Source organism: Tinamus guttatus, unplaced genomic scaffold (assembly GCF_059628265.1).
Source record: "Tinamus guttatus ecotype Peru unplaced genomic scaffold, ASM5962826v1 Tinamus_guttatus_pri_ptg000080l, whole genome shotgun sequence".
Classification (NCBI taxonomy): domain Eukaryota; kingdom Metazoa; phylum Chordata; class Aves; order Tinamiformes; family Tinamidae; genus Tinamus; species Tinamus guttatus.
In genome coordinates, this window is record NW_028288614.1 from 976313 (window position 1) to 1047735 (window position 71423).

General features: G+C 48.7%; 1 protein-coding gene across 1 annotated transcript; it reads right to left on the minus strand.

Annotated features, from left to right (window-relative positions):
- Window positions 1-13360: 13360 nt before the first annotated feature.
- TNFRSF21 (TNF receptor superfamily member 21) lies at window positions 13361-48203 on the minus strand. Its single transcript, XM_088520111.1, has 6 exons — window positions 48095-48203; window positions 42709-43363; window positions 40508-41005; window positions 25523-25788; window positions 15179-15398; window positions 13361-14218 (listed from the first exon to the last, which is right to left on the minus strand). The coding sequence occupies exons 1-6, from the start codon at window positions 48119-48121 to the stop codon at window positions 13989-13991; spliced, it is 1896 nt and encodes a 631-aa protein (XP_088376237.1). The 5' UTR covers window positions 48122-48203; the 3' UTR covers window positions 13361-13988.
- Window positions 48204-71423: the final 23220 nt, after the last annotated feature.

Sequence of the window (71423 nt, forward strand, 5' to 3'; positions counted from 1 at the left end):
AGGTCAAGATGTGAGGACCTGAATCCAAAGAGGAGAGTGTGAAAAGACCCTCTAGTCTCACCTGGGATGGGAAGGTCCCCACATGCCACTGTCTGTGCTGAGTATCTCCTGGCCTGGTCAGAAAAATGGCCCCGTTCATAAAAAAATTGATATTTCAACAGAGAGAGAACCTAAGAAAAAAAACATTTGTCTGGATTCCTAGCATTGACCTTAAGGTTAGTTGGATGTTAGTTGGGAATGTTAATGGCCGTTTCATACAAACAGTCTAAGAGGTTTCTAATTCTAATTTTCTTCTTCCAAGAGAGAAATGAGGCTTTGCCTGCCTCCAGGGCCCTGCATTGCCTTCGTCCAGCACAGACTCTGACCCATTTCCACCAGCAGGCTTGTTCGTTGGAGAGTCACGCTGCTTTGAGAAATTCTGCCTAATTGCAGCTAAATGCAGCTTTAATCAGAGGCGCCGCTTGATCTTCTTGGATTCCGGTTTGGGATTCCTGCCCTCAGGCAGAGGTTCCTTGGTCACAGCACCCATTCCTGGCTGCGGATTAGGAATCACCTGCACGTTGGTGAATGCAAAAGCTCGGAGTTTTCTCCGAACTTCAGGATTGGGAGGATGATTCTTTGGGGCATCACAGACATTGTTAAACAGGGTTTTAATATGGTAATAGATCACCTCAGCTTGCCAAACATATTGCAACTGGAAAACACAGGAAAATCACTGATTACTCTGAGCTATGTATGTGTTTGTTTTTTATCTTCAGAATGATATTTCCTCTGGTATAAACAGAAAGACCTGCATGTTTAGAGATGGGCGATGATAAGATGCTGGCATTTCAGTTCTGGAAATTACACCTTGTGCTCTTCTTAACAGGGCCTTGGGGAATGAGACGAAGGGTTGCTAATGATAAACTATGTTGCGAATGTTAATGCCATGCTTGGATCATTTCATTTTTTCTTGGTGGAGTTCCAGCTATCATGAGCACTTCTTCCCCAGCTGGAGGGAAGGTTCTTGTCTTCCTCTGAAAAACCGCATTAAATTTATTGCTATGCAATTAAAGCCAGAATATGAACCCAGACAACACCCCAGGACCACTGGAATGCAAATATGCAACATTAATTTTTAGACTTGCATTTTCATGTCATGGAAGGGCCGCTCACAGTGAATCTTTCTCTATGACCTTCAGTCCGGAGAAAACGTGAGCCCATGTGGAGAGATCCTGTGTTTAATCCCGATTTAAGCCCTCCAGGGCAGACAAGAACTCACACATCTTACTGCCTTGTATGAGAGAAGTTAATCATGCAGTGTTTTCATGAGCTTTGGCTCAAGGATGCAATTTCTGATGAAGAAAACCAGCCCCTCTACAATTAGCAATGCTTTGTCAGCACGCATTAATGCCTCAGTGTTAAATGGGAAACTTGGTTTTCCAGGACCCACTTGTATCCTGAACAAATGACGGGTTATTTCGGATGACTCATCCTGCAGAGGCCCCGTATGGCTCAGACAGGCTTCCCATTATGGCCCTGCAGCTGTGCAGAGCTACAACTGCAAAGCAGCTTGTGGCGACCTGCAGAGCTTGGCACCTCGCAGCGCTTCTAGGCAGGATTTCACGTCCCGTGTTTGCCCAGTGGAAACAACCCATCCTCTCCTGGTTGCACATTCCTGGTTTTCCCCAATGGGAAAACCCAGAAAGCGCAGTGGCTCTCACTTAAGATGGGAGCCAGGATGGGGACTTGGCTGAGGGACATTGGCATGACCCTGTGCCAGGGGAGACCCCAGCGAGACTTCTGCAACTGATGCCCATGCCCAGAAACATAAAAAAAAGAGAGTAAAGGATTAATGAGAGGCAGGGAGGAAGAGGCTTCCCAAAACTGCTGTGTTTGGACCACATAGAGTCTCAGGGTTGCTGACGAGGGTTCACCTGCCCTGAACAGACTCAGCAGAGTAGCTAAAAAACAAGAAAACAAACTCTCTAGCTGCACTCAAAATGTCAGCTCTGCTTATATGCTCTGCTTATATGCTCTACATTTTACCGGTGTTTGGACCTACATCAGGTCACCATCCTCTAGCTGCTCTGAAGACCCTTCAGCATGGCTTGCTTGGTGATCCTCTAGTTTGCTTTCCAGATACAAGGATCTCCCTGGGATCTCTCTGGGATAGTCACCCCATAAAGCAAAAATTTTCTTAGTGCCACTGCCTTCCTAACCATTTAAAGACAGCCCTGGGTGTTTCTATAGAGAATAAATAAGAATTTGAATGGCAGTCCTTTTTTTAAACTAGGATACAAGTGAAAGAAATCAGTTGGGTGAGTACTAAATATTCAGGTGTGAGTTGCTTCTTCAAAGGTGCCAGAAGCTGGGCGGTCCCTGATGTAGCTCAGCAGCCCTGCAGGAGCAGGATGCTCTGCTGTCTGGCAGCCCTGGGGCTCCCTGTTTGCCCTGCAAAAGTCTACAAACATTTTTTCAGCAAATATTATCTCCTTCCATTGCATGCTGATGCCCCAGTGCCGTCGCTCTCCTACTCAACTCTTTCATGTGAGCACCCACCCAACACAGATTCCCAGCAGCACGCAGTGATTCACTCCTTCCTCAAAAATTGCAAAGCCCTTGTTTTGCTTTGAGGCTCAGGATTCATGTCCAGCCTCATTGCTGGGTTAACCCCCAAAGGAGGCACTTGCTTCACTCCAAGGAACAGTTTTCACCCTTGCAAAGCTCCTAACCCAAACCAGAGGGTCAGGTGGTAAGAGTGAAGCCAGTGCAGCTGGATGCTATCTTAGGATGCAGGCCAGGTGTTATTCCACAGACATTTGTGTATTCATTTAAATCCAGTTTGCTGCACCAGCCCAGGTTATCCAGGAGAGGTCCCAAAGGGACCGGAGCAGCTGTGGATCGGGATGTCAGGCCAAGGGCTGCCTGCTCGTACACATACACTGGCTCTGTATGGCTCTGCTGCTGGCATAACTTGGTCATTGGGATTACACATGGCCAGGCATTGCCTGGAGCATGGATACAGGAAAACCGTCCTCCCAGCCTTTCCCATCCCATGGCCCTACTCTGAGGAATATGTTGAGCAGGGGAAAGCTGAACAAAATGGGATGGGAAAATAAGGCAAGGAGGAGAAGGACATCCAGAATGACATTGATGGAAACACAGAGAACTTTTAAATTTCTATTAAAGTTGTTCTTCTTTTTCCCCCATGGGAAATTGTCAGGACATTCCAGGGCCACTCTGAGATTGCTTTGTAGTATATATGTGTGCTCAGGAGCTCAAAGATGATGTCTGCTCCTGCTTCCAGTGACATATCAGAATTTGGTTCCAGCTGAACCTGCTTTCATTTGCCTCCTAGACAGAACGGACCTTGCAGGTTCGTCTCTCTGACACTTCTTCCTTCACATTCACCGTGCAACCGAGTAGCTCCAGTTATCTGAGTGTCACCCTCAATTTAAATCACTGCAGGAGGGAGAAGAGCCAGGGCTATTCTGTGTTTATTATATTAGTGGTCCTATTTCCAGGCTGACGGTAAGCGTGTTTTGCAGAAGCTTACCTTGTTTATGCTGGAAAGCAAATCCTGACACAGGCTCTTACATAAAATTGATTACCACAATCACTGAAACTTAAAAGAGACAACAGCTGAATTAGTTCAGACAAAGTCTATTTAAGTGAAATGAAAAAGTAAGCAAGCACAGGTCTGTAATGAAAGCTCCTGCTTTCAAAAGGGCAAATTGATAAGCCGTGTTTATCCTCATGGATTGAACTTTGCCAGAGCCTTGGCACCAATCTTGCTCTTGCAAGGACGGTCCCTTGCATGGTTTTGGCGCAGGAGAGCTCACCCCATCCAAAATAACTGCTGTGCTCAGGGGTCTGCACAGCCCATCAGCTATTCCCTATAGGCATTTGGATGGGGCCACTTGTTTATGAGAATTAATAGTCTGGATGGGGCAACAATGAATCATTTGAACAATGAATCATTGGTACTGGTTATTTCTTTTAGTATATATAGTCTACAAGAATGAAGTAAAGTCATCTGGACCGAATGGCCGGGGAACTTCAACGTGGAGACAGCCTGTTTTCAAGTTCATGATGTTAAAAGGATCAGGAATCTGTCAACAGCCCAGTATATTGCAGGAAAGGTTTTTGGATTCAGCTAGGTAACTAACCATGTCAGGGGAGATATTTAGAACAAAGAGCAAGCCAGGGAAAAACATAAAATAACAAGGATTTATTGGTGACTGTGGCCTTTACTTGGATGTTGACGCATGGAAAGAAAGGGGGAGAAGCCAGTGGTCAAGCGCATCAAAACAAATAGTAAATAGCTGCAAGAAGCAAGACTTTCTGCACCTTGAAAATGGGCAGAAATCAAGAAGAATCTAGCTGCAGCCCCAAAACTGTGGCTGGTGTTCAACAGATATTTAAGCTCTTAAACTGGCATTAAGTGTCCAAACTCAGGAGAAAGCAGCAGGAAAAAGGAGCAGAGACTGGTCGAATTCACTGGCCCTCCTAGCCCAGTTGCCTGCTCGTGTTCGTGCTCTCGCACTAAGGACTTCTTAGACCATCTGCTTCCCCAGGGCTGTCGTGGCTCTGCTGTGTGCACATCCACTACGGTCGTGTTTCGCCAGGGTGCAATGGGCTATGCAGGGCCAAAGGGAAGCTGCAAGGAGCAAATCTCCAAGGTCAGCACTTGTTTGGGATAGGAACCTCCTTAAGTGGGAAAGCCCTGGAGAAACTTGGGTTTCTGAGCCCAGCAAGAGAGAAAATATAAATAAATAAATAAATAAAGATCAGGAACAGGACTGTGATCAATAAATACCTTCACGACAAAGCTGGGGGGAGAACAAGGTAGGATAATTATCAGGTAGGGAAAATATTTAATTTAGCTAAAGGGCCATATTGGCACAGGAGCAAAACAGGATTATCTGTCCTTGGATATATTTAACTAGAGGAACCTTCCTGGCTATTAAAGCAGGGGAAAACAGAGGGAGAGAAAAAAAAAAAAACTCAGCAACAAACTCTGCTTTTAAGATTAAATGTCATAAGAAAAGGAACTACACAATAAGGCAGTGGCAGGGGAAAGGACTCACAGCCCAGCCCTCGGTCCTAACCATGCCTGATGTTTCCTTTTTGTGGCAGGACTGCGTCTGCCCTGGTAAATTAAACCTCTCTGTCCCCACTGTTGACTTTTTAGCGTGGTCCCAGGTTGGTTTTGACCCTAAACCTCAGCTCTTGGTGCCCTCCTAGGCATCCTGCAAACCGAGTCTGGCAGGAGCCGCATGGGGATAAGGCTGCAAACAGACACTGGCTGGATGCAGAGCTGCATTTCCCCCGCGTGCTGCTCTTATCGCCTCCCTGCTGCCGTGTTTACCCCGGGGTGAGGCTCCAGGAGGGCGAGGACGCAGCGGCGCCAGCAGCCGTGCAAAGGGGTTGCCAGATGGGGAGGGCGGGATCCTGAGAAACCTACGGGGAAAAAGGCAGCTATTGCTCTGCCAAAAGCTTTATTTGCTACTATTGCTCTGCCGAAACCTTTATTTGCTATGTGACATTGCAAAAGTGTTAATTCTCTTCTCTTCCACTTTTCCTGCTCATCCCAGCTCCGGAAAGGCCAAGGGGCTAAATCTGTCACCAGACTAGGGAAACGCGATGCAACCATCACATCAGCTCTGGGGCAGGTGTTGCAGCGGGCTGGGATCCCACTGGCACCACATTTTCCAAATCCCTTTGGTCCCGCTTGGCACAGGTTTTATTTCCAGCTTGGCAACAGGTTCAATGGTCAAATTAATTAGTAGCAAGAGTGGTTTGGTCACACTGGCTTCAAGTGTGCCATGGCTCTCACATCCACTTAAAAACCCAACTTTTACCTGCAGGCTGCTCCAGAGAGGCTGCTGCAGCTCCCCAGCACTCTGGAGGGGAGAAACCTTTCTCCACATTCCCCCCTGAATTGCCCTGAATGTGTTTCGGATCAATTTTTGGATGCAGCGTTTCAGGTTTCCCCACCTGCAAAATGGCATTATGCACCAGACGCCTCTGTAAGAGATTCTCAGAGCCACCCCTGCAAGAAAATTAGTAATAATAATAAAGTAATCATCACAGCAAAAGGGAAGAGCGGGCTGCCATGAAAATCAGTCATCAGCCCATGGAAATACCCTGAAAGATCAGTGATTTAATTGATCTAATCCTTACAAATTATTAGTCTGGAAAGATCTGCTCTGACGGAAACAAACTTGGGCAGATTAATATCCCAACCACAAGTCCTGCTTTCCTGCTGAGGCTGACGTGTCCTGGCAAAATCCGCCATGCCCAGAAGTTTATTTTGAGACTTGAATGCAAGTAATTCATTCCCTTCAAGTTAAATGAAGGCAAAGTTAGGGGTTTTGCTCTTGCTCTACTTCAGGGTGCAGTATGTTGAGCTGCTGACTAGGTTGCTCAGGGCTTTATTCAGTTGCATCTTGAAACCCTCCAAAGAAGGGGAAAGACTAAGTGAGCTGGGCCTGTTTAGCCTAGAGAAGACTGAGAGATCTGATCAACGTGTACAAATAACCGAGGGGAGAATGCAGGGAGGATGGGACCAAACTCTTCTCGGTGGTGACCAGTGACAGGACAAGGGGTAATGGGTACAAGTTGAAACACAGGAAGTTCCATCTCCATGTGAGGAAGAACTTCTTTCCTGTGAGGGTGACAGAGCACTGGAACAGGCTGCCCAGAGAGGTTGTGGAGTCTCCTTCTCTGGAGATCTTCCAAACCCGCCTGGATGCCACCCTGTGCCACGTGCTCTAGTGTCCCTGCTGGAGCAGGGGGCTGGACTAGATGATCTCTAGAGGTTACTTCCAACCTCCTGTGAAGGAGACTGTACAACTTCTTCGTGCAGCCTGTCCCTCTACCTGACTGTCCTCAGGGTGAAAAAGTCTCCTCTTACATCCATCTGTAACCTCTCCTTTCAACTTTCTGTGGAATTTCATAACTCCCATACTCCTAGAAAAACATATTAAGAAACCACAAACCTGCTACTGAAGAGAAAATAAATGAAAAATTAAGAACATGCCTATTTTTACAGCAAAACACAAGTCTTTTACCTTAGCATTTTGAGGTTAGTGATGAGGTAAGCCAAAAACTGATCATCTTCCTGACAACAGGAAAGGTACTTCCCCGTGCTGGGGTTGAACCTGGGTCTGTGGGCTTGCAGGGATAGACAATTTCCAGATAATAAAAGAAAAAGAAGCCACATTCCCCAGCCTAGTGGTTTGTGGATTCACCTGCCTCAGGCTGAGGAGAACCTAAATGCAAAGGTCCCACTTCCTCCACCAGCGGTCTGACCACAAAGCTGTTTGTTAGACAAAAGATCAGGCAAGAGCCCTGCCGGGCTTGTTGTCCCACCATCGTCTGGTCCCACAGACCAAGGAGCCTCCAACCACGTAACCGGCCGGTCTTGCTTGCCCAACTGGGCCCAGCGATGCTCCAGGGCCAGTCAGGTTTCATGGCCACCTCCAGCCCTTTCCCAGCGGTTCCCAGTTTGAGGCCACTTCTACCCAGAGGGAGAGCGCCATGATCCATGCGTTAATGCCCGTAAATACAGGGCTGTGAGTTTAGGAGGTGGATTGCAATGTTTAAGTCATACCTAAAGCAAAAGATCTCTCCTCGTGCCTCTGCTTTAGCATCAGGCCCTGAGAGAAAAATGAGCACTCGCAGGCCTGCAGCATTTTAGAACCCGGTCAGGTTGCGCTGGCTTGGTGGTAGCTTTATCTTGCATCCCAGTGTCTGTCCAACCCGTCCGCATTTTATTTCAGAGGGATGTGTAAATAAGCATAGGACTGATCCTGCAATGGGGAGAGACAGAACTGAGTGCCCTGGTCACAGCTGGGGGTGCCAGGACCTGGCCACGGTCACCAACAGGCTCAGGGATGGGACTGTGCTGATAGCAGGGATTCGGGCAGGGATCGCTCGGTGCTCTGTGCTCTTCCTTTTGAATGGTTGCATTTAGAGCAATGATAATAATCTGTTGAGTTAGGCTGCTCTGACTTGTCTTTACTATTTTGGAGAAGCACAGGAGGAAAAATAATTAAAAAAAAAGACCTTGGGATGAAGGCTGCCTACAACATTTTTATCCGGAGCATGTGACAGCTGCACCAGCGAATCTGCTCAACAGGGGCAGATCCAAACTTAGTCGGGCGGTCACCGGGGAGGACGTTTTCGCACAGTGGAAACGTGGGATGAGGACAGACCACCCAGGCTTGCAGTGGCATCGCATCCGGGTAGGCAGTGGGTTGCCAAAAGCCATGTCCCCCTGCAGCCCCAGGTGACAAGAATACTGAATATTTCAACTTCCCACAATCATTTAGTGACTACAGGGTAGGCATTTCAATTCCTCACACCTATTTAGTGAGTGTAAAGGAGACGGGGAGCATTGCATCTCCTTACGGGTATTTAGTGAATGTAGGGGGCATTTCACTCCTACCCACTGGAAGACCCCAAATAGTCAAAGATTTGCAGATGGGGAGGGCAGAGGCTTGGAGGAAGCAGCTGGAGGTGGTTGCACTGAGGGCAAGCCAAGGGTGGCCACGTCTTGCCTGGTGCGCCAAGATAAAACATGGTGATCTTCCAAGAAAACATCAAAATGCCAGGAGCAGGAGATGGTACCTGCCCTGAGGCCAGGTAGGGAAGGGATCAGGAGAGGCTTGCAACAGGCAGGAGCCAAGAAATCACCTTGGGACACCAAAATTGATCTCTAACCTCCAATAGCCCACAGGTCAGGGCTTAAAACACAAGGCTCCCTGTGTGGCTAAGAGGTCTCCAAACCCCTGGCTTAGTAGGAGAATCATAACTAAGCTAGAGAAGAGTCAGCAGTGGAACAGCGGAAGGACAGCAGAAAAACTCATGTCCCTTTTCTGACCCCCATCATCTTCTCTATGCACTTCATGAAGACTGAGGAAGGCCGCAAGATAAAGCAAAAGGACAATAGTAGGTACAATTAACAGACAAATTTCCTAAAAAAAAAAAAAAAAAAAAAAAAAAAAAGGAAAAAAAAAGAACCAGCAGCAGCTGTGGGCAATTGTACACCAGGCTCTGGGGTTCTTGCAGGACAGGTCCCTTCCAACCTTAAACATTCCATGATTCTATGATTCTATGAAGAAACGCGGTTCTTCTGCCCCATGAATCCACCCGGGCATGGCCCCACTGTGGACATGGCTCCCCAGCTTGTAGAATGGAGCAGCCCCATCTGAGTCATTCCCAGTGTCTTTGGCGGAAAAAATAAGGAGAAATGTTGGCTTGCAAAGAGGAAGAACCTGAAATACTTCCAGATTTATCTGGGGGAGGAGAAGCCCTTGGGCAGAGAGAGCTCCTGCAGTGTCTCCCGGTGTCTTTAGGGCATCAAATCCCTGTCTGCCCTTGCTCAACTCAAGGTTTTGTTGCTAATATCTGACTGAAAGGCCAGTGCTCAACACATCAACACCTGAGGCCCCCAGGGACATGTGAATTGCTGCAAAGCGGTTACCCAAAGGACAATATTGCCATTGGGATCATAAGTGGTGGCAATGCTGATGCTGGCCAGATCCAGGACAATCCTGGCACATTGTGCCCAAGTTTGCAGACAGCCTCGACCTTCAGAGTCCTTCCAGGGAGCAGAATTGGAGGGGCTGTTTCGGTAACAGGGTTACCTCCTGACTGCAAAGCAAGGCACGGGGCAGCAAAGTGTGTTTCCCCCATGTCCTTCCTCCCTTGGGAGGTGGTGAAGAACCCCAAGAGAAAGCACATCCCAATAGAGCAATGAGCAGCAGCTTTTACAACAAGTCTATTAAAAAAAATAGTAAAAAAAGAGAGGGTATTTTCAGCCTCCCTACATGAGTGAAACCTCTTGGGAAATCACTAAGCGATTTTGGCTATTGAAGGCAGAGCAGGGCCACCAAGTAAACCCATTTGTGCAGGGGAGTGCCCTGTGTCTGTCAGTCTCCCACTCACATTGGCACAACATCAGACTAACTCTGCTTCTTTTTTCTCCCCCAAGAAATATCACAGTGGAAAAGTAGCTTCTGACTTGGAATTACATCATTATCACTGATTAATCACACAGCCAAAGAAATGCCCCACGTGGCAGCCGACACCGCAAATCTGAAGAGCGCAAGAAGGGGATGTTTCCTAATGGTGCTTCAGTGACTCTGAAGCCAGATATTGAAAGAGCATTTGAACCATCTCCAGGAGGGGACAAGAACCTCTTCAGGCTGTGAAGGCACCTAAACTTGCAAGAGGTTTTGGGCAGCCACATTAGGAAACCCCACGATAACCCTGCCTCAGCTTCCTGCCAGCATCTTCACATTTGCCTGTTTCTGGTTTTACCCATTACACTGATTAAAAAAAGGCTTGAGAAAGAGATTGAAGCTGCACAGACAAAATTAAATTACCGTCGGAAGGAAACGTTAGGAGGCCCTTTTAAATGGCAGTGCAGGGAATGGGAAGCTTGGACCTAACGGCTGGTTTGATAAACAAACCAGGAGGCTGCCACAACCCACCAGCGGTTTGATGAACACACACCATCATTCCTCTTATCTCTTCTTGTCTTCCAATTTCCTACCAGTTGCCCTGGAAACTCCCTCATTACATAATTCATGGGAGCAAAGTCCAGCATAAGCAAGCCCAGTCAAAACGGCTCCATGACGACTAAAGCTCCCTGCAAAGAGATGCCATAATTCGATTATTTCAAAATAAGCCTTTTCTGGGCAAACTTGCTGCAGCTCCAGGTATCACTCCCACATGCCGCAGAGCTCATCCTGCAAATGCTGGTGGATGAGGTTGCAGCCCATGTTCAACCTCATGCGGCGTGGTGGACCTGAGTGGCTTCATCCTCCTGGGCGTCCTTGGGCAGAGAGGGATGGCTGCAATGGCAAGCACCATCTCCAAGCGTGTCCTTCACACAAGGACCATGCATGTTATTTCTCCTACATAGGGATGGTTTTACAAGGGGATAACACAAAACCTGCTGGAGGGCTGAGGAACCTCTCATGGGACCCCAGCTGCTTTTTGAACCAGGGCCCTGAGCTTGCTCATAACCTTGTTGGATGGTTGTAATTAACCCTCCAAGAGAGCAGACTCTACCTGGGCCAGGGAGAGGAAACACATCACCCCAGGAGGAAGAAGGAGCCATCCCCACAGTGGTGCATTGCCCCATAGGGCACACACGGCCTGAGGGATGGGTGCAGCCCTGAGAAGAGCAGGGTTTGTCCTGGGGAACGTGGTTATCCGGAGTTCAGATGCAGCTTTCATGCCCCTGGCTCAAACCTACCCCAACTTGAGAGCTGGCCAGACCAGGCCAGCTGGTGGCTCAGGTGGCCTTTAGGTAGGACGCAGTTCAGATGGACATCTCAGGGACCTGCTCAAGACAACGACAGGCAGGCTCTACCCTGCCTCCAGGCTGTCAATCCTATCCAGCTTGCTTATTTTCTCCCAGGCAGCAAGGCCGAGGAGCTGGGGGTTGCAGCTCCTCACACCTCCCACACGCAGCAGGCCCAGGAAATACCACACACGTGCAAAGCAGGATGAGCGCTCAGCTGCTCTCACACGCATCCCCTGCACGCCAACAGCGACACAGGACAAGGGACAGGAGATCAGGTCGGGAACACAAAGGGTAGACCTAGATCTGTATGGAAAAAAGATAAATTTTATACATATGTAACCTGCATAAACCAGATAAATTATATACATATACATCAAAGTGCTGGTTGGGGTCCAGCACTAGCAAAGAGGCAGAGATACGGCCAGAGACAAGACCAACGTGGAGGTCCAAGCAAAGAAGGCAGCAATGACCAGGCATTTCTAAATTACATTTAAATGTAATTTAAATCAGAATGGTTGTGCCTAAGTGCAGTTGATTTAGTAAGTCAGTACATGTACTTCCATACATGTGTTTCTCTTTCCTTGCAGGCAGAATGACAGCAAGTGATACCGCTCCCAAAACTGGGATAAAACCGCATTCGGAGAGGGTGGTGCTGAGCTCCATCTAGAAATACCACTTTTAGCCCTGGTGTATGCCAGGCATACGAGTCATGCTCACTATTTCCTGGCAATGCTTTGAACAACGGCTGCAGCCACTGAGATCTCTGTCCTAAAGGAGGAGGATGCAACCCCCAGCACTGCTAATAAAGGCTCCTGCCATTTTGCACTCTATTTCTCTCTGTCAGGGGTATTTCATTTGTCCGTGTGTTGAAAGTTCAATCCTGTACCTACGCATATTCCCAGAGCATGAATTTTCAATGCCAGGCAAAGGAAAAATACAGCACCAAGGTCAGCAGAAAATACTCCGTGGATCTAAGTATATGAAGTGACAGTATTATAAAACGGAACCATTTGTGAAGCATTTGTCCCATTAAGGTTTCCATACATAGAACAGAATAACAAGGAATCTCTCATTTGGAAGCAGAGAGCATAAATAAGGACATTAATAATGTAAGAGGGCAATAGAAATGCTGCAACCACAGACCTTTGCTTAGAAGGGAATCAGGGCAGTAGCTGCATCCTGGGCAAATTAATACTTCAGCTCCCCAGATGTCTGCAAAGCCTTTTACAGAGCTGCACTAATTGGAAAAAAAAAAAAAAAAAAAAAAAAAAGGGGGGGAAAAAGAGCAATCCTAAAGGTTCAAAGTCATGTTTACAACACAAGGCAACTATGTCTCTTTTGCAATGTCAGCACAGGCTAAAGGACAGACATCCCCCTCTCTACACACACCGAACCCTCAAATCCCCCTCGCCCTGTCAGGCCTGGGGTCCCGATCACCGCTGCCTCCCCCGAGCCAAGGCAGCTGCTGAGGAGATTAACACAGAATCATGTCAAGTAACAAACACCTAGTATTTATTAATAAATTAGTACACTGGAAGGCAATGTTTCAATTCATTCCCCTCTTCCCCCCGACTCCCACCCCCTGCCCCAAAAGGTAGCACATGCCACCCTAATATCATAATTTCTTCAAATTGAGCATATTACAGACTGTTCATTACGGGAGCATAATAGTTGCAAATATAATCAGACAGACTTCTTAACGATGCAGCTTTTTTTTTTTTTTCTCTTTTCATTTAATAAAAAGTGAAGTGTGATCTGAAGAGACTATTGAGACCAGGTAGGGCCTTCAGAGCACCTAACCTACTGGCCGTGTCTGTATAAAAAAAAAAAAAAACAAGAGACACAAGTGTAAAAGCAGAGCTTGGTAAGTCTTACACCACAAGGAGAGCAGTACCACCAGCGGTTGCCTTCACCTCCCAAAGTCCAGCACCAGTGCTGATTGCAACAATTTATTTAGGGCCTGCTGTTCTCTTAAGTGGCAAGGCAAGATACTCCTCGTTTGGGTTACATTCGACCGCAGGCAAAGGGCCATTTTATAATCTTGAAGGTTGGTGGAACTGAACCTCTTAATTTCATTAAAACACTTCTGCTTTAGCTTATAGGAGCACAATGCGTTGTCCAGGTGAAACCATACAATAAATAACCGTGCTAGTAAAATTTCAGCAATGAACATGAGCTATACAATAGTACATTAAAAAAGTCAACTTGGGGGAAGCTAGACGCATTAGAGAAGGTAACAGCAACAATCAGTTTTGCATGGTTTACCATTTACCACTCCAAGGCAGAAGGGAGGTAGCAGGAGAGAGCCATTCAGAATAAGTTTTGACAGAACTGAAATGTGTTACAGAGTGATCCCCGATTCAATGTATAAATTACACCAGATTTGTGGTCTTCTAGTTCATTAACTGCATTTTAAAGTGCATTGACTGATCCGATTGGAAGGAGAGCAAGAAAAGAAAGACTCAGAAGGGAGCAGAGGGTGCAAAGACTTTAATTGAGCAATAGTTAAGGTTGAAAGGTGCAATGCTCGCAAACTGTCCCCCTCCAGAAACCAACGACACCTCAAAGAAAATACTGGCCATGTATTCTACAACAAAACCTGTCTGCATATTGTCGATCATCTTAACGAGTGCCAAGCTAGTTCTAGCAGATATTCGAGAGAGTGCGTGGTGACCAATGCCTACAGTAAGTCGGGAAGGTGGCTATAGACAGAGTCCAGGAGGGTCTGGCTGGCTTCCTGGCTCTTGACTCCGGCGATCTCAAATAGCCTGTCCAGCTTGTCTTCGGCTTGTGGGATCTCCTCGATGACGTGGAGCTCCTCGGGGTTCAGGATGTGCAGCATGTCATCGAAGATGGGCTGCAGGTCGCAGGGGTCCAAGCGCACCTGGCGCAAGACGGTGTCCTTCTTTTCTGTGGGAGCAAGGAGAGGCTGGGTGTTAAAGGGCTCCTTAGGAGACCCCTACTAACTAGGACTTGTTCACCCTGGAGATCCAGGTCCATTCCCTGCTGATTTACCACAAAGAGACACCAGGAAAAAGGAGAGTGGCAGCATGTGATAAGGAAGGGGAGAGGACAGAGAAGCTACAGCTGCAGCAATGCTGTAGAGCTGCCTAACCCAGGATCCTGCTGTAGCAAATACACTGTTTAGAAACGCTGAATGGCCAATATTAAAAGCTAAGGAGGAAGGTGGAGAGAAGCCAAAAAGGCCGAACATTTTGAGTTATTTTCATTGGATCAGGTTCATTTTTGCACCAAAGTATAAACTAGGCAAAATGGTTGAGCTTCGTGTTTCACCTTCATCAAAAGTTAAAGATTATTCACAGCAAATCAAATGCAGTAAGTTATCTCCCCTCGAAACATGGCAAATTAACAGTGATTTACACTGCAAGTCACACACTGCAGTAGGCAGGACTACGGGTGAGAAATCAATCTTGAAGCCATGCTCTTCTGCTTTAATCTCATGCAATAAGCCTTGGGAGGGAGGGACTTCACTCCCAGGGAGCTTGGGGGATCGTGATAACCCAGCACTGTGGGCTAACGGCAGAGGAGAAACCCTCCCTGCTTTTGCAAGAGAAGCTGCGGACATCTAGAGAGGCCACGTTCCTCCAGCAGCATTTCAAAGGGTTAAAAATCTTTAAAGACCTTTTCCCTCTCTAATCTCTATTATGCTCCCTACCAGGATATTCATGGTCTCCAATCAGGATGCGATACAGCGTATGTGGAAAGTCTTTTACCTTAATGAGGTGACATTACCATTACGGTGCCGCTGCTCATGAGGCGGCTCTAGGGCACATGGAGGTGACTGGAGGTGACTCCCCTCCAGGCCTTGCTCCTCCCGCTCTCCCCCGCGCCCCAAGCAAGCCCTGGTACCTTTGGTAATGAAAGAGCCCGTGCGGCTGAGCGCGGAGGAGCCGCTGGACGTGGAGTCGCAGCGCAGCAGGGGCTCCGACTCGTCCACGAAGAAGCACTTCTTCTCCGACGGAGAGGGCTCCACGGTGAGGGTGGCCGCCTCGGGGGGCTTCGGCGCGGGGCTGACCGTGGGGCTGAGCGGGCTGGGGCTCACCGGGAGCGCCAGCTTGTCAGGTTCCAGCTGCGGAGAAGATGTTGGGAGACGTGACCCACACGGACGTTACGTGGTGAGCTCGTGCTCAACAACACCTGCAGCCCGGTGGGAATCAGGTGCAACAGCAGCTCCCAGGCTTTCAAATCCATCTGATCTTGCCCTTGGGAACACACTGCCCCATGCAAATGCCGTCTATGGAGAGCGTCCTCCAAGGTAACCTGCAGTCTTTGATCCCCAAAGCCCCCTTCTCCAAGCCAGCGCTCCACAAAGGAGGCACCAGAAGAGAGTCAGAGGTGGAAACCATTCCTACCATTCAGCACACCACTATTCAACAACCACTGAGGAAAGTGACTTAGACTCTTGACAGCATCACATACACAACCACAGGAGAGTATTATCGCTTGGTTTTCATTGTTGTGTTCAGGGAAAAAGTCACTAAAGCCTAAAGTTTAACTGTTGGGCACTTGGAGCCATGATCATCAAGCAGATGACCCTCTTTTCAGCTCCCCAAGAGCATCCGGGTGTTTTCATACATCAGAGGGTTGGGTATGGACAACTAGCTTCAACTCAATCACGTCATGATACCCCTTGTGCTCACAGTAAGGGCTGGTGAAGGTTAGTGAGATCCTCTCTTGCTCTAGACATGCCCTAGACATACTCTACCATCCCCTACATGTGATTTGAGGAGGGCACAAGAGCTTGAGCAACCCCTCAAGCACCACCTTGGCCAGGACACACATTCCTAAACCAAAACCTCTCCTGAGGAGACCACGGAGCTCACACCCCATTGCTCCCAGTAACACCACATTACACAGGTCAAGCGGGGGATTAAAACTGTTCCCATATTTATCATTTCACAAGCATAAAACAGCAAAGGCTGGAAGGCGGAAAAAGCAGCACGCCTTGGGAATTTCCACTGCAGCACGCTTGGTTTAGGAGAGTAGGGCTGCTGAACCATCTCCAAAGGTCTATGACGCCAGTTTTCCACGCGTCACTGGGATTTAAGCTTCCTTGGGGGCACAACGCTCTGGATTACACCTGCCCTGCGACGGCACCAGTGCGACCCAGGGGGATTTTGCTGCCAACATGCCCAAGGGACAGAAACGATGCGTCACACATCCCCTCAGAGGCACTTATGTTGACCACGGCTTAACCGGCTTTTCGATGTCAAGCCACATTCCCAGTTAATAATTTATTTGACCCATCTTGTCCAGGCTCCCATAAGCACAAGGTGAACATGTAACTCTGGCCCACCTGACTCCAAGGTTGGAAAGAATAACCAGGAAGCATAAGCTCGGGGCCTTCGGTTTTGACCAGTAATCACCAACCCGATCACAAGCCCAATGCCCTTCCAAGCCTCTCAGCATCACCTTGGGCATGGCAAACCCCAAGAATACAACATTTCTGGTTTCCACCATCCCACGTAGGTCTACAGGTGAGACAGACCTGGGGAAATATCGTGGGTCAGCACCTCTGACACTGCTGCAGGAGTCCTGCCATCTCCTGCTCTGGGTGGACCGCTCCGAGCAGCATCACTGAACCTTTAAACTCTTCCCCTCCTTACCCCATCTATCCAAGAGCAGCATTAAGAGCCATTCCCACACACAACAAACTTTCTCCCAATCTCTAGGCAGTACCGGAGAGCAGGGCACATTCCAAGCACGTATCCCAAGGGAATCCATCCCAAATTCGCTCCACGCGGCTCTTCCGCGCTCTGGCGCGTGCATGGACATCGTGGCGCATTCCTCATCCACCCCGAGGAATTTGCCACCCACAGAGGGTGTGGGTGGCCACCTCACGTGGCCACCGAGATGCCCAGCAGTTCCCATTAACTTAACATTTCAGTCCATTTCAGCCTGCTTGTGGCAAAATAAAAGGGTTTTTTTCTTTTATCTGAAAACTAGAAGGGAGGATTTGTTCTGCTTCGCCATGTTATGTAATACGCATGGCAAAAATACAAACCAGTGTTAACTCTTAATTAAAAGAATCTGCATTCCCCTCCAAAGTTCCCTTTTCAATACAATTCATCGACAAGAATTAGGCTGTTGTCATTAACGGGGAAGAAAGCAGCAAGTGAAGAGCCAGAATAGCAACTGGATACTTCCCAAGCGGCAAGATGCTGCGATTTCCCCTTTAAAAATAAACAGACTTTAGAGGTTAGTTTTTCCCCATGCGATCCATCCATTTACTCTCCAGTCACAGCCTAGCTCCTGATCTCCAAAAATGGCCTCAGCCACATGGTAAAAGTACCTGGAGGGCATGAAAAACCCCCACTGCCCTTGCCTTGCTTTCCAAGCAGAGGGAAAAACACTTCCCAGAAGAAACGGGTAAGTTATTCGGCGTTTAATTAAACAGCTGCTAAAGCACTCTAGAAAATCACCTAGGGTTATTTCTCGACTGTAGGCGTCCTTGGAGCTCAGAGCGTTCCAAAGAGCTGAACATTTGTTAGCTTATTAAGCAAAGTAAACAGGATGCTTGAACGGGTGTTAATATTTAAACTGAGGGAAGAAAGCAAAGGGGAACACCGCAGGGTTTTGAAAGGCTAGGGAAAGTAAAAGGTTGCTTTGAGGTAAAGCCTAGGGAATAGGTGCAAAAACACTATTCATATCGTGTGACTCATTTGCTTGAAACCACTGGGGCTCTTTTTTAGGAACTCCAATGCTGGAGCAAAGTGATGGGAGCTCCAAAGCAGGGGGAAAAAGCCTCCTGCCTGCAGTGCTTTTGCAGCACTGATCCCTGAAGGCAGCGGGGCTGGTGGTGGAAAGTCAGTGATTTGGAGCTCCTCCAACGCTGGCTTTCTGTAGATACCTTATTTCTCACGCGGTGAGCCCTGTGTTCGCCACGGCAGCTGTATCTGCAGATATAAGAGGGGGTCCTTAGGTGCACTGCACGTCCCAAGTACAGCAGGACTCCCTGGGCCTGTCCCCAGCGGGGAGAACCTGCAATGCTGTCACCTGGCAAGAAGTTAACGGTTTTCAGCCCAAAAAACAAGCACACAAGAGCTCTGCCGCATCGGCAGCCTCCTGCAAGGAAGCGTCGCTCGAGCGCACCAGGGCGCGCGGCCAATATTTTTTTTTGGATCGCTGCAGTAAGAGATTTGCAAGGCTAAAAAGAACCCTTAAAGACTCCTGTGTATTCACAGCCCTTTAGGATGCCGGCCCCAATGGCAACATTTTGATTCCTAAATGCAGTCTGGGTTTGGTCTGGAAGGGTGCTCTGAACAGGAGGATTTGAGGAGGCTCTTCCTAAAAGCCTTCGGGGAGGGAGAAAAAGGGACGGATTGGAAAAAAAAAAAAAAAAAGGAGGAAAAAGGACGTAGACTTTTAACTCCCTTGAACTGGCGAGTCCCTTATCCTGGTTAGAAAGGGCTTGTCTTAACTTTATTGCACGTCAATAAAAGCCCAACCTAGATAAACAAACTGCCACGACTGCACTAACGTTCAGCCGGATCGGTTGTGGGAATTAAGAAGAAATTAAAAATCCTCCTTGAATGAAACGTCCTGGTCGTTCTTCCTGCAATAACAGCAGCGATAAGAGCCGTGGAGATCAAACAGCACAACCCAAAACAAAGTTATCAGCGTGGGCCCTGGCAGGTCTCTCCAGCTGCTACCTCACCCGTTCAGAATAACCCTTGGAAGTCATTTATGGACCTGACGAATCCACCTTGAGAGCAGCCACCGACGACAAGGGCGGCGCGACCGGGCGGCGCCCGCGGCGTGGACGGGCAGAGGGCAGGAGGAGTTGGCCGGGCCAAGGCCGGCGCCTGCCAGCCCCGCGCGCGGCCCCGGCCGCCCTTTCTCCTCCCTTGACCGCAGCAGGGCCGCCTGCAACACACGGGGTGTCTGGCAGCTACTCCTAGACTTCTTATTAAGCCCAGGAGCAGCGTTTAAAGGCACCGGGCAGGGCCACCGCCTGCAAAGCGGGGCTCTGAAACGCTGCAGACCATTAGCTGCACCAGCGCAGGGACCTGGCAAGAGCCCCCGCGCGCCAGCGGCCACCGAGCGCTCCCGCATCAATGCTAACCCCGGTCCCACCACATACCGACCTCCTGAAAGCCTTCCCAGGAGGAATAATAATAAAAACAGCAGGGTTTTGCAAGTAAAATGGCAGGGAAATGGTATGTGAGCTGGGTAGGTTTTCCTGCCCAACATCAACGCAAATGAAACAGCTGCTGTTTTTAAGAGGGGGGATTAGCAGAGGCTGCGGGCGGAGGCGAAACCTCTCCGGAGGGAGGTTTTTACGGTCACCAGGTCAGGTGGACAGGCCGTTTGCTGCGTGCTGTTTCAGGGGGATTAAATTTAGCCCCGAGGCTGTCGTTTCCTCAATGTCTAGATGACACGGTGTGCACCAGCCCTATTTTCAGGGTCCTTACGTCTCCGCATGGGACTCTGGAGCAGGGAAAGGAGGAGGAGGAGGAGTGCCGGGGAAGGCTCGCGATGCCCCAGGAACACGGGCACGAGGAAGACCTGCCCAGATGAGCAGCTCTGTGCTCCAATAGCAGCACTTTTTTCCATTAAACAGCATTGCCACCTCCGATGAGCTCTTTTAGTGACACGTCTAGATTATCTGTGACAGCAGGGGCAGCTGGCGGGGTCATCGAGCGGCTACGCGCCAAAAGCGATGGCAAATCTCGTGCAAAGCCCCTGCACACAAGTACCTGAAAGGAGGAGCCTGTGTGGAGCATTCCCGGGCAGTCCTCTGTGTTTCAACAACACGGATGGTCTCTACATCATTCCCTCATGGCACCATTGTGTTTGGGGATGCCATTTAGGGCCAAATGGTCTCTGAAGGCAGAACACCCTTTACCCAGGCACAAAGTCTTACAAAGGCTGTGGAAAGACCTAGTCTACACGTTGTGGAGGAACATGAGGAGAACATGAGACCTCTAAATAAGACAGACAGGAAGGGAGCCACACCAGGACAGGCCTCTGTCTGTACCTCGGATGGTGCTGGGGACACGCTGGAGCTAAGATGTCACCCAGGTGTAGCACCTCTACTACTTTGTTGCCAGCCTACACCCACCCATGGCCAAAGTCTGGCTGGTGGATCTTGCTTGCTGCACGGATCCCACTTTCCATGCTCTCCAGTTAACACAGAGACATTTTGCAGAGAAAACTGGAGGCTGAGAGAAGAGGAAGTCCATCACTTCCCTGGCAGGGTTTGCAGCCGAGAAGAGGTGTCCTTGGGCGGAGGAATGACCTTTCTCTGCTTTCCCACAGCGTAGGCGGGTGCTCCAACACCCAAGGGTGGGGTGGGAAAGCAAAGGTGTCCCCTGGGCTTCCTGGGCCATGTTTCCAAAGGGCACTGGCCACTGCTACGGTGTGTGGACCTGGAGTCCTGCACTTTGTAAGGCAGCCCTGGAAAACAGCTACTACAGATAGAGTCTCTTATGCTCCAGGAAGAGGAAGACCTGGGCAGTTGGGTTATATTTAGATGTTGAGGAGATACCAAGACCAAAATGCTACCATTTTGCAGAAGAAACAGATGAGCATTTCCTCCACCAGCTCACGTGATTTGTGGGTCTGGTTCATTCAGAATAGGAGATGGTGCCTATATGAAACCTTGGAGTGTTTCCTTTTCTCTCTATGAATTTGTCGATCACTTTTTGAACTCAAACTTTTAGCCTCCATCTTTGTGGCAAGGAATTCCCCAGCTTGATGATGAGCAAGTCGGTACCACTTTCCGGTTGCTCTGAGCCCTCCACACTTTCCAGTTTCATCTTATGCTCTTTTTACTGGATGTGATATATAGAGCCCAAGCAGATGCAGCCACAAACATGGGGAGAACCCAAATATGACTGTGTCTCCTATAAAATTGTATTTGTGTTCCTTGTACATCCTCCAGGCTCATTCCAACCCACAGTTCACTGAAAGTCAACCCAAGGCTTGGTGCAAGCCTGTCGGAGAAGAGCTGCCCTCCTTGCTGCCTCCCTCTACACTCTGACCCATTTGTATTACAGCTCTGTGCCAACAGATGGTTAAAATGGCATGGAAAACAGGAAAGGAAAGTTGCATGTGAACTTTGTCCAGCTGCCTCAGCACCTCAGAGCCCTGCCCATGTCCAGTGTCCTGCCGTGAACCTCCTGGGAAGGAAACCTCTGCAGTAACTTCACCCTCACTCCACCGTCACAAGGCAAATTAACCTGCCCAGCCCAGTTCTGCTTTGTAAAAAGAGGAAATGGAACGAGTCATTCCTGGAGCAGGAGCCTGACACAGCCCGAATTTTGGGCCCTGCTTGCAGAATGCTACTCAAGGCTCTTGACTCAAAGAGAGCTTTGACCTGCGAAAGAAGAAGTAGAGGCACGAGGGGTGCTTGCAACAGCCGTATGCCTGCTTGCAGGACAGCTTGGCACAGGGCTTTCACATCCTCTTCTCGGCCAGCCCCTCCGGAGAAGGAAACTGCAAGACAGAGGTTCACACAGGACACAGTCCCAGCAGCACCACTTTCAATGCCCTCCCCCACCACCCGCCTTCCCAGTTCATTTTCTGGCTTATTTGGAATGCCCCAAGCAAAGCCCCTTTGCTTTTCCCTATCATTGCATTGGAATATTTTAGCTACGGCCGATATAGGAATAAATAAGTAAAGAAGGGATGGAAGCCCTGCTGGTTGCAGGGCGCTTATGGCAACACCGGCACTGAACTGCGCCAGGAAGGCTGCGGCCACGAGGATGATGATGGAGCGATGCAGCCCGTGCACAACTGCAGGGCAGCTGATCCTCAAGAGACTCCGCTTGCCTCGAGGGCCACGCTCGGCTTTTCCACCTCCACCCCCAAAATTAGGGGCTGGGGTTTCCAGGGACCACAGAGTCCCCTTCACCTGGGCCCACGTCAGCCCAGCACAGCCCGAGCTCCTTCCCGCAGCTGCTCCGCGCTTTCTGCGCCAGTGACTGCTCCAAAAACCAGCAGTGATTCAGAGGGCTAATCCCGTTTTAACCTAAATTCGGGCAGCGCAGGGGAGCAGCAGCATAATCTTTCAGGGCAAAAAAAAAAAAAACCACTGGGCATTCAGTAGAGCTTTTCTTTACCCAAAGGAAAGCGCTCGTGCCCTACACTGCAATGCTTCAGAGACCTGAATTACAGCGGTTCTTGCATTATCAGCAGTTGTAAATATTTATATTCTGGAGCCCCAAGGGCTTCTCAGCGAAAAGGGTGCTACAAAAGAGTGGCTTTTCCAAGTCTCTCAGCTGGAGGACAGAAAGCTGCAGGCCGTGGGGATGGGATTTGCCATGAAGGCATCTCTGCTTGGACCCCGATGAGCCCGAGCGCCTCCGCAGCGGCAAGCAGAGCTGCCTAACCCGAAATCCCCGCAAATGAGGCAATGCTCAGGCCGTGCAAAACAAAAACCTTCATTACTGCCTCGGGCCGGGACCTTGCTCCCTGTGGCTCTTTCCCAGGAAGTCCTGACTAAAACCTCGGGAAAGTCCCGGACACCAGGGCTCTCCCCGCAACGGGATGCCTCCTGCACAGCAATAGCAGCAGCGATTTTCTCCCTCTTTCCTACTGGCAGGCAGTGGCTTTCTGCAGGAAAGGGGAATTTCCACGGGTTTCCTAACACCGGTTCACTGCAGGCTCTGCTGCCAGCAGCCCATTCACCCTCCCTGGTCCCCAGGACTTCGCGCCGTTAGTGGCAGGAGATGCATCAGGCAGGTAAGCCAGGAAGGAAGATGCATAGATTGGCACAGATTAAAAAGTAAATAATAAACAAATAAATACAACATCCAAGTTTGCTCCTAGCATTTAGCAATGCGCTCTCTGCCTGTTCACTGCATTCCAGTGTTGCAAAGCAGCCTTTTGCTCTAGGGCTCCAGGGCCCTGTTTGCCTTTGCGCCAGGCCATTCCCATGGATTTCTGCGTCTCTCCCGCTCTAGCTCCAGGGTTATTCCAGCTCTGGGGCCCATTATCATGGACTTCATCAAAATGCCAAGGTCTGGTTCAGGGAAAGAAGGTAAACAGGCTGCAGCAGGACGGTACTTTGGAAAAATGCACTGCGTGGCCACGTCAGATCCATACCCAGGGGTGCTTTTTACCTTTAACATCCCACGCGTTGCTCCTCTGCAATAACCGTCTGCAATAACCAGCCTGGTACCTTCGGGCAAGAGAAGCTGCATAGGGATAGCCATGTGCAAGGTCTGCCCTTACAGACAAAAAACACCCCAGAAAAGGAAGCCTCCACATGCTATATGATGCTTGGGAATATAATATGTTATTTTAAGAAGCATGGCTGTTCAGAAAATTTTAGATTGAACAAGCATTTTGCCACACAAGAGCACTTCCTAGGACCTCAGCCTTCCTTCATGCAATGCAATTCGCTCATCCCATCCTTCCTTTGCAAAATACAATTACTGTGCAGAGGAACGGAGCCATCAGTCTCATTATTTTTTGCCCAAGGGCTGGCTGGAGGCCCCTTCGTGCTACTCATCATATGTCACCATTCAGGCCAGTTTCTTGCATGCAAATTCTCCCCAGTATTCACAAACGCATGCAGGTTGTTGCATACATTTGCATTCAGGGCTCTGAGGGGCCTGACAGCATTTTTGAGTGGTGACTGTCAATTCCTTGATGCCCTCCACTGAGACAACCTGATCAGCCGCGTGTTCCTCCCTTCGGACAGTTTGTAGGATTTCATCCCAAAGGCTGAAGGTTTTTTCAATGCAAGTTTTCAAATGCCTGTGTGTAGAGCCACCGCAGCTGTCCTCTAAATCTACATTTTAAACAACATCCAGACAACTTACATTTAAGAACCTGTTTGGGTTTGCTTATTCTCAGAGACATTTGCTCCAACTATCGGATTTTCAGAATTAAGAGCACGTCTAATTAAAGCAAATGGTTAGTGGTTATTCAGCTGCCAGAAATCAAGCACCTTGACAGATCACATTATAAAACCCATCTCCTAGTGCAAATTTTTGCTATTTGAGAATAAACACCCCAGACTCTTGGCTGACACGGAGAGCAGCGTTCAGGAACGCTGAGCACTGCACAATCCTTCCAGGTAGGTTAATTAGGCATCGGGCTGACAAACAAACCAAACCTTTTATCTGCTGCCCCAGCCCTCGCATTTTACTGTGGCATTATTCAAAGTCAAAACAGTAACCAGGAGAACTGAGAGTTTACTACCTGCTCGAGGAGACTGAAAGGACATCGTGTCCTTTCGACACTCTGCACATAATGAAAGTTTCATACACATGTGCAAGCCACGTGCAAGATAAGTTCTCTCTGCTTCTCTCTTTTCCTATAGATTTGTCTCAGGCTTTTCACTTTCTTTTTCCATCTTGGACATGCACACACACAAAAAAACCCTTGGCGCATGGTACAAGAGAGCTACATACTGCTTAATTACTAGGAGTTTGAAGGAAAAAAAAGCACTACACAAAGCACACCTATTAAGCTGGAACAGGAGCTGCTACCCGGCTAGCAGAAAAAAAACTATTCAAAATTGGAGAATAGAAGAACTGAGGCAGTGCTCAGTGCACAAGTGATTGGTGGGATGATGAGGAGTCATCAAAAATGCAAGCCCAAAGGTCCCACGAATGTGTGTGAACACCTGAGATTCTTCACAGAACTCTTGAGCCGCCCAAATCTAGACCATGCTGAGAACCTGCTGCAGAGGGGACAACCCTGCAGGGCTTCAGGGACAGCCAAGCACACCCTGTCTCTCCGCCTTCACAAGAGAGATGAGTTTTCCCCTGCCACCAGCTGCAGCTGTGGAGAGACCAACTTGTTATTGCACCAGCCCAACATCGAGGCTTCAGCAATGCTCTTCCTTAAAAAAAATCCAGGGGGATTCAGGGACAGCCTTTAAGAGGAAGTTTAAAAAGCAGATGTTTTTCCCTCGCCTCCCCAACTCAAGGGTACCAGATCATTACAATACCAGACTTCTCCGGTGAGCTTTGAGGCTGCCATCGACCCACTAATTGCTGTTTAGAATTGCTTGGCCAAAAGATGAGTTAAACACAAGTCCCTGAGAAGCTCCAGGGTGAAATGGGGTCCAGCTACTTCACTATGAATTAAGCTACAGCCCGGTCTCCAGGTCAACCCGGTACTCCCCATCCACGTGCTGGCCCCAGCAGGCCACGCCGTGTAAGCGCGACACACGGCCAGCTTTACAAAACGAGCCTTTGTGCCACATTAGCACCACAAGGAGCCCCACCTTACCGTGGTGGTGTCTTCCATGAGGCCCCTGATCTTCTCCACGACGTCGTTGCGCCTGTGCTGGCGCAGGGCGCTGATGAGCTGCGCCAGGCTGGCCTCGGGCCCGCGGATGGTCCAGTGCTGCAAGGCCGCGTAGGCCCGTTCGTGGTCGGCCGTGTAGCCATTGGAGAAGGCGGCCACCTCCCTCTCGCTGGCGTTGCACAGGAATTGGTAGATATCCTTCCACTGGCTCCCCACCTGGGCTGCCACGAGCTTCAGGATGTCTATGCCTGTGGGACAGAAGAGCTACGGATGAGGCGCAGGTCTCCTGGCTTGCAGCCTCCCCTCATTTCTCACCTTTCCATCCTCTACATGGATGGCCACACACACATTAGTTTTTTTAATGATTTTGCATTAGCAAGAGGAAGCTGCTTACCACTCTGGGTGCAAGGAGCTCAGCAGACAAGCAGCTTCCTCAACATGCCCAAACTCTTTTAACATCTACTATGTAAGTTAAGCTTCTTTAATCCATCCTTACATGTCAGTACAGGCATATTCAAAACAACTGAGTAGTGACTGATGCCCACAAGCTCTTAAAGCATGCCTTGTTTGACATGGAAAAATATACCCAGATGGTCTATCACCCCATGTTCACTAAATTTCTCAGGAGAGAAGGTGTGAGCATAAGCTTGGACTAGAAGTGCACCAAACACTCAACCCCTGCTTTGCAACAGCCCATTTTTTCAGCAACATAGAAAATAACATTATTTAGCCCCAAAACAGGCTGAACCTTGAGTCTGTAGGAATACCCCTCCATGGAGACTACAATGAGAGAGGGCAACGTGCTTGTCCTTAGACCTGTATCAATGTTTAGGCTTTGAAGAGAAGCTGGATTAAGGGATGAGTCACTGAACCATCTCTACGTAGATGATTAATGTTTCCATAACAGGGAACACCTATAATAGTTATAAGCATATTTAAAATCACTCCTGATGCAGATACAGTAGAATGACTCAGGTGGATGATAGAAGACTCATATTCCCATATCAAGGAGCAGTTTTACATTAATAGAAGATTGGGTATGGAATTTGAAGAGTACAAAGACCAATTTTCCTCCAGATCTCTGCTGCCAAGCACTTGAGACACGCTGGTTCACAACTATGAGGATTTTCTCCTTGAAGCTTTGGGAGCAATGCAATAGCACATTTGCCCTTGTGTCTAGTAGAGGTCAGGAGTTAAGTCTTCATTTGAAGTCACAGCCTCTCTTCACAAGCGCCAATTAAGCCTCTTTTACCAAGAGCTGAAGATCTTTCAAACAACCTTATGAAGGGTCAGCAAAAGCCACCCACACCACATGTTCAGTTTTTCAGAGATGTTGCCACATCTCAGGTTTCTTCATGAGCCAGCACTCTGCCATTACTACACAGGCTATTTCTTCTTCCATCTACGAACCCAACGTCTGTGTCAGCAAAAATTGCTGCTTACAGAGAAAGATTTCATAGCTCTGAACTTTCCCACAGCTGCAAAATTTAGCAACTTTAATGCAATTTAGTCCAACCTCCCAAGTGCACCCTCAAGTCTGGGCTCCAAGAGCACCAAACTATATTTCTGACAAAAAACAAAGCAAAACAAACAAACAAGAAGAACACACAGACTTATCAAAACTGCCATATAAAGAAAATCGTGTTTACTTTTAAATTACATACTGGCTCACTGTTTTCCAGCAGTCATAGCCCTACTGTGCTTAGAACATCTAATCTGGTACTCAACCTGCTTGATAAACAGAAATGTCAACTCACTTTAAAACACATCACAATGTGCATATTCCTACTCTCCTCCCACTGTAATGAAAAAGAAAAAATACATATATATTTGGCAGCAGGTTCAGTGCAATCTGGGCTCAACCTCTCCCTTGCAGGACTTGGCCATGCTCATTGTCGAGAGGACTGGGCAGCACTGAAAAGCCTTTGCAGGCCGTTTCTCATCAGAAATCAGGCGTATTTGAGGGGATTTCTGGCAGACCCTGCCTGCAGACGTGCACAAATCTCTGCCTACCAGCCCGTGCAACCCGTAAGAGCGGCAAATGGGTCCTGTGTTGGGCGTATTCCGGGCACGTGGGGACTCAAGGCTCTTGCGGATGCTGCGAGCGCGTTGTTAGCACATTTCTCTAATCCTCCAGGCAGACGAGGCGGAACGGTTGGACTAATGGGATCTGCAGCGACGCTGCTGCCGTCCAGGCATGCTGTGCTGGCAGCCACGCGTGCAAATCCGCAGGGCACATCTAAATCAGCAAGTTACAGGTGTTCACCAAGAGCCCCCTCCGGTGCGGCGAGAAAACGCGGAGATTTAGAACCGTATTTAGAACATGCTACACAGGCAAGGGATTTAAAGGAAGGAGCTGCCCCGCTGAGCTGCTGCTTAAGCAGCTTCAATCTGGGGCTGATCGTTGGCAAGACGAGGGGTTGCTTCCCTGGCTCCCTCCTCGGCAGCCAGGGCCGCAGGGTTCGGATTTGGCTGTGGGAAGGTTCAGGGAAAAAAATTATTCTCATTACTCAGAATAAGCTCCAGACAAAGAAAACACTCCCTAGCATTAAAGAATAAAGAAGGGCTGTGAAATACACTATTGTGCTTTACGATGGGTCTAATTATCTGAGGCACATAAAAATGTTATTGCCCATAAAGCTCCAACACGCAGACGCAGGCAGCAAAGCCTCATCTTGTTCATACTCCAGGTACTGGCACGCAGACCCGGCTGGGCTTAGCCCGAGTCAGCTCTGATAACCCACACGCTTGCAAACACAGCCCAGGCCCTCCTGACGCCTCCGGGTCCGCGCAAGCCGTGAAGGCAGCACCGAAACGACCTGCGCTCCTGGCGAGCTACCAGCCCCAAGGGCCTGTGGGCATCACAGGCCTATGCTCAGAAAGCAGCACATAAGCAAAATGGGATTTAAAAATAAATGAATAAAAAAGGAAAAAAGATGACACTGATTTTTTATCAAATCCAACTGTATAAACGCAACAGAACCCTAAGTTCAAGCCTGTTGCATCTTTTTTAAAGCTACTAGAAAGAGGATTTTTTAAAAAACTCCCCAGGGATAATGAACTGCAAGTGGTCCTGACTTATGGAGCTAAAGAACAGGCATGATTTGGAGAACTGGCAAGCAGAATGGCTCACCCATGCAGCCAATGTGCTTTGAATTTCACTCTTCAATATGGAAGGGATAAACCTAAATATGAAGGTGGGAAAAAACTCTGCTTCACTTGTGACCTTGGTGCACAAGAACTATGTATGCCAGGAAGGATAAGCCAGCTTGCTGCTACTCATTTACCTACCAATGTCCCTCATGGCAGGAGAGGTTTCCTCCACTTGCATCAGGCCAATATGAAGCTTTAGAGCTGGGGGAGCTCTGCTCCTATCACTCCTGCACAAGTTGTCAGTCATCCAGAAGCATTAAAACATAATTGCCGTTTTATGACCCTGCATAGAACACTTAGGCCACCCCGGAAAGGAAAAACCCATAGAGCATCTGCTCCTATCTATGCATTTAATGCTTATAAATCCCAGTGTTTATAGCTTCTGTGGAAGTGGGCAAGTTTTCAGTTGGCCACAACTTGATTTACACCAGTTTACACACACCGACGTGGTATTTAGTCCTATGCTTTCAAGCAAAATTTACAACACAAAGCACTGTAAGTCCTAGTGACGTTTACAATTTTGGTATATTTAATCACACAACTCAATAAAGTGGCCCCATAAACATGTTTATATCCTTGGGCAATAATATCCCCTGGCCCCAGAATGCAGCGCACAGCACAGAGCCTAATGATGTATGATAATTGTCAGAGAACAAATGTTCCATTAGAACAGAGTTGGAAATCTTTACCTTAATACTCCAAGAACCTTAAATTCATTTTTGTGCTTCTAGTAAACTAATTTAAGCCCCATATGTTCACTGCATCCACTAGACTATTGTGCAAACAAAACTCCAAAGAGATATGGAAGAAACAGACTTGAGTAGAGATTTGGCTCGAGTCAGTTGGAAAACCATTACTCCCTCTGTTCTGAAAAATAAGGTTAAACCCATTTCATGACAACTTGCTGCTGCACGCTGCCACGTATTACTGCTCGAGCCATTTACAGTAACTTAATTCACTTGTTCAAGACTAGAATAAAATGGTAATGCTTATAATAGGCTTACAGTCATAGTATTTCTACATTTCCAGAACCCTTCCAAAATTACTCCGGGGAGTACTAAGTGTCGCAGCTTCCAGTTGTGATGAGAACGTGTCCATAAGGGTTTATCTATCTCATGCTTTTCATTTCATCTGCTTAAAATCTGTGCTTGTCTGTTCTGGCCACTGTAGTGCATCCCACTGGGGTAAGGAAAGCAAGCAGCTACAGCTGCACCTGAAGCCCTGGGTCTTCTTAGCCACCAGTTTTCTCAACTACCTGGACATTTGCCCACTATGCTCATCTGAACACTGAGGCCAGAAGCCACTCCAGGACAAAACACAGTTAAAACCACTGAGCTCTCAGGGGATGGCACTTTAACCCAGCCGTTCCACAATTCCCACGGCACAAAGCCGAAGAGGTTCTGAGCTTGCCAACAATGAGGAGATGTCCAAGAGGACCTTGTACCCATGCTGAAACCTGCACACACAAGGAAGGCTGCAGATCCCCCATCGCATCTCCCCAGATCGCCTCATCTCCAGGACACTGGAATTAAGCAGGAACAGACCTCGCTCTGAAGTCACAGCTGGTACCAAACCTCACCTGCAACTTATGCATCAGAAGAGCAGGGTCAATTTGGAAGGATTTAGGACATCCAGGCCACTCTTGGCCATACCACTCACACAAACACCTACCTAAACCTAAGCACTGGGATGAGCTACGCCAGGTAACCACCTAGGCTGTAACAACCCCTGGATGCCTATGTAAGGCAACACTCTTTAAAAAGAGTGATCCAGTTAGTACTTTTACTATTAGGATAAAATTGGAGATTTTCTGCCTAAACTTACTATTATGGTGTTTAAACACAGTATTTAAGCTGTCTGCTATGAAATTGCATTGGTATTGCGTAGAGGAAGAGGTCTTCAGAGTAAAAAAAGAAATGCTTGTAAAGGGGTTGCTACAAGGATGCTAGTGCACGACAAGGCTTCCATGAGGTCACAAGAAATGTTCAGGTGTGGGAAGGACAGAGGTGGGTTTTGCCCCTCAAACCAGGCTCCCAGGCAGAAGCACAGTGCAAGCCTCTAGGAGCAGGTCACCTGGAGCAGCTCAGACCTCACTGGGGGTTTTACCTGCTCACAGGGCTGCTTTATAGCTCCAGATGGAGCACCCTGGGGCATGGCAGGACTTGAGCAACCAGGCACTGCTCCCACTCACTGGGTGCTGCACCCCAGGCTGCCCCGCTGATGGACGTGTCAAGAATTCCCTTTACAACGAAAGGAGCATGACGGACACGTTGCACATGGGTAAATCCAGACCCAGAGGGCACAGGCGCCTGGGAACACGGGTGTCCCCAGTAAGCAAGAGTAAACCCTGCAGAAAGCAGAGACCACCTGGATGCTCCATAAGCATGAAGGATCTTTGTGGAGGTAAGCCCAGAGGCACCCGCATGGTTCCTAACCTCCAAGCACGTTGCTTTGGCAACTCCACATCCCGTCCCCAAGCTGCCTCCCCCCAGTCTTTCCCCAAAAGGCTATTTTGCCTGCATGGCCTGACTTCCAGTTGCTTATTTTGAATAGGGTTAGAGATTTTTCCACCCCTTCTCTGCTTCCAACTTCTTTGGCCACCTCCCACCTTGCTGGGGAGCGCAGTGTTTGGCTCCAACTTGTCCTGCTCCGAGCGGTCACTCATTCCATTCATGAAAGTCATTTAATTGGTCATCGGACAAGAGCGCAGGACGTGTCTGTGCTCTAATGACTCTCCTGAGCTCGTTTTGGACAAGCCTTGCTTGTCTCCCATAGCCCTGGTATTTACGGGTTGGAAACGAGCTGAATTCTCTGGCTATTGTTTGGCCTCAAACAGGGCAAAAAGCCAGCGCTAAGCAGGGCTATGGCCAGCAGTGCCAGCACACACATACCTCATTTTGGTAATACCAGCAAGAAATCATTTCTTTTTTCTGCCACTGCTCGCTGAAAATTCCAGTGAAGTAAAAATCAAGTGGAAGAGTTACCCCATCAGCAGGCTGCACCCGAGCACCTGAGTATAGATACGGGAAAGGCAGAAGAGCCTGACCGCAGAGCAGCTTCAGTCTCTTCCTCTCCCCACTCTCTCACAAGCAAAACACATTCATTAGTTTCATTTTTGGTGCTTAAGGCTCAGAAAAATCCTCATTGAGAAGCAACCTCCTTTAAGGGCAAGCCCATATGTCGTGTTCTGCGCAGCTCTCCCCAAACACAGCGTGAGGGAAGGGGTTAAGACAACATCTGCTCACGTGCCACCCATGCCAGGGAGACCCTCCCTGACTCATGGCAAACCTGGCCTTACATATGCCAGGCTACAAGTCGCTTCTGCCTTGTACATCAACACAAGGATTCGCATAAGGGAATCCTTAAAATTCACCTCCTTTTCCCTGCTAAAAAGTTAGCTCTTCACCATTACTGGATCGTCGCCACCCACATGGCATGAGCCATGGCACCACATGGCGTGACAAAGGCTGGAGACCTCGAGGATTAAATATCATGGGTGGAGAGCAAGGCTGAGGTGTACACGGGAGAGGGACAGGAAGAGCGCGGTGTTGGTACAACCCAGCCCTTTCCTACAGCCAGCTAACAGCTTCCATGGCTGCTGACTGAACTCTGCTTTTTGAGCTCATCCCACCTGCTACCGCTAAATATCCCACTGACTCATATGAAACACAGCCACAGCAGGCTATTTTTACCTCTGAAAACACACCAAAAACCTGTGTGTACAGCTGAGCCAGCAGGCGACAAATCCAAACTCTGATTGTCAGGGCACATCAGCTTGGCAAGTCCGGGGCTAAAAAGTCCCAAATCTGTTGGAAATGCTGCTCCAAAATAGGAAAAAAATCACCTTTAAGACAGCGTGAGTCAAAGAGAGATTTTGTTGAAGACTCCCCTCCCACACACACAGAGATTTTAGCTCCTAAAGGAGGAGTTATGGAAAAGCAATTGAACAGGAGCCTTTTCCCAGACAGGAGAGGAGGATGCATTTATGGAGATGGATTTAAAGAGCTCTCTGCTAGTTTTTCCCATGGAAGACAGTGCCGGTGTCAGATCCTCCCAGCAGTGTGATTCACATCCTCAGCAAGCACTGCTTGGGCAACAAACCACTGGGGGGCTTGTTTTTTTTGTTGAAAAAAGAAGAAAAAAAAAGTTTTGCAAGGCAGGAAATGGTCTCCTGACAAACACTTCCCACACATGTGCTGGAAAAAAACTCCCTGCAAGACCAGACAGTCAAGGAAAACTTACGATCAGCCACCACGTGCTCCAGAACATTTTTAACCCCAGCGACTGGATGGACAGAGCGAGGAGCGATCATGGACAAGCTGGGCAGCAGTGCCCACGTTCCAGCTGCGGGATTGCCCTTTCGCTCCACACTACACTGAAGTCGCCTCTATCGTAGTGTTGAGATCCTCACTTTTGGTTCCAAATTCCCCAAACCCACATGAGCTCCTGGCTGCCACCAATGGATACTCTCCTAGCAGGTGCCTTCCCTTGCCCAGACCCAGCAATGCCCCAAAAAACAGTGTCCAGATAGACCCGCTCTTCATGCGCAAAATGGAATAGCAGGTCAGCTTAAGCATTTTATGCATTTATTAAATTTTAAACAGCTTTTGTAACTCTTGGACAGGCTGGTGACCCTTAGGAAACAAACTGCTGCAGCAAAGTCATATAAACATCCAGGTGGGAACAGATGCTGGCCCTGGGATTAAATTCATCTCCTGAGCTTCCCCAATGAAGCCTTGGTGAGCAAGGAGAATCTGCCTTTTCACTCGAGGAGTTACGTGTTAGAGCCTTATGTGAGAAACCCCAGTCTTCCCAATGCAAAAATAAGTGCAGGATTTCAAGAAACTGGAAACACATTTTTATGCAAAGGGAACCATCCTCTCTCAGCAGAACTACCATGCCTTAGACATTCAGCCTTACCATTACAGTAATATAATTTTTATATTAACCCATGTGCCACTTGTCATTGTGTTTTCATTTTTCTCTCTTGTTAAGCTGATTCTAGGGCAAATGCACCATGTTCCAAGGCCAGCGCCGCACAGACCCGCACACATTGCAGACAGATGGCCTGTGTAGCAACGCATATTAAAAGCACTGGAGCACCAGTCTTCAGGCCTGCTAATGCAATAAGGCCCAGGAATAAGATACAATAAACCGACGCTTGATTAGGTTTCCCTTCCCCTAAGCAGAACACCAGGCCCTCTCGCTGGCGTTTTCCAAGGTCCGCTTTCACCACAAAGCCTTGCTCAACTCTTGCACAAGCTCTTTGGAAACTGCAGAGCTTCCCAAAAGCTCGAGGCTGGAGCTGGTCCAACATGCGTGCGCTGTCCTTGGCACTGGCCAACTCCAGAGGCGCTGCCACCGCTCAGGGCTGGCAGGGCCCCAATGCCCACTAAGCAGCTGCCTACGGGAAGGGTTGTTTTTAATCCCACAGCTACCTCTGCATGAAAAACCCCACGTCGGAACAGATTGAGCACCCAACATTGCCCTGTGCGTGAACAAGTCCCAACAAGAGCATCGCACCAGAGACTCAGCAGTACAACGGCAGCTTGCGGCACCGAGCACCTTGCTTGTCCTTTGCAACCTTAGGAGGTTAAAACGAGCGGGCAAAGAGGCAGCTCCATGGGATGGGCATCCCACGTGCAACTTCCACTTTTTGGCTCTGGAAAAAAAACAAAAACAAAAACAAAAAAGAAAAAACCAAGCAACAACAAGAAAAACCCAATATTTGGCTCTGCTGATGGCAGGGGACTTCAGAAGAAGGGCAAACAAGAGGTTTGCACAATGCCTTCGGCGGCATGCGACAACGGGGCCGGGCACAAGACCCTCGTGCTGAATAGAGCGACGCCGGGCAAAGCCTTTGACTGCTCTTGCTTTTTTCCAGCTCTTAAATGAGGCAACTCTTGAGAGGGAAGCGCCGGCGGGCCGGCGCCAGGAGCGGTGCAGGGTCAGCCAGCAGGCACAAAACGCCCCGCTCGAACGGCGCCGGGCACGCGGCACCCGCCGCCAAAACCGGCCTCGCCGCAAACAGCCAGCGGGCACGGCCTCAGGAAGGAGAGAAAAGTGAAAATGCCCCCAGATTCAGGCTGTTGTGGCAAGGTCTGTCTCAGGCCAAGCGCTGCTGTCTCAGACACAGGGTTATTCCCAGCTTTGGCCCAGCAGCAGCTATAAAAAAAACCAAGTACCGGCACTATCGTCTCTGTCGTATTTTGAAGAAGGGAACAGGCTCATTTTAGACGGTCAGACTGACATCTGCAAACCATTAATGCATCTGCAGGTGCCAGAGGAGAGACTGTTTTTAAGCAAACCCTCTGCCCGCCCTGTTTTGGCAGGTAGAGTGGCATTAATCCCCGAGCTCGCGTGCTGCCTGCCAGAGTTGAGCTTGGATTTACACCCAGGTGCCAGGCTGCTCCTCCCCGGGCAAGTAACTAGCAGCAACGGGGACACTTGTCTCCAACAGGTATTTGCTGGCCATTTCTCTGCTGCCCAAGGCTTGGGCACAAAACTTTGTGGTCAGCAAACAATTAAGCAAAACAAGAAAAAAGGTAATTTTACTGAGAAGTGTCTTTCAACAGGACACGCTGTCCATTCTCCCAGCATTGTCCCTCATCTTCCCACTCCTTCCTTCTGATCCTGAGCCTCTTGCCATAGATGTTCTTCTACTTGCCATTGTGGTTCAGCTCCATTCAGCTGTAGGCAGTTTTTTTCCCTAAATACCTGTTTTCTTCCTGGTTGTTTAAGCAGAGGCTTCCTAGCTTTGCTCCTACCACCCACTGTGGTGATGTGCAATGACCAGACTTGCCAAGTGAGAGGGAAGCGAAATCTCATTCCAGCCTGAACTGCCGAGATCTGCTCTTCAGTCTTTCAACTCTCAAGGTTACCACATCTCTCCTTGCCATATAATTTCAGGGTGTTTCTACAAGCAAGTGGTTTTACAAGGAAAGATAACTTTTAACACACTTCATTTTGGTCCATGTCTTCCACCTTCTGCTGCTCAGTGCGTAGAAGGCAAAGGCAAAATTACCAGCAGTTCCTGTAAGCTGAGTTCAAGCCTGTCTTCATGTGCTGTACAGACCAATTCACAACTTGGCATTTTCAAGATCAGTTTAAAAATGGACAGTTGAAGTCTTAACAGAAGGGCTTGGTTGGTTCTATTCTTTGCCTTTGGAAACAGCTGAAGAAAGGAAATAGGTATTTGCTAAAGGGAAAGGATTGTTCAGAGGAAAATAAAGATTTTCAATATGCTGTCTGTTTCGAATCCTCTAAAAGAAACCAATCACACAACGTTAAGACCACTCCCTTGTGCAAGGAAAGAGTAGGACTTACAGCCCTGTCCCTGTATGGTTTAGACATCACAGTTATACTGAAAAATAACTCTGTTTTGGGGGGGAATCATGGGCAAACTGCCTTTGCCCTCAGGATTTCCATTTGCAGATCTGGATATAAGTGGCACGAGGCCCTGGGGAGCTCTGAGGAGATCCCACTGTTTGGGGATAGCCCAGCCCTTGGTCCTTGACCAGGGCCAGGGACTTTCCAGCGCGCCAGCCCTGCCCCAAGCTCGGGGTCATTAGTCATCGGGAGCTGTCCCCAACCCTCCAAACTGCTTAAGCCCTTCGGAATAATCAGCATTTGCCATCTGAGCTGGAACACGTCCATATTAAGGCCACGGCTCTCATTTTAACACCAGCTTCCCAGCCTACTACTAATTTTAGGTTTAGGCCGTTATTTAAGGCATGCATTATGACTATCCCGAGAGCACAGGGCATAAACAGCAGCTCACAGAAGGATCAAGGCAAGTGAAACGCTCCGCGGTAACAATAGCTGTTCGGGATGACAAGTGTAGGGCAGGTATGTCAGCAATTCAGCATTAAGTGCCACCAGGGAGCTGGCACGAGCGCGAGCCGCTGCGTTCAACACCGTCTGCCAGAGCAACTACAAGGTGTGCACAAATAATTTTTGAATGGTGCAATCCCTGCATGTGGGTAATGTAGATATTCTTACAAAAATGCTCTTCAAAACAGTTAAGTCCTTTCAAAAAAATAAAAAAGAAAAGAAAAACCACAATCCACTTCCCAATGTTCTTCTCTTGGGAAGGAGCCAATCAGTTCAAGCCAAAAAAAAAAAAAAGTAAAATAAAATGAAAATTATGAAAATTAAAAATCCCTGCAAAGGCACAAGACATTCAAGGTCTGCGGTGCCGGCTCTGCTGCTGCTCTCCTGCTCCCAGCATCATCGGTGGTGCAAGAGCTGCCGAGGGGCTGATCCCGCTGTCCACCCCTTCCCGAGCAGAGCTCCAGGATCTTCCCTTTCAAAGGTTAAAGCTGTTTACTCAAAGGCTCAGGAGGGAGGAGGCAGCAAACAGGGTGCTTCCCGGGTGACAAACATTACCTAGAGACACCCTTTTTGCAGCAGCCCTTTGGAACCACCCCAAAGGCAGGTCCTGCGACCCCGTTCACATACAGCCGGGGAAGATCATATAGAAATCAAGCGTTCTGCAGCACCCAATTCCAGAAAGATGGAGTTGAAAGTGCAGTTGCATGTCTGGTGTATTGGTAGAGCAACTACAAACCAGGCTCCTGCACCCAAACTAGAGGCTTAGTTGTAGTTTCCTACCACGGAGGGGGCTGAACTGGCAGAGCACATAAGATTCCCTCTCTGAAAAGCCTGGTACGTTTTGTTCCCAGCTAGATTCACCCACGTCTGAAGCAGTGTCTCAGGTGACAGTCTGCAAAACGTGATTTGGGTACCAAAGATAAAAAAAATAGCACATACTACGGGAGAAGCAAGCTAATCTGTAACACTTCTGTTCTGCAGCACATCTTAGTCTTCAGGTCAGCTAATAAAAAAGGTTAATTCCCTTTTGCTATGCTTTCTCATGTTTCGTGTAAACTGAGTGTTAAAAGCTGGACCTTTCAATGAGAAAAGCCAGAAAGGGCGTCACACATCACCTTGCAGAGAGAGTTTTCACACCTGAGGGGCCAGTACAATGTCACCTAACCGGAGCTAATCAGCAGGGTGGCCCCAGGCAGATCCATCACAACTTCAGCCCAGTTGCACTTAAAGCAAGACCAAACAGTCCCTTTGTGCTCTTGCCTTCACTGTGCAAGGTTCAAATGAAGATATCTCATGGCAAAGCACCCAGGCACCACTGACCCTCACTCACAGCAAGGACTAGGACCCTCACAGCAAAGACAAGGAGGAAGAAACAGCTCAGGCAGGAGCCACTTGGGAATTTGTACCTCCTTTTTGCAGGGCCTGAACCAGATACTGAGCCAGTTTATTAGCTGAGTGCTGTTGCTGCAGGTACATTCTGAATATTTCCCAAGACAAGGAGAAAAACTTTGCAAACAAAAAAACCCTTAGGTATCCCATGTCCTAGCCAAATCCATATTAGAGGAAGGCAGGGGGAAGATGAGGAGTGATTCATTTTGGGAAGTGCACAATGACCTGTGAATTATACTGCAAAGGATGACAAGGACTGGGAGGGGGCTATACCCAAAGGGCACCCAACCCAACCTTACTCAGCTCCATCACTCACCATACATTAACTATCTGTAAAGTTTCCTTTAACCTAAATTATCATCTGGGATCAAACATGCAGCACTGCCTAGTTGGGAAAGGGCCTCCTGCAAAGCACCTGGGCTGAAATATAGGTTAGGAAACATCATCTCTAGTGCTGCTTTGTCACATCTGCCTGGCAGCTCAGTCCCAAAAACTTATGGTTCAATGAAGTCTTTTCATCTTCAGGCAAAACAAGCAAACAAACAAACAAACAAAACAAACTAGAAATCCACCTACTTATTCCAGCTATACCAATAAGGGAGCCCAAGAGATCCCTTCTCACACCCCTAAGCAGCCAGATTCCCCATGTCTTCCTGGCAAATAGCATCAGCTCCTCTACTTTCCTTGAGGACTTCTGCAAGGAAAAATACCTGTAGGAATTTCTGTGTCATGCAGTAGTCCCTGGCCTTGATCACTGCCCAAGCTGTATAACCTCAATCCCTGCTCCGAGATGACAGAATTCACTGTTCCCGGAGAGGAAAGAGTGAGAAATTCAACCAACCCGGGGAACTGGTAATTAAGGTCTTGGGAAAAAAAAACACTGAGTCAGTAATAGCTGACCATTTTTGGCCAATGAACCATGGTTGAATCAATGAACCTTAGTATTTCTAAGAATATATACAAGTAAAACTGTTTTATAAGGTCCTGGGCTCAGCCTCAGGGACCAGTTTGGACAGCACAAGTTTAAGGGACAAAGCAGCACAGAAATTACTGGAAGAAAAGAGTTATTAGAACTTGTTGCGAGGGGGAAAAGGCCCAAGAAACAGCAACCCAAGAATTTTAAAGAGATAAAAGGAAACTAATAGCTGGCACAAACATAAATGGAGGCCCAAAATTAATTCCAGCAAGATCTTAATTGTTCTATAAATACACTAACAGAGGAAAACAAAGTGTGCGACTGCTAATCAGGAAGGAAAACACAGCACATGGCAGAAGACAACCTCCTCAAAGCCTTCTTTGCCTGGTACTTAAGCACTCAAAGATGATTTTCATCAAGGACTGATCATTCTTAAACCTTTAAATCTTTTGTTTTCAGCCTGTTCTGTCTTTTTTTGGGTCCCCTTGTTAAATGTGCTTTTCTAAAGATTAACCGTAAGTGGATGTTTAAGGCTGAGCAACCCGAACCTTAAGCTGCTGCTTGTCAGCACTGCCCTTGCAGGGTGAGGTGGTCAGGAGTGTCACGGTCACTTGCAGAGGCAGGAGCACAGCTCCTCGTAGCTCATGTTCATGCCATCATCAACGTGGAGCTCATTTTTGGAAGTCTCCATTTATGAGCATCACGGTTCACCTTTAAGTCTCACCACAAAGCTGACAGCGAGTCATCTATCTAAAGCAGAGGACGCACTAACAAGCAAACTCTCCAGGAAAATGTGTTCTCCCTAAATATATGAAGTAGGATCCATACATAACACAACTAATTGGGGATGACCTTTCTTTCTCCTGCAAAGGAAAAGGGCAGAAAAAACAAGCAAGTAGGTCAAGATTTAGGGAAAAGAACCGTAAATTGAGGAATGGCCAAGATGCAGGGGATGACTCAGCCTTCCAGGAACAAAACTGGCGAGGGAAAAAGAGAACAGTATGAAAGACAATGAGACCCACGCCTGAGTCACGGAGAAAATAAAGAGCAAGAAGAGAATCACCATGGAAGGAGGAGTTTTTCTAAGATCCTCCTAGTAAGGAGATAGGTAAGAAAAGGAGAAGCAAGGGCATCAGCTAAGGACAGCAGACAACATTCCCTCCATTAACCACTCTTTCAGGAACAGTTGAACTTAAGGAAAAAATTCTTAACAGGGAGGGTGACAGAGCACTGGAACAGGCTGCCCAGAAAGGTTGTGGAGTCTCCTTCTCTGGAGATCTTCAAAACCCACTTGGATGCCACCCTGTGCCACGTGCTCTAGGTGACCCTGCATGTGCAGGGGGTTGGACTAGATGACCTCTAGAGGTCCCTTCCAATCTTTAACATTCTATGATTCTATGAAACAGCAGCAGAGAGATGTCATGAGAACGTGGATGGGGAGGAGTTGCAGAGGATTAAGAGACAGTTGAAGAACTACAATCTATGGGTTTTGGATTGTTACAAAGAACCCCAAACCAGAAAATCAATTGGTCTAGACTAGGCATGACTAGACTAGAAATGAGGGCAGCTCACCTAAAGCACCATCTGACTTCTGCAATGGTACAGAAGCAAAAAAAGCTTCTTCGAAGTTATTCACTCTAAGGCCACTGCCAAGTTTCCTAGTTGTTAGTACTCACCATGCCCGTTGCAGTAATAGATCCACTTCTCCCTGTTCTGCGTCGGGGTTGTGGATTTTTTCATGATAGCTTTTTCCACAATGGCACTGGGATCTTGCCTAGGTCCCTTCTTCAGAGTCCGTGAGCTCTTCCTGACACTGCAGACGACTATAACGACGAGGACCAGCAGCAGGAAGAGGACAATCATCCACGGCAAGTGTTCGTTGATATCGAAGTGCTTGTGGGTGCTCGGCGGCCCTCTCCTGGGGGGCCTGTACGGGATGCTGGACTTTTCACTGCTCGTCATCTCCATGGACGGCTGCTTCTCGAGCGCTTGGCTCGCGTGTTTGTGCCGGTAGTTCTGCGCGCGGCCCGCGGCCCCGGCGTCCGCGAGGATCCCCTTGGCACCGTCCGTGTCATTCACGGAGGTGTCGTTGTAGTATCCCGGCAGGTCCCCCGTGCCGTTGTACGCGTGCGGGGTGGGAGAGGGCGCAAAACCGGGAACCGAGGAGTTCAGACCTGTGGAAAGATGAGAGCGCTCAGTGCCACGGCACCAGAGACACAAAACAGCCCCACGTCATGGCCTAGGAACTGTCTGGGCATCTGCTTGGCCAGGAGGCCGAAATTCAATGCCAGGCAGATAGAAGGTAAAGAGGTTAAGTTAAGGTTTGTATCTACGAACAGGTGGCTACAGTTACGGAGCTAAGTTCAGATAGAAATGACCTTTTCTGGTTAAGGTTAGTGGCAGCTTTTTAAAAATTGAGTGATTAAAGGGATACTGTCAATCTGTACTTGATCCAAATCAGTATTTTATGTTTTTTTTTCTAAAAAAAAATGTGGTTACGTTTTATTAATATTTATTTTGTTTTGGTTCTTGGAAGATTGGACTAGAAATGCCTGGTGAAAATCTCTACTGAATACTGAAAGGAGCTAAAGAATTCAGAAGCACAAGCATCAGCTCAGTACCAGTTGCAGGGGTATCAACTACATTTCTGAAGTGACATGAGCTACCTAACCTTTGCTGAAAATCTTCACTGAGTTTTCTTATCAATAAATCATGCTTCAGTGAGAGCTCTCAAGTCCTAGCAAGCCATGTAACCCAAAGCCTGGTGAGAAGATGAAGAGCTGCTGCAGCAAGAACTAGAGTCTCCTTTGGAAAAGAGACGTTCAAAGATCGGCTGATCCCAAACAAGATTGAGACTGGGTGTAAACATCTGTAAAGTGACTTTCGCTGAACTTAGTTATCCAAAATATTCCAGTCAGGACATCAAAAGGGGAAGAAACTTCTACCTGATTGCCTACAGTTAATTTCGAACTTTGGGAACATCCTCAATTCCTCTCCCAATGTCTTATCAACATCATATCAGGCTTTGAGATTAATAAAACTGGAAGCATTGGAGCTTATTATCATCAATACTTCTCTGCAATTGCATTTACTGGCCTTGAAGGCCTCTCAAAACTGCGTTTTGTTGTTGAAATGCCCCACTTGGGACACCTTAAAGAGGTTCTCCCTTTTAGAATGCTGAGGACCACCTCGAATAAGATCATTTCACACCCAAAGAGAGTCTTCCAGTAAAGCTTGTGATGGTATATCATTTCTAGTTAAGCTTTAGGATGTCAAATTAAATCAAGTTTTCCCCACAAGTGACAATTAATGAACATCTTGGGGGATTAAAAAAAGCTATGACAGTCTAGGTTCCTCAATCTCCATTCTGGCAACAATTCCATTTATATATATATAAATATATATAAATATACATATATGCACCTATATGTTGGCACAGTACACATGGCAGGGAAAGCACAAGCATGAAAGCAATAAACCCATCAAGAAATTAGTCCATTGGAGAGAAGATTCCTTTTTCCCCCTCTCAGATCTCTGTTGCACCAGCTCCCTTCTCAGGTTCAACAAAAACGCACAAGTATTTTGCCAGCACAATTTATAGATGGGAAAGGGCTGCGGAAAGTAATGTTCATTTAGTCCAAAGAGCAGCACAGCCAAAAGTTTGACCATGACTGAAGCCTCGGTGAAAATAGTTTTAAATGTAGTTTAGCAAAAATAAGGGCAAACTGATATACTCTGGAGTTTGCTCTAGCCAAAACCAAAGCATTAAGTCGAGTTCTTTAACAGCACAGAAACATTTACAAACAGCAGCCTCAACTGAGGTGAGAATGCAATCACATGACTAAAAATATAGCTATATTTCAGCAGCTGACATTACCTTTGGGAAGATAAGAAGTTGATGGAACTTCATAGGGCTCTCCATCTGCTTCTGGGTTTGATGAAGACGAAGATGCATTAGGAAGAGACGCCGGAGAACCACAGACGTTGTCACTTTCTTTTGTCCCTGGCTTGACCACCACCATGTTTTTCCCAAAGCAGTCAGTGTAGGTTTTGCACTTCATCACACTAGAAGGCACATCAGAAAAGGTACCACGAGGGCACGGCTTGCACCTAACGTCTTCCGTCTCGGTTCCTTTCTTGCGGACGCCCCAGCCAACTGGGCACACGGTATAAGGGATGCAGGTGTCATTAGTCTGAAACGTACCAGACAGGCAAGTGCACTCGCGGTCAGTCAAGGCAGTACAATGAGTTTTCTCAATCATTGGCAGTTCACAAGGTTTCCTACAAGCGTGGCATCGCTCTATGCCGTTCTCATGCTTAGTAAAGGTCCCATCCGGACACGGGCTGCACTCTCTTAAGGTACTCTTTGTACAGTGCTTAGACACATAGGTCCCTGCGGGACATTTGTCGCAGATGAGCTCTTTGTTAGTGGCACGGTCGAGGTGGCGGTACTTGCCAGAGGAGAGGCTTATGGCATTCTGTTCGGAGGTCAGTTTGGACTCAGCATCAGCGGTGCCGAGGAGCATGAGCAACTGCAAGACAACGGGAACGTATTAGCCAAAAAGAGCGTGCAACCAGAGCCCTCTCTCGAAAAGCACAATGTAATTTCACAGAATCACAGAATGGCTGAGGTTGGAAGGGACCTCTAGAGATCATCTAGTGCTCCAGCAGGGACACCCAGAGCACGTGGCACAGGGTGGCGTCCAGGCGGGTTTGGAAGATCTCCAGAGAAGGAGACTCCACAGCCTCTCTGGGCAGCCTGTGCCAGGGCTCTGTCACCCTCACAGGAAAGAAGTTCCTCCTCCTTGCAGTATCTCTAAGATCATCATCCCAGACTGTGGAACTAGGGAGATCTTGCAGCTTACCAATGTCATGGTGGAGGACAGCAAGCTGCCCGGACACTTAGCCAGTGTCTGGATAGACCAACTTTGCGATGAAGACATTAAGAGCTGGCTACAATTACAGGCCTTAAATTCGATACCAGGCTTCTCAGCGAGACTAAGCATCATTTACACCGCAACCCTACCAGGACAGTAAATACTACTAGCTGTGTTTCAGCAGTACGTGCTACCTGGCCACCCCAGGAGGGTTCAGACCAGCTTTGCATTTCAAGGGTGAGAGGTTCATCAGAAACTCAACAACAGTCAAGCATTTGCTGAGAAGACAAAAAAACACAGTATCGGCAGCAATAACCCATAAAACTCTCTTCCTCTATATCTGTTAATCTGCTGTTTTCAAAGACTTACCTTTTAAACTAACCCAAGACAGGAAGAAACCCAGCCCAGCATGAGTTACCACACTATTTCTCAGCTGCTCTGCCTTCCTCCTATCTATACAGTGGCTTCCACAGTTCAGAACTTTGGCAAGGCAGCAAGATTTTTCTGCCTTGAGTTTCCAGCCACATCTGAATTTACTTCAAGTTGGATGTTTTTTCAACAGGAGGTTAAAAAAAAAAAAAAAAAAAGTTATTTTTAAGCTCTTTTAGGGGCACTGCTGTAATGTAGTTCCTCATTGCATCATACACAGGTAAGTGGTCTCTGCCTCATTTCTTAGGCAACAAGCCAAGCTCCCGGACTCCAAATTGCACCCAGCTGGGTTTGGCTATATTACAGAAAGAGAAGCGTTTGTCTCTGTATGTGTTACCAGTTTCATGGTGTTATTCCATGGTATTAATTCTTTCGCACCAATTCCAGCAAGCTGCTCCATCTCCCGACGAGGAGCCTACCAAGCAGGATCCCACTTCCCCCAGAAAACCTCTACTCTACAGATTTTACATCAACCAACATAATATCCTGGAAACAAATGACACATCTAGGAAAGGCTGTCACAACTGTAACCTTAAACGCAATATAAAACACATTTTTACATAACTGAAGGCTAAGACTTTCAGGGGGAATGGAAAGGAATCATCTAACGTTACCTTGAATTTTCAGCAGGGATTTCTTACACCAAAATTACAAACACCTTTTAAAAGAAGCTGTAATCAGGACCAAAGACCCAAAGCTTCTTGAATCGGCCAACTGAGGACACGAACTGCTTTGCTGTGCTATGCAGGACCCGGGTCTTGCTCTGCCTCCTATTCTGGGACACCAGCCAAGGAGAATATATTCAAAAAAAGCCTCCCGACAACATGACTCTGCAGAACACGCAGCAGCAGGGCAGCAAGCCGTGCCGCAGCACTTTTGGTGCAGTCACTTGCTTCCTGGAAACATATGCTCTGGCAGCACATTGCTGTTCCACCTGCTAAATAATTTACAGCTCAGGATTTGTACAAAACACTACAATTTTTTTTGTTTTTTTTTCCCTCCGTGAAGCAGAAATTAAAGAGCAGTGAGAAGGCGACAAGATTGCAGGAGCTGACTCTGATGCTGCAGTGGCCAGGCCAATTGCTGCCCGTTAAATTAAAACAAAAAGAGTGACTGCGAAGGCTCACACGATGCGTTCCTTCCCCGCTCCCTCAAGACACAACCTCTGAAGCGCTTAGCGGGCGCTGAAGGAACCTGCCACCCGTAATCCCCGTGACGCAACCCGAATTAGCCAGCCAGATACAACAGGGTTTGTCCTCCGGAGAGCTCGTGCAGAACGAGCGCTGCTTCCCGCAAGGCTGGTGCCACGGAGAGCGCTGGGACGGCTGGTGCCGTCTACCGTGGCCCCTTCTGCCAGCAGGAGATGGGCAGAGCTCTAAAACAGGTTAATCTGGGAGAAAACTTCTGGCCCTATCGCAAGGGAAACACAAACTATCCACCAGTGGAGGCTTTCTGGCACCAAGGAGGGTTGAGATCTACCAAACACCTCCGAGCCAAGCAACACCTACACCCACACGTGGGTTTGGAAATATCTCCAGATTTTCAGCTGCATTAGCACTTCTGAGCTTACGGACAAGAGCAGGTTATAGAGGGGGATGGCTATAAGGGGTTGGACAACTGGTATTTCATTGCATTTGTGCTTGCTTGTAAAATAATATATAAATAATAAAATAAATATTTCATAAATAATGAAATCCAGCAGCTCAGAACTAGCTGTCACCACTCAGATCTCTGAAGGCAACAGAAACAGGAGGACACCCTCAGTAACAAGGTCACTGAACGCAGTGCAGGATAACACTGAGGAGCACGTCTCGCTTCAAGCAGTTTCGGTGCTGCTCTCCACAAAGAGCCTCGCAGCAAAAACGCTTGGCAAGGACAACCAAGGATCTCAGGGATCATCTCCAGCTCCACAGTGATGCCAGGCACCAGAACAGTGCTTGTGTCAGCAAAGACACATCCCCGACACATCCTACTCCAGCACGTAGAGGTCTACAGCATAAGGAGAGCAGAGGGGGAGTCTTGGAAACAGATGGGGCAGGGGAAATAAAAGTGATGAAACCTCAAGCCAGGGGACATTGCCCAACTCATGGCCACCAAACTTGGCAACCGTGGTCCTGTCCATGTTGGTGTTGTGTTTTACCACCCTCTTCAAACAAGATTGGTGTTGTCAACTCAGTGTGAGGTTGACTGGGTCTAAACAAGCCCAATGGGCAGCTTGCAGAGGAAAATGTTTTGACAGGGTCACTAGCTCCAGGGATGACCATGCTGAGGATACAACAGCCCCACCAGGACCCGAATTTGCTCCCGACCCTGGTGACCCTGGTAGCAACACCAACCCAAAAGTGGCAAAACAAGAGGAATCCACAAGTCCTGACACAGCAAAGCACCTCAAGGCACCCTCACCTCACCTGAGTCCGGGACCTCCCAGCTAAGGGTCCCATGGGGAGGATCAAGGCAACAGCAGGCTTAGAAAAGATGCAATGAAAAAGGAAGGCAAAAGCCAGCTCAGCGGAGGGCACAAGTGGAGCACGGGCACGGAGGGCTGCTCGCGTGCAGACACCGCGTCAGCGCTCAACTGTCACTCCGGGAACTGCTTCCCGGAGAAAGCTGCAAAATTCCGCAACTCTCGGCTGCAGTCACAGCTCCCAGCCACTTCCCACACCCGAGGGAACCGGGAAGAGGTATCAGAATCAAATCACTTATTCTCCAAAAGTTTATTATGGTGGGGTCTCCAAGACCAAGTTTTTTCTTCTTTTGAAGCAAGACAAAATCTCTGCCGGTTCAGAGCGAGACGCGGGGAACGTGCCAAAACAGCAGCCAGGGCTCGTCTGCTCCCCACCGAGGGGGATGCAGCAGCTGCACTGACAGATCTGCATCTACAGCGAGGGCAGCTCAGATGCACCGTAAATCACCCCCACTTCGCTCATCCCACTAAAAAAAAGCTGTCATTAAACTCAAGGCTTCTCAAATAATGCCTTATATATATGTATGTATGTAGGCAAATATATATATATATCCCTCCCATTTAAAGGACACTTCACCCTGGCATTTCAGAGCCATCTACAGCACCCCAAGCCCCGTTTCAAGCCCCATATCAACAGGGTCCAAGTGCGATCCTGCCGTCCGAGCATCGGCACCCAGCGCTGTGCTCGGGGTTCAATACCTGGTAAATACTCTCCCTGCTCGTATTATTTTTCTTGGATTCCTGCTGAGCCAGCACCCGCCCGTCAAAATCCACCTGGGCCCCACGAACGGTGCGCCCCGTTGCATGATTCGGTTGCGACCCGTCCAGGTGCTGGTTGTTATTGCGTATACGATGCACCATAAAGACGGGATTTAGCCCCGGGGAGCCCTGTGCTGTCACCTGCCCTTGGAGGACAGCGGGGATGGACAGCGGGTTTCCCTCGGGGGCACTGCAGTCCGCGCTCCCGGCACGGGCACTGCAAACCCAGCACGGTGACAGGGGGCAGGCAGCGAGGTGCCCCAAACACACCCTCCTCCCCATGATCCCTCCATGCCATCACCCCGATACCCTCCCAATGCACTGGGTCCTGCCATCCCCACCAGTGCAATCACCCCGATACCCTCCTTAATGCATTCAGTCCTGCCATCCCCCCCAGTGCAATCACCTCGATGCCTTCCCGATGCACTGGGTCTTGCCATCCCCCCCAGTGCAATCACCCTGATGCCCTCCCAATGCGTTCAATCCTGCCACCCCTCCCAGCGCAATCACCCCGATACCCTCCCCAGTGCACCGAGTCCCTCGTCCTTCCCCTAGTGCAGTCACCCAATACCCTCCCCAACGCATCGCCCCCGCCCCAACCCTCACCCACGCAACGCAACGTTCCCGACACCCTCCCCAACGCACTGGGTCCTGCCACCCCCCAGTGCAACCACCCACGGCATCGCCCTCCCACCCCTCTCCTTATGCAACCGCCTCCCCTCCGCCTCACTCACCGCGAGCAGCGCGGCGGCGGCGCCCATGGTGGCGGGAGGCGCCCGCCGCAGCGGCGGCCACGCGCTGCCGGCTACCCGCGCCGCCGCATAGCGGGCCGGGACCGGGACCGGAGCCGGGGCCGAGGCCGGGACCGGAGCCGGGTCGCGGCGCCTCAGGGCGGGCTGCGGCGCGGGGCTGGGGGCGGCGGGGGCGGCGCGGGGGCGCCCATGGCCGGGCGCAGGGGCCGCGCTCCCACCTGCGCGCCCGCCTCGCCCGCCCGCCCGCGGCGCTCTGAGGGCGGCGGCGGCGGCGCGGAGCGGAGCGCGGGGCGGAGCGCGGAGCGGGGCGGCCTCTGAGGCGTCACAGGCCGCGGAACGGCCGCGGGGCCGCCCCTAGTGCGCGCCGAGACCCGCTCCCCCTTCCTCCTCCTCCTCCGCCTCCTCCGCGGTCACCTCGCCCATCCGGGAGGCGACACGGGGACGGGGATGACGCAATCGCCGCCGGTCCCCCGGCATTTGATGCAGTTCCACGGGTTGTGGCACTCGGTGGCCCCCGCTCACCCCTCTTTCTGTGAAATGGGCACGACAAAATAAATAAATTATAAAAATACAAAATATAAAACATAGATTATTATTATTATTCTCCCGCCCTCATTTTTCTCTTTTAAATCGGTTTCTGTGCCCTCAGCACCACGGATTGCGACACGCACATGGCGGGGCTAGTGGACTTGCCACAGGGGTGCCTGGGAGCTCCGGGTGGGCACTGGGCTCTTCTCACGGTGCTGCCAGGTACGCCTGGAAGTGCTGCGGGATGAGCCGCATTTCTGGAGAGCTTTTCTTACGGTCGGGAGGAGGAAGGAGTTGTGCCGCTGCAAGGCCCCTCGGCCGTTGGCCACATCCACGATGCCCCATACATAGTTGGCCGAGCGTGGGCACCTCATGTGTTTTGGAGACTGAGCCGTACGAGGTGTTGAGGAAGGCGAGTGTTTCCTTGTGCTGTGTTCCTGGTTTGCAAGCTGGGGTTCCCACCATACCCATGGGAGACCCCGGTGTTCCCACCCGCAGGACAACCAGACTACATGCGGACCTTGCTGCACATTGGGCAATGCTGCTCATGTGCCAGCTCCCAACAGCTGCCAGGATTTCTATCCAGAGAGGGAAAATTCAAGCAGGTGCTGAGGAAAATATGAGTACACTCACTAGAAGCCAATAGGAATTATTCCACTAGTTTTCGTCCCAGCAGTTTGAAGACTTGGGGTGGTGGGAGATACAGCCCTCCTGAACTGGAGATGATCTTCACCATTCTCCCAGGAGCACTAGGCTGGGAAGGGTTTGCCCCAACTCTGCCACATCTCCTTACCTTTATTACTCCTCCATAAAAACAAAACAAAAAAACAAAAAAATTCCCCCACTCTATTTCTCCCTCATAAAAACAGGGTGGCAATAGGTTCTCTTCCCCACGGTAGTTTGGGTGGAGCTCACTGTTCCCAAGGCAATGAGCACAGAAACCTTGCAGAACAGTCACTGTTTAGCACATGAAGGTTTTTTTTTTTTTTTTTTTTTGTCTTCTCCACACTGTAGCGCATTTCCTGTGGTGAAAGGAGATGTCAGAGAGCAAGAGCAGGGCTGTTCCCCAAGGGCACGTGAGCTGCAAACCAAGGCTAACCACAGCCTACGCAGCGCTCTCATCCACCCTGCACAGTCCTGCAGCATCTGAACGTGGGGTGCTGCTGGGACTGATAACAGGAGCCATCAGTAGCCCCAGGCATGGCAAGAGAGGGACCAGAGCCAGGTCCACCCAGGGAGACCAGGCATGGCCACAGACAGAACACGAAAGAAGGTTATAGGGTAGATCTGTGGTCCTTCAGGAGACAGGAGTAGAGATGCTGCTACGACATAGGTGTGAGGTCCTTCCAGAAGACAAGATCAGAGACACTGCCTCAACATAGGTGTAAGGTCCTCAGGAGACAGGACCAGTGATGCCACTGCAACATAGGTCTACGTTCCTTACAAGGGATAGGGCAAGAGACAAAACTGGAGACCAGCATACCTTCAGCATAGCTCAAGGCCAGGATTGATGGCCCAAGCTTGAGCTGAAATGGAGCCTCTGGGTCCACAAGTCAGGATTCTGTGGATGGTCCCAGCTGAGGCTGGTTAGGGCCATTAAAACCTTTTAGTGCATTCAGGCTGGACAGAACTGAACCCTTTCAGGTACACCAAATCAAGGAGTTGTATGACCGTCTACACTGCTGGGTTACCCATCAAGGAAAATAAACACCTGATGTTCAGAGCTTGCAGATCTCCTCCTGGCTAATAGTTATCAAACTGAGAGTTCAGAAACCCCTCCAGGACTTGTTCCTGCAAGACAAGTCCTTGACCTAGCATAAAATCTGTTAGTATAGAATTAACCCTTCAAACCGTTTTCAGGAAATGTCAGCTGGCAAAGATGATGTCAGACTGGAAGTGCTTGCTCCATGCAGCTGGGCAGTGTTTGATCCCATGCTAGCAACTCGAATTCACTTCATCACTGAACCATGGCCATGATGAAGTGAAGCCATCAGATCATGAGCCCTGTTGAGCCCTGCTTTCCACCAGACTGCCAGGTTCCCAATTTACCATCCAGAAAGCTGATGAAACAAGGGAGGGTTTCAGTGCCACACCAAAGCTAGTAGCACAGATCCCACGAGTGACAGAAATAGACCAGCTCCTGAAGAAAAGAGGTACTTCTGCTCCGTAAGGCTATGGATCTCATCCAAACTCTGTCAAAGCTCACAAGAAGCCTCCTGATTTCAGGGAGGTTTGAATCCAGCCCTTGGATGTTACAGCTTTGCCAGGAAAATACCTGCTAGGCAGCAGCCACGCAGTGCAGTGGGCACCAGAGCTTGTGCTGCAGAAATTATCTTGATCAAAACAAAATTGATCAAAGCAACACCGGGGCGGCCACCATCATTGCCCGACACCGAGAGCGCTCATCCAGCAGCCCTGCCTGAACTGACCCTAGTCAGTGCCTGGTAGAGGGAACCATGTTCCTCAGTCCTGGCAAGGTTTTCTAGAAACAACCCCTGGAAGGCAGCCTCTTCTTCCAATCAAAGCAGACTTTTTCTCCACAGCCTTGCTCTATTCCTGACTCTGGGAGAGACCTGGAAGGGAGCAACAACCTAAAGAAGCCTGGGAATGAGCCTGGAGATCAGCTCCCCACTCGCTATCTAGAGAGATTACGATTCCCATGAAGTGACTCAAGACCAGTGTCACGTGTACAAGGAGATAACTCTGCATCTGGACATGCTGCTGTTTAACAGCTTTGAGCTTTGCCTTCCCCTGGGACCTTCAAATCCCCTAACAACTTTCTCCTCCCAAGAGGTCTCAAAAGGGGAACCCTGCTTTGCAACGGGCTTGTGGCTGTTCAGGCCATGTGTCAGGTATTGGCAGCTTTGATTTTTTGGCATACACGTATCAGTTTGGCAGTTTGGGAAGTGTCCACATTTTCTGGCCGTAGGGAAAGAAATCTTGCTCAAGACACTATGTCCCAGCTACAGACCACGCTGTGAAGCAGGCGCCAGTAAAGCTGCTCCAAAGGAAAGCTGCCGTCATGAGACGCCCATCACTGCTTTCAACTCCTAAGGTACTGAGCAAATAATAGGCAATAAACAGCTGGGTTAGCACTAGGTTTGTGGATGGCAGAGGTGATTTGAAGGATAAAATTGGGCAGCTTTCTGGTGAAATACAGCGTAGGTCTGCCATGGTGCTGCAGAACTAACTGAGCCGGCAGCGGGCTTGAATGCTCCAAGAGTGTCAACCCACGCTGGATCCATTAGCAGTGTGAAAGGCAGTATTCAAGTTGTATTAGGGAAAAGCAGAAAAATAATCATCTGGAGAGCAGAGTGACTCAGGGGATTGGCAATGAAAGGGATCATGTTACTGCTGTGGAATGGATTCCAATTAGTTACATCCACTTTTAATTATTACTATTCATACAGAAGCTAAAGGCAGTCCACAGATTGTCCAAAAACGCATGGGCTGCTCTGCCCTATCCCACCCCCCTTATAAAGACAAGAACGAGTTGCATTTCTGAGGCTGGATCTTACTGGCTGCTCTATAAATTGCTTAATAATACACAGTTTGCTACATCTCTGCGTTTCTGAAGCTTTGTAAGGAAAACAGGGAAGTGCGTGACTTAGGTCCGGGTTTCATGCTATGTGTTTTTGGTAGGAGCACTGACTTGAGAAGTTCCTGCTTGCCTCTCTGCATTCAGTTCCTTTTTTGTTCCTTTTTTTTTCCCCTGGTACCACTCTTATGAGTCATGCGAATACGAGTCACGGGGCTGCCAGATAAACCGGGTCAGTGACTGGTAACGTGGTTCAAAAAAAGGAGGGTATTGTTAATCAGAGTTGGTGAACCTCACCGCCCTGGTTCAGCAGATAGCTGGGGGTCTTTGCTGAGGAGATGGTGGCAGTCAAAATGAGCAACAGAGGAGAAAGAATTCCTCATCTGCCACCAAAAAACAACCCCCCACTGAAACTGCAGTCTCTGTTGTTAGGTAAGCCCAAGGATCAGGCTTAGGCATTTGATGCTATTTAAACCACAAGCCTAGGATGATCTGGTACCCGCAGTGAGCAGATCTTGCTCTTTTAGAATTCATGAAATGTGAGGAATTACTTGACCAAATAAATTATTTGGTCTGCAGAACCATTGCTTAGGCTAATACAGACCTGAAGCATTCTGCGAAGCCATTTCTGGTCATTTATTTATTAGAAAAAAAAAAGTCAGATTAATTGGGTTGAGATCATAGTTTACATCCAGGCTTTCTCATCCTCTGTACATGGATAATGACCCTCGCACCTCCTGTCCAAAATACTCTTCATCTTCTATCACTGTTAGAAGGCAATAGTCACTACATGGGAAAATCTATCCTGTTTTAGTTCCAGTTCCCATAAAAGCCATAATTACCACTTGCAAAAATGTAAAGCAGGAAGATAAACCAGTAAAGACCATAGAATAAGTTTGGTTCTGGGAAAGGAAAATTTGGATGGGAATTTTCACCCTTCTGATCCCCTCTGGGCTGCCTAGGGCTCTTCCCAGCAGCAGGATTGGCTCAGCGGTCATGTTGTCTTCAGTCCTGTCAATCTCTTTCTCTCTGGAAAACTGGGATTCAGTCTCTAAGGTTCAAATGATTGAATAAGGTTAGAAGGCCTCAGCAGCCAGATCTGGTGTTTTGCAGTCTTACATATTTCCAGGAATGGTTGATTAGGAGGAATGATTTGGAGTGACAGTTGTCCTCAGCCCCAGGGTACAGTAGAGGCATAATAAGCATCCAGGGGAAAAAAAAAAGGAAAAAAAAAGACTGAGGAAACTTGACCTTCACATCATTCACATCAGGCTGGCGTGGATTTCTCTCTGTTATCTTGAAGACTATATACATTTTATAATCTGGGAATGGAGAAAGGAAACACCAACCAACTGCAGTTCTTCCCAGTGAAAACGCGTAGCAGGATGGTTTCTTGTTGGATCCGCGCCGAAAGCAGGATTACCTACAGGAAGATCTTTTGACCTGTTGAGGTGAAATGAAAAAAAAAAAAAGAGACTGGGCTTCCGATGTGAAACGGTGACCAAAAAAGAGCATGAGAGTGTCCTCGAGATCAGGGAACAGAGCAGCTCTGCCATAGATGTTTGTTCAGAGCGCGCTTCCGGTGTCTCGTTATTAAACTATCTTTTGTCACCTTATGCTGCTGGGAAATTAAATCATATTTTCCATTACAGAGCCAAGATCAGGCCGGGTCTTCTTGTAAAAAATCCAGTTCCTGCCTTAAACGTCTTGCCAGCAGCAACATTGTAGGCTGCTTTCCTGTATTATCTTGTTTCCACTAAGTGGGATCTTTTTTTCCTGGATCTTGCAGGAGAGTTTTTTCACTAAGATACAATCACTGCTGGATTTTCTGCCTGGTTGACCCAAGGGATATCAGGGCAGGGAGCTGAGGAACCCCAGGATGGTAGCTGGGAAATGTTGCACTCTTCAGTGTGAGCTTGGTGCCTTTCACCTCTGGGCTGGTCTGCCTCGTAAAAAGGCTGATGCACAGCCAAAGAACATATATTCCCCATGGGCCTTTAGAAGGAAGAAGCTCAGCAGCAAACAGCTCTAAGTGCATAAACATAAGTTCAACCCTGCACCCAGACTAAGGGCCTTGAGATGACGAGCAGGTAGGAGAGAGAAACAAGCCTGTGACTGGAGCTGCTTCCTCACCCCTTTCTTCAAATCCTTTCCAGGTCAGTGCGGTGCTGTGGGGATGTTTTCTTCCTCCCCCAGGGCGGTGCAATAATGCAAATGCTCTAAAGTGGAGCAGTTTATCTCCTTGGGAGAGTCAACGGTGCCTTCATCCTGAATTCAGCGCAGGTGGTACAAGCCCAGCAGTCATGTCTGTACCTTTCAGAAGACAGAGAATGAAGGTATGTAAGGTTAATGCTTTGTGTGTGTGTGTGTTTTGCCCCTTTGAAATATACGGAATCTTCTTTTGCCAGGCGGCTTGTAAAATCTGCTTTGGTCTGAGAGCAAAACTCAAGTCTCCTAACTGTACATCTCATACTAGAGTCTGCTACTAGCAGAGCATCTGGTAAGCCTCAAGCGAGGTGTCGGGAAGATTGCACCCTCCTTTCTGCTCACCAAAGGGACGTGTATTATTTTGCTTTGGTAAAGCCAGACACACTGTCTGCCCAGGGCTCAAGGGACAGTGCTGCTTCTGTTTGACCACGTGCTCTGCAAACACTTGATCTCACAGACTGCTCCTCATAAGAAAACAAGGTGGGCTCAGCAATTCCTGAAAAAAAAAAATGAAGTCATCTCTTTTGCAGAGAAAGGGAAATGCACAGGGAAGAGCTGAGCCAGGAGCGTCTTGGCAGCCCGGGAAATATCATTCAGCCTGTTTTTCTCCCCCAAACCTTGACAAAAGTGGTTGTTCTCCATAAACATATTCTTATGGCAACCTAGTCCATAGCTAGTCCTCGGATTTTCAAAAGTCTTTTGATGTGGTAATTTTGAAAATATTTTTAAATAAATCAGTCTCTAATGGTTTAAACAAATTAGAAATTAGTGATTAAAGAAATTAATCTCTGGATCAGGGTGACTTCTCCCGTAGGGGAAAACCAGTTAGCAGAGACTGGGAGTAAAGGGACAGTTGCACGGTAGCAGTAAGGGAGCTACTCAGGGCAATCGACACTAGAAGTAACTATGAAGCTTAAAATAATGCATGATCAGTAAATATAAGCACATGTAAAATTCAATGTCCGTGAAGAAGGACTGAGGCAGGAAGAATGGCCTGGCTTGTACACAGTGCCCAGTGCTCTACTTGGGCTACCACCATGCAGGAATGAGATGCTGGAGCCTTCCAGAGAGTCCTCGATGAATGTCAGCACATCCCAGCAGAGCAGCAGCAAGCAGGGACGGCAAAGAGCATTCCCTGCATCGCTGTGGATCTGGCAGGGTGTGATACACCCCCAGGTGGGGATCTCAGCAGGCTTCTTAGCTCTGGGGAGAAGTGAGGATGGGCAGGACATGACAGAGGTCTATAAACTCAGGGATGATACAGGGAAAGTGAGCAGGGAAATGGTAAGCAGAGTTTCTCATCATGTGCATAAGGGAAGGAGGCTGGGAACATGCTGGCACCTGAATCATCAGAATCAGCTCAGTCCCTGCAGCGTTGGGTGTACCCAGGCGCCCAGGGAAGTGCTCTAGGGAGTGGTTTTCTGCAGAGATCGCCCGTGAAAACCAAGCCCAGAGCAGCCTGGGTTGGTCCAGGTGGTGGCTGGAGGTTGTGGTCCTTGCGGTAGAGGAACAAAGTGGCTTTGAGGGAAAGTGGCTTTGTCATTCTCACCTTTTATGACACTTCAGCCTTATCCAAACTACTTAAAAGCCTTGCCCAATTTTGTCTGGTTTAAACCAGCTCAGACTATTTAAGCAGCACATAAGCAAGCAGAGCTTAAAGACTGACTTAAAAACTTAACTGCAGTTGGAGTAACGTGGTGGCCTACATAAGAAGCTGGTTATGTTGTAGAGAACTTTCTAATAGAAACTAAGACCCAGGAAGCAGGACATCCAGAACAGGAGAGCAAAGGCCTTGCTTTAGGCAACAGTTGAGCAGGCAAGAAGAGCCCGTAGGAAGCCCCTTGGAGTCTGGCACTGTGCTGCAGTCACACGTTTTTACAGCTTGCAAATCCTCCTCCAGGCAATTTAGTATTATCCCTGCTGTTAAATTACTCTGGAAATAAAGAGAATCTTTAACACAGATTATTGCTTGAGAAAATAATGTCCCTTCTTCGGGTTAGATGTGTAAAACAGCACACGGATGAGTAAAGGCCTAGTTAGCACTGGAGCAGGATGAGCCTGCCCAAGAGAAGCATGAAAGCTAGGGCTGGATCCAGCACATTTCTTTTCTCAGTCTAATTTTGTCTTCTGTTTGCACCTACATGAAATTCCTTCCTAGGCTGTGTGGCATCTGTGCAACCACTCGTCCTTGGCAATGCTTAGGCAGGACATAGCCCAAAAAATATCTAGGGGTAACACCGTAATAAATGTGACCTTGCTGTCAGTAACAAGAGGATAAATTAACAGCCTGTAATTTTTAAGGATCCTTACAAATGCATCACGAATCCTTCACCAGAAACCAGGGAAAAGTCAATCAAAGCAGCCTGGGGACTCAAGGGTCCATCTTGCACTATGGCCCTTTCCCCACTATCCTGTCCATGCTTCTCCTGTCCTTCCTCCACCATGATTCCCCAGCTTTCCTGCTACCCTTCCCAGCTGTCCTCCTCCAGTGCAAACAAAGAAACTTCACAAACCAGTACTTCTCTGAGAGGAAGAGAGACAAGGGAAACAGCAAAATGGATAATATAACAACAAACCACCACATCATCCAAGGACACAGTGTTCAGCTCTCTTGCTTTACTTTTATGGGGTCTCCTAGGAAAACTGGTACTTCCTCTGGTCCTGCAGGATTCCACTGACCTGAGTTCACTGGTGTCAATCCTGAGGTTATGCATTTCTCCAAGAGAGCAGATGTCCATTCATCCGTCCATCCATCCATCCATCCATCCATCCATCCATCCATCCATCCATCCATCCTTCCATCCCATTAGCCAGTTCTTTAGCTATTGAGTGACCTCTGCCCGTTAGCAGGAACCTCATATTGCCAGAAGACTAAATAAAATAAAACCTCCGGGAACAGCCCATTTTTATGAGGGATTTCTTATAGCTCCTGCATGGAGTTGGAGGCCTCAAGATCCCGGAGAGGCAGGGAGACAGGACCCATGGACAGAAGTACTCGAGCACTTCCAGTTTTCATCACCAGGTTCACCTCATTGTTCAAGCAGGCATGGAAGTGGAAAGACTGAAAATGCAAAAAAAACCCCTCAGGATATACTGACAAACGGCATGGTGCAAAATAAGTGACTATCTGCTGCTCTACTCATTATTGCTGCCAGATGAGCGGGGGACTTTTAAGATCGTGCGGTGGATAATCAAATGCTGATTGCAGCAGAGGAGGAAGGTTTCCTGTCTTCCTCCCCTCCTGCCGTTCCCACGTAGCCAGGGATGGGAGCAGAGCGCAGCCCTCCCTCCCCTCATCCGCAAGGCTTTGTTCCTATGGGTGACGTGCAGCATCCCGGACATGACCGCGTATTTTGCTCCCCTGCTACGCGCTGCTTCGTCTGGCCTTGTTGCTCGCTGCCCAGGGCAATGTGCTGTGGTTAGAGTTACAAGGCATGAAAGCCTGGGAGAATGCAAAGCAGCTCCCTGCTCCCCCTCTTCCCCTCGCCGCGAGTGCTGAGGGGGGAAGGCAGCTTGCTTCCATTTGTGAGCTGTGAGCTCGGAGTGGTCCTGCACGGCGTGCAGGAGGGAAGTCTACACAGTTACCAGGGTCCTGTTCCTACGCAGGAACCCCTGTGTAGTGGTAGAGCCTGGGCCCATGGTGTTAAGCTCTTCTTAGGTATTGGTATCTCTCCCCAGGTTGTCTCTTCTCCAGCTGAACAAGGTCCCTCAGCCTCCCTGCACAGGCCAAGTGCTTCAGCCCCCTGAGCATCTCAGTGGCCTTTTGCAGGACTCACTCTGGTATGTCTGTATCTTTCTTCCACTGAGGAAACCAGAACTGGGCTCACCAAGTCTTGAACATAGGAGAAGGATCTTCTCCCTTGACCTTGGAGACCTTGACCTTCTCCTTGGATGGATCTTCTCCATTGCCTTGGCAGGCAGTGATCTTCCTAATGCTGCCTTCTCTGCTGCAAAGGCATATTTCTGGCTCATGCTCAGCTTGCTGGTCCCCAGGTCCCCCGGGGCCTTTTCTGAAGAGCTATTTTCCAGCCAGGTGATCCCCAGCCTGCAGCAGGAGGCTATTCTTTATTCCTTACCGGACTTAGTGTTTGTTCTTGATGAATTTTATAAGTGTCTGGATATACCTAGTCAAAGTTAGTTACCAGCCTGCAGGTGCCTTTTGGGATTGCTCTATTCATGTAGATTTTTGCTTGGGAATGGCTTGGAAAGTCCTGTTCAGGGCTTAGGGGTCTAAAATGTCTAGTCTGCTTATTTGGGGCTTTGGGACTTTGTGAAGGCTGGAAGCTCAGGTACTAGTTTAATATAGGCCAGTGAAATAACCAAGATTGGAAGAGCCATGTCTCACAATGAAGCCTTTGTACCACTCAGTGCCAAGGCAAGGACTTGTGCTTTACCACAAGACCTTCAGAAGGAGCTAGGGGCTTCTGTGTCCTCCTGTAATCACAGCACTGTCAAGAGGAAGGGGATCCTCTACCCTTTCATTCTGAGAGGTTTTGGGCAGGCTAGTGGGCTAAATGTGCAAACATCCCTCCACTCACATCTTCCTTTGCAAATTCCTTGGCCAGTGAGTTTATTTGAAAGGGTTCCTCACACTTAGTAAACTTAAGGTAGAATAATGTTGTTCCCCATTAACATCCAAGGAGCTACAGTGCCCAGGGGCAAGCTGACATACTCGTGGTCTTAGTATTTTCAGAGGCCGTGTTCACTGAGAAATGTGTATAGAGATCCCGTTTCATTCATGCAGCTCAAGACAAAGACCCCCTTGGCTCCTTTGTCAAAGAGCTCTCATTCTTCCCCAGCTTACCATGGTCTCACCCCCATGATAGAAAGCCCCCTTCCACAGAGCAGAATATTTATTGCGATGCTGACACAGAGGAAGCATTCCCAGGACTTCCCAGCTCCAGGGCTGCTCATTCATCTCTTGCAGACAGAATGGAGCGTGTCATAAGAGCAGATGCAGAGCAGGCAGAGCTCCCCATGAGATCCTTCACCACGGAAGATGATAAACAGATGGGGAAATCTTCTGGGAAATGCATTGACGTAGGAAGTAGGTGAGAGGCTGAAGCATTGTCCCCAGGGACAAGGAAACATGCTGAGAAAGCTGGATGGAGAGACCCAAATGCCAAGGCACAATGGCCCTTTGATTCCCCCAGACGAGTGCTGCTAATGGACCATTTCCTCTCCCACCCCCCAAGCTGGATCAGAGAATTTTACCCTCACTTTGTCTCTCTCAGACTCCTTCTCTCTGTGATTTCCTTTGATCGTCTACTAAAATGCTTAGGAGTATCAAGTGTCTGCTGTTGCTCCTGTGCTTTGCTTGCTCACTCCAGTCATGTCTGTAGCATCTCTCTGTAATCAGAAGAGTGTCTGGGTCGGAGGCATTAGCCTACAGAGCATAATTTACTCAGGACAGCTACACCAAAAAGTTGCTACAAAGTGAAGCCCCATGCAAAAATCTCAGCCTTCCCATCCAGAGTATGGGGAAGATATTCCTTTTGGATCTTGGGGCTTGGTTCGTGCCTGGCTCTGCAGTCTTCCCTTGAGAGTTTTAGGCCTTCTGCATCTCATAGGGCCTGTGCCATAGAGAATAAATCTTTTTTTAGGAGGCTGTTGTCCAGGAAAACAAGTGCTGTTTACACAGTACAGATGCTCCTGCGTTGTCACCAAGGTCCAGACCCAAAGGAGACCTTGGTCACCTCCAAACCCAGCACATCTGCCTTTGGTCACCTCACTGTGCATCTGAAGGCCAGGGCGAGTGGCCAGGCTGTTGTGGGGAGAACTGTGTACCCTAAGGGGATGGTGCAGAAAGAAATCTCACAGTGAGTCTGTCCAAAATGAGTCTGGAGGAAATGCTAGCCCAGATGGTCATGTTAGAATGGGGCTTTTGCTTCATTTTTCCAGAGCAGTGCCACAGAGCTGGCACATCAGGGGACAGGAGCATGCCCTGGGAAGCTGATCCCTGCAGCATCTGGGTGCTGAGCTAGTCTCCATTATTAAATTTTAATCACTGGGGCTGAATTTTAATAGTGAAACTGTATAATTCTGCTTTGCATCCCCTCCCCAAGGTCAGGTTGCTCTCATCAAAGAATCTCTAATAATGAGGCTAGATTTTTTATTTTTTTTGTCTACAGTAACAAAAATTGTTACTGGATTTGGAAGTAGAGGAAACAAGTTGCCCCAGGGGGAGGCAGCTGGCAGAGCTACCTTCTTTGTGCCAGGAGGCTCTGACAACCAGACATGTATTGCTCTTTATAATACTTAATAGCGAGCGATATTACAAAGTCCTTTCCTTATTTATTTCTCTACATAGTACTTCACAGCAGGCAATAACCTGGATTTATAAATTAAACATGCACCTTGTTTTAATATATCATCTACTTCTTATTCCGTGATCTTATAATAGGATTTTTAATTGCCTGCCATAGAACCATGTACCCTGCCTGTAGGCTGGCAATATGAGCGTAACCATGAGTTCATTGGCCCATGTCAGCATTAAATAGTGCATTTAAATCTGCACATTAATAGGGAGAACAACATGACCAGAAAGACGTGGGGCAGTCATCATTAAGGAGAACTGTTTTCTCTGGCAAATGCATGGAAAGCTGGGCCAAAAAATACAAAACATTTTCTTTCCCCCAAAGGGAAAGGCATTGCATTGCATTTTAATTAGTTCTGGGCTTATTTTCAACTAATACCTGTGCAACAACTTGTTCTCCATCTACAGTGTGAAGGGCTGAGATAGAGGGCTAGCAGGTCAACTCCTGGGGTGGTCAATTACTGTGCAACAGGGCAGCTGCACCCAGATGCTTTTGGAGGACATTCCCCGGAGCAGCCAGCCCTACGTTGTTAAAATATCTTGGAGATTCCTGCTTGACCTAAAGGTGACTGTCCAGGTCCAGACCTCTGTCCTGTTTAATTTCCTGCAAGAGATCTGGTCTTGTATAATTTGCTTCTGAATTCTGGACAGCGATGCTACAATCCGTGCAGCTGGAGAGCAAGACTTGGTTGATCTGTTCTCGTTGCTGGGATGTTCTCACATCCCAGCCCCTGCAGTCCGGATTGATGCTGGTCTAGCAATGACCTCCCCACCAGCCAGGCCTGGAAAGCTTGAGAAGGGGAGGGAACAGAGGCAGGTTATAGAGAAACAGGATAGAGGGTGGCATTTTGCTGCTCTATAAAACCTTGGTGCACCCACATGTTCTCAGCTCAGTTCTGCACCCCACAGATGGTGTGTGAGAGGGAGAAAAGGGGCAGCAAAAGGCACCAAAATGGGTATGGACCAAGGAGCAGGTGCCCCACAGGGACAAGACTGACCATGCTGGGGCTCTCCAGCTCGAGGGATAAGACAGAGGATTGAGTTTTCTGCTTTCCTTGTGCAGCTCGGTACCGTTGGGTTTTTCTGACTCTTAACCTAAATTGCTGTGTTGCAATTTATATGTGATTTCCTCTTGCAGCACTTGAATATCTGCTCTTCAAAACAGACGGCTATGTCAGAAAGCTTTTATCACAGCTTCTCTTTCCTAGCAGGACAAAGTTAAATCCTTTAACTTTGCTACTTTTTCATATCTTAATCTTTTTAATTAATTAACATCTTTTTTCTTCAAAGTGAACCCTAAGTAGGAGACTTGGTCCAACTGAGACTTCATCAGTACGGAGTAAAGCAGAATGATTACCTCCTCTGGCTTGCAACAACAGTCTTGTTATTACATCCTGCAAAAAGATTTGCTTTTTTTCTGTTGATGTTTTCTTCTCCCAACATAAGATTTCTCATTTATCTCCTTTGTGACCTATTGCATCTTCTACTTTCCCTCCATCCTGTCGCCTTTCAGAGCTCCCCAGTTGGTGCTGTGCATGTGAAATCTCTCTTCTAAGAGCAGCAGTTTGCCCTGTTCTTCATTGCATTTAATTGTGCTCATTTCAGATTTTTTTCCCCCAATTCTTCAAGGTCATTTTGAATTCTGATCCTGTCCTCCCAAGTGCTTGCAGTCTAGCGTTACCTGCATATTTTATAAGTGTGTTCCCTGGGCCATCATTCAAGTCAGAAAATGAAAATGTAGAGCAGAGCCAGCTTTATGTCAGAGCTGGGAGGACGCTGCTCAAAATGTCCTTCTGGTCTGATTCCGAGCATCTTTTTTTCCCAATTATTTATAAATTGACTCTGCAGTGTTTTTATCTAAACTGCATTTCCCTAATTTGCTGGTGAGAATGTCTCTGGGATGGTATCAGAAGCCCAGCCTAAATCAAGGCACACCCCAGCTCCCAGAGAGGGAAACCGAGTTGAACATTAGTCCGATTGCCGCAATCTCCTCTCAACAAAATGCACCTTCTCTTCTTATCGCCACAGTCCCCGCTGGTTTCTTATCAACTGTTTGTTTAATAACTTGTGCTGGTATCTTTCCAAGAATCCAAGCTAGACGGTTGCTGTGCAATTCCCTGTTTTCAGGGAGGGATTATGCCGGCTCACTTCCGTCTGGCGGGACCTTTCCTCACCTCCAGGAGTTCCTCCAGGGCAGGAGCAGCGATTGCTTCAGGGGGAGCCTCCTTCTCCTCGGTTAATGTCCTCCACGGTACCAATGCAGATTGTTCTGCCTCATCAAAACAGTCTTCAACCTCCTTTTTTCCCCCCTTTTTTTCCCTTCTCTGCCTTGGTTTGACGAACATATAAGCAAGGTCACAAAGAAGCCTTTTGTGAAGGCAGCACTAGCCTTTTCTGAGTCATCGCTTGGTTACTGTCTTTCTTCTTTCCTTTGTTTTCCTCCGGAGGTATTTCGAGATCCTCCTGTCTCCTTCCCACCCTCCTTATCCGAAACTTGCTCAGACCTTCCCCTGTTTCGCAATAGGTCGGTCTGGGCTGCAAATGCGTCATCGGCTCCTGCTCTTCCCACCTCCCTCCGCCCTCCACCTGCAACGCTCGGGTCGGCCCAGGGCCCTGTGGCTCCCAGCGACATCTGTCCTTTTTATCTCCTTCTGTAAAGCTTCCTGTTTTGGTTAAAGTGTTCCTGCCTGTGGGATGCGGATCCTTCCTCCAAGGCAGCCGGGGCCTTTGGTGCATTCCTCCTCAGCGCTGCCATCAGTCCTGCATCCCTCCCTCTGCTTCCCAGGAGAGCTCCTAAGAGCTTCCCACACGCTCTCAGAGGGGCCGTTTTCAAGTTTATTGCTCTCCTTATGAGAACATTGAACTCTGTCATTCGGGGATCACTTTCTCCAAGAATCACTTTCCCCTTTGGTTCTCAGACAGCTCCTTTCTACACGTCATGGACAGATCTAGGAAGCCTCTACTTTTGCGGATAAAATGCTATCTCCTACAGCACCTAAGGGCTTGTGTTGCTCTCTATCACGTCTCCAGTTTTGAGTAGTCACGTTCTTCACTAAAACAACATCTTGTGCCTTGGCTCTTCTGGATAATATGTCATAAAAAGCCTCTTTCTCCTCCTCCTCCTCTCAGCAGGTAGCTCGTGTCTCCTACCTTGGCCTAGCTTGCAGGAGCCACATCCAGCATTCCTTCCCCTCATCTCTTCCTCATCCTCACAGCAGACCTTTGCACCTTGATGCACAGAGCAATATTGCCATCCTTTCCTCTCTTCTTCCCACACTACCTCTGGGAGGATATAAGTCATTTCGTCTTTGATCCATAATGTCATAGCCTGGGTCTTCGGAATCCACGCTTCTCTTATTTCCTAGATACTTGGAGATTTTGCATAGATTTGCTAGACTCTCACTATGTTACCCTTTTCCCTCTGTCAGGTCTTCCTTATCACAGCACTGGCATTTCTCATTTTCCTTCCAAAATAATCCTTTGTTTATATGCTTTTCTTTTAAAGACCTAAAAATCTTATCCGATTCAACCACATGTATGTTAACGATACTTGGTACAGGAAACCTTCTTAAATCTAGTTCAAAGTAAAACCCAGGAGATTTTTGTATTGTAGAGATGGAGAAATCAGCATAAACTACTTTGATCCACCACCTTTGTGCTTAGCACTACTTGTGACTCTATATATTGCTTTCTAGGCTCTCTAATATATCCTGTGCAGCCTTAAACATCCTTTCTACCCAAGACAGCAAGGGTAGGTGAGAAGTTGGGAAGATGTTGGGAATCAGGATGGGTCAACAGTTGTTTGAGCTGTTGGACTTTTGTTTTGTTAAGTAGAGCAATGAGAGTCTAACTTGGAGAGAAAGTAAGGACACCAGACTCGTACTGTCTATTCCTGCACCCATCTTTCTAATCCTTGTTCTTCCTCTTACTTTCATGCATTACAATCTTTTTTTCCTGTCCTCCTGCTAGACAGGATTTACCTTCTTTGCAATATTTATTTACCGCTCTCCAGGGTGGGTTGTGTCCCCTGTAAGGATTCAACCACCAAAATCTTCATTTCCCATCCAGAACTCGTCATCATGTCTTGCGTCTTTCACAGGGCTTGTCCCAGCGACGCCGCAGGATGACAGCTGAGTGCCCCCAGCACCTTCTCTGCAATGTCTCAAACATCCTCCTGAAGGAGCACGTGCATGTCCTGAATGGAGGGGTTGGTCGGCAGCAGCTTCCCCTCGAGCAGACCGCACATGCCATCGATGCCAGAACATCTGTGCTGGCAGATGATGCATTCCTGGCCTGAGGGCGAAGGCCCTGGTATGGCAGGGAGGTCTCCTGGCCGTAGAAAGCAGCTCTATCCCGACGTCCCGGGGAACGTCCCCGTGCTGTGCCCTCCCCTGGCCTGAGCTCGGCCATTGCCTAGACAGGAACAAGAGTTAAACCGGTCTAGGACAGCTAACGTGCCCATTCCTTGCCCAGTGGCGCTCGTAAGGGTGACGGGAGCTGTGTTTTCCTGGCGTGGTGACCACATACCTCCCAGCTTTGAAGATACACGTTTTCTTTGGAGTTCCAGCTCTTCTTTTCGAGTCTCGGGACATCAGGAAGCTCTTGAGCTCCCTGGAGCAGCTGGAGGATGGGGTGGCATGCATCCGTGTCCAGGGACACCCTTGCCCTTGGCCAGCACCTGCTTCTTCCTCACGCGGTGGCTCTGCAGCTTTTCCTCCATGGGTTGCACCTGCTGAAAAACCCTCCGGCTGCCGCGAGCTTCCCGGCCAAACCGCCTCGTGCAGCTCATCTGCCCTGGCCTGGAGTGACTCCACCATGAGTCACTTCTTACCCCGTGTGGTCCATCTGCCCACCCTCCTCAGCACCCAGGTAGGACCTGGGTGATCCAAGGGCACCCGGGGAGGGCCAGGAGCCCCAGCTGGGCTTGGCCTGAGAGTTGGGCAGAAGGACAGCTGGGACAGCATTGGCTGGTGGGGTTTTCTAGCTATTTTTTCCTTAGCGTATCTGTTATAACTTGACCTGCCATGAGAGAACACAGCTCCCTCACTCCCGGCTTCCCTACCTCCTGCTGTACCAGCCCCGGGCTGTGTGCTTCAGAGATAGAATACATCCTGAATATTTAGCAATGATGATAATATAATAATCCACCAAAAGGGTGTCTCCTTTGCAGCCAAGCCTGAAGCACTGCGGGACCCTATGAGGCCTCTTCGTTCCCATTGCCTTGCAGAGAGGGTGGATCCAGACCCCATGGGCCTGGGCCTGACCATCTCCTCCAGCACCAAAAACAGCAGGCCAAGCAAAGCAACTCCTGCATCGTGGAGAAGATACCCATGCTGGAGGAGAAGGAAAGGGAGACTGGCCTTGGCTCTGCGCAGTTCAGGAAAATGCTGCCTAGCCCCAAGATACCGCTGCAAATATTGTTATCTCTAGCAAGAAAGCGGTTCTAGCATCCTTTCTCCAGGCATATTTGGCAATCCAAGAGTTTTTTTACTGTACATTGCAAAATGGAGCCTCCCCTCCTCCCCATTTGGTGTTGAACAAACAATGCTGTGTCTCTGCTCCCGCTGCAGTATTAGGAAAAACTGGGTCATGCATATAATTCTGCAGCAGGAAACAAAAGGCCATTCTGCCCATGCTGGATCTCTTATTTATGGATGCTGTAGCACATTATGGTAATTCTCGCTCGAATCCAGCATGTAATTAATGTCTCGTAATTCGACAGCAGCATTTTTATATGCAGATATTGGGAGAGATCCATGTTGCCGTGGACAAAGGCACTAAAATATGCTCGTGCATGAAACGCCCTGCAGACTTCCCAAGGCACCAAATTCCCATCTCTGCTTTGCATGCTGCGTTGTCGCACACTGTCATCTCTTGGAGGGTGTTGCTGATAACTAATTGTTTCATCACTTTGTATTCTGCACAATTTCTTAAAAACTACAAGCATGTCTGCATACAAAACTGGATGGGCAGTGATTTTAATGCGAGTATAATGTAGACATCTGCTCTGCAGGCACAGAGAGACAATTCCAGTAAGGTGAGAAATTGTGTAGACATGGAAATATACACACACACACTTTCATGTAGACTGTACATGTCAATTTTATATGTATTTGTACATAAAGTGGAGATACTCTATATTGGCTTGGTGAACAGGGAGAAGTCGCCAGTGAAAGCTGGTATAAATCTACCTATTTCTGGCACATTTCAGAGTTTCTCTGTGCTCCTCTGTGTCTTTAGTCATCTATTATCTCTCATCGTGTCTGTGCTCTTTGCAGAAAGAATGACCTTTTTTTGTCCTGTGTTTGTAGAGACCTGGCACAACATGGTCCCGCAGTAACACCCATTATAATCATGGTCAGGGATCTGTTAATGCCATGGGGAGACTAATTCCTGATTGTGTGAATAATAAACACAGGTATGCCCAGGAATGGGAGACAAAGTCTGTGGAGGCTGAAGGGAGCTCCTGTCCCACAACACACGGTGGTGGCTGGGATAGACATAGCCCATCACGCTCCCGAAAAGCCTTGCTTTCCTTTGATGCTCAGGAGCACGTGAGAAAGTCCTCATGGACTACTAAAGTACATGGACAAAACAAATCAGTGGAAGATGTTCCAATTGAAAACAAATGTACTGTAACAATTGCTAAAGAGACAAAAATAAACACGAACATTGGAAAAACATCTCAAAATCATTGTTGTTAGCACCCTTGGGCTATCAGGCAGAAACCTGCGGGATAAAACAAGATCACAGGGCAAAATGCTGTCTTCCAGGCATGTCCATTCCTGCATACTGCTGCATACTGTAGCAAATCTCAGGCAATGTGTGATCTACATACTCCACTTTCTGATGAAAGAAGGCCCTATATATATTATTTCCTCTCACTCACTTTCCAAATAAATTGTCAGGCTGGAGGCACTAGTAGGACCTGTGGAGCAAGGTAAAACACTGCTACAGGAGCTGATACTATCCTTGGACTCAGGCATTTGAACCATCTCAACCCTGACACACAACTCTGTGGTGTCCTTTCCCCATTAGCAGCTTGCTCACTGCCCGTTTCCTTGCTGGCTTTGCTGGTTCTGCTCACCAATGCAAATTTAGTTTACAGAGAAAACACAAGTTGAGAAGAGGAGGTCAGTCATAGGCACATTTCATTTTTACAGGCCTTTTACTGCATTTCATTCGATACGACAGTGACATTTGGGCATTCCCTGAAATGCCACCTATGGAAGAAAACATTAAGAAATAGCTTGATGCGAAGAGCAAGGTGTCTTTGAGGAGTGGGCTGCGAACGTGCGAGGCAGCCCACAGGCTGCATCCCCCCGTGCAACCTCTGCACTGCATGAAGAGATCCATTGGCTCTGTATTGCGGATCCAAGTGGCTCCCTCGCTTAGGTTTTGTCTTATGTGAATCAGCTGCCACTGGAAAACAAAGAAGATGCCTGGAAAGTAGCAGGTGGTTTTGCCTGGAGATGTTCCCCTCTTCTGTCATCTGCTGCTTAGTCTGTGCAGCATCCCTACAACACTTCAGTGACTTGCCACTTCTGGGAGCTGCAGGTAGGGTGCAGAGGAGACCGTGGTAATAACAATTAGGCTGTAGGCAGCTTGTTCTGGGCTGTGGGTATTGCCTGGTTCTGGGAAACTCTCTGGGCCGAGAATGCTGACTAAATATGAGCTCTAATGGGACAGGGGAGATATGAAAGGTTTAGAGCTAGTAACACATCCTTCACTGAGGAATAGCTGCTCACCTGAGCTGTATGATTTATGGTCTCAGTTGGATCAAAGGATCTCTGCAACTGAAGCTCACAAGTTTGGTACAGGCAAACAGGACAAACCCTCGCTTCAGCTTTATATCGTTTAAGACATTGGACCTACAGTGGTGGTTTGAGCACAAAACTCAGCCCATACAGATGATCAGTGTGAAGCTGATGTGGTTTTGTGCCTTTATTCCAGTTTGAGCATAAGGGTGAGGCTAATTCAGTGTTTTTGTGTGCCCTTTCCAGGAGGAAGGGGGACGAGATGCTCCAGGTGTCCACGTCTGACTTGAGGGCAGCCCTGGGGCTCCCACTGCCTGGGCTCGAGTCCAGCTCTGGGGCTGACCCGTTCCATGGCCTTGGGCAAATCCCTGCCATGGGGATAATCATGCCTGATGCCAATCGCCAAGGGAGTGCTGAGGCTTCATTAGCTGACGTTTAGGAAAGGCCTTGAGTAGGAAAAGTGTATTTGGCATTAAAAATGAATGAGCAACAGTAATGCCAGAAATGTCTGTGATTGATAGGGGGTGGAGAGAGACAATATCAGAGGACAAAACAAATGCCCAGGAAGCAGAAAGGCTGGACTCGGGTGGGCACAAGCTTGGCTGCCTCGCAGGCAGAGGGCACAGCCATGGCCCTAGCAGAATATCCTTCAGGGACCCGTGTGTTGACCGTCTGATTCCACCTTGTCCTGGCCCATGCAGCAGGGGAAATGTCTCTGGGAAACCTTCTGGGCATTGGCGAGTGGGAGATCTCAGTGACACTGCCCTTCCATCATCTCCTTGGCCAAGTCCTGAGACTCGCTGGGCTGCAGATACCTTCTTTCCTCCTGAGAAATGAGGGAACCTGGCAAACATCACATGCCTTTCTTTCTGTCGATGCCCCATCTGACTCCTATGGGCTTTTCATGCCCTTGGAGAGCTCCCATCCTTAGGCAAAGCTGCCGTGCTTGGGAGGATGCTGCCAGCTCTCCTGCATGGAAGAGAGCAATGGGTCACGTTCCAAATGGGCTCATGGAGGTCACAGATGATGACCCTGAAGGAGGAAGTCAAGTGACTTTTATGCCACCACCAACAGATCTGAGCTTGCGACTGTGTTTGTAACCTGTCCAGAGGTTATGCAGCCTTTGCAGTGCAGAGATACCCTGAGCGACAGAAACCCTTGCTGTCCTCTTTGGACAAGGCCCACAGAAGCAAAATAAAGTCAGCAGTGGGGAGGCTGAACAGTGATGGAACAGGCTAGGGGAACAGCTGAGGGAAACCTCCTAAGATGACCATGGTAGTACATGTTAGTGCTTTCCCACACTCCCACACTCCACGATATGTTCATAGAATCATAGAATCATAGAATCATAGAATGCTTAGGGTTGGAAGGGACCTCTAGAGATCATCTAGTCCAACCCCCCTGCATACGCAGGGACACCTAAAGCACGTGGCGCAGGACTGCATCCAAGCGGGTTTTGAAGATCTCCAGAGAAGGAGACTCCACAACCTCTCTGGGCAGCCTGTTCCAGTGCTCTGTCACCCTCACTGTTAAGAAATTTTTCCTTAAGTTCCTATGGAATTTTTGATGTTTCAGTTTCCGGCCATTTCCTCTAGTCCTATCAGTGGCCACCACTGAAAAGAGACCATCCCCGTCCTCTGCACTCCCTCCCTTGAGGTATTTATATACACTGATTAGATCCCCTCTCAGCCTTCTCTTCTCCAGGCTGAACAGGCCCAGCTCCCTCAGCCTCTCCTCATAGGGCAGATGTTCCAGGCCCCTGATCATCCTTGTAGCCCTGCGCTGGACTCTCTCCAGCAGCTCCACATCCCTCTTGTACTGTGGAGCCCAGAACTGGACACAGTACTCCAGATGCGGCCTCACCAGGGCTGAGTAGAGGGGCAGGATCACCTCCCTCGACCTGCTGGAGACGCTCTTCTTAATGCAGCCCAGGATCCCATTGGCCTTCTTGGCCACAAGGGCACACTGCTGCCTCATGGTCAACTTGTCGTCCACCAGGACACCCAGGTCTTTCTCCGCAGAGCTGCTCTCCACAAGCTCGGTCCCCAGCCTGTACTGGTGTCTGGGGTTATTCCTCCCCAGGTGCAGGACCTTGCACTTGGCCTTGTTGAATTGCATGAGGTTTTTCACCGCCCAGTTGTCCAGTCTGTCCAGGTCCCTCTGGATGGCAGCGCAGCCCTCTGGGGTATCGGCTACTCCTCCCAGTTTGGTATCATCAGCAAACTTGCTGAGGGAGCACTCTGTGCCTTCATCCAGGTCATTGATGAATAAATTGAACAGGACTGGACCAAGGACTGACCCCTGGGGGACCCCGCTAGCCACAGGCCTCCAACTAGACTCTGCACCGCTGATCACCACTCTCTGGGCCCTGCCATCCAGCCAGTTCCTAATCCATCTCACTGTCCACTCATCTATCCCACACTTCCGGAGCTTGCCCAGGAGGATGTTGTGAGGGACGGTGTCAAAAGCCTTGGTGAAGTCGAGATAGACGACATCCACCGCTCTCCCCTCGTCTATCCAGCCGGTCATTTCATCATAGAAGGCTATCAGGTTAGTCAGGCAAGATTTTCCCTTGGTGAATCCATGCTGACTACTCTTGAGCACCTTCTTGTCCTCCATGTGCCTGGAGACAACAGCCAGTATGAGCCGTTCCATCACTTTTCCGGGGACGGAGGTGAGGCTGACTGGCCTGTAGTTGCCTGGGTCCTCCTTCTTGCCTTTTTTGAAGACTGGAGTGACATTGGCCTTCTTCCAGTCTTCCGGCACCTCCCCCGTTCTCCAGGATCTTTCAAAGATGATGGAGAGCGGCTTAGCTATGGCATCTGCCAGCTCCCGCAGCACTCTGGGGTGCATCCCATCAGGGCCCATGGATTTGTGGGTATCGAGGTTCCTTAGGTGCTCTCTGACCCAATCTTCCTCTACCCAGGGCAAGTCTTCCTCTCCACCAGCTTCTTCTCTTGCCTC

Excerpts from the sequence above, each read along its gene's own strand:
- TNFRSF21 (XM_088520111.1), bottom strand. The coding sequence starts at position 48,121 with ATGGGCGCCGCCGCCGCGCTGCTCGCG. Across the intron at positions 43,364-48,094 it reads CCGCCGCCGCGCTGCTCGCG|TTGCTCATGCTCCTCGGCAC; the intron begins GTGAGTGAGGCG and ends GTTGTCTTGCAG. Across the intron at positions 15,399-25,522 it reads TCATGGAAGACACCACCACG|CTGGAACCTGACAAGCTGGC; the intron begins GTAAGGTGGGGC and ends TCTTCTCCGCAG.